Source organism: Saccostrea cucullata, unplaced genomic scaffold (assembly GCF_032062105.1).
Source record: "Saccostrea cucullata isolate Sc308-1 unplaced genomic scaffold, CSIRO_AGI_Scuc_v1 ctg3862, whole genome shotgun sequence".
NCBI classification, from domain to species: Eukaryota; Metazoa; Mollusca; class Bivalvia; order Ostreida; family Ostreidae; genus Saccostrea; species Saccostrea cuccullata.
The window spans coordinates 1-72,089 of record NW_026940981.1 but is presented as its reverse complement, the minus strand read 5'-3'; the positions used below and the strand labels follow the sequence as shown (position 1 = coordinate 72,089).

At 31.7% G+C, this 72,089-nt stretch overlaps 4 protein-coding genes and 1 long non-coding RNA gene across 9 annotated transcripts; 1 reads left to right on the top strand and 4 right to left on the bottom strand.

The window, feature by feature from the left end:
* Positions 1-4,885: 4,885 nt before the first annotated feature.
* On the top strand, positions 4,886-20,837 carry LOC134256761 (plexin domain-containing protein 1-like). The gene is made up of 11 exons (XM_062739429.1): positions 4,886-5,007; positions 6,786-6,874; positions 7,373-7,501; positions 7,763-7,832; positions 7,979-8,101; positions 8,214-8,267; positions 8,824-8,888; positions 11,527-11,536; positions 18,531-18,626; positions 19,125-19,267; positions 20,592-20,837. Exons 1-11 carry the CDS (start codon positions 4,917-4,919, stop codon positions 20,658-20,660), a joined length of 939 nt encoding a protein of 312 aa, XP_062595413.1. The 5' UTR covers positions 4,886-4,916; the 3' UTR covers positions 20,661-20,837.
* Positions 20,838-22,602: 1,765 nt separating this feature from the next.
* LOC134256764 (uncharacterized) lies at positions 22,603-37,903 on the bottom strand. 2 transcript variants are annotated; one of them, XM_062739436.1, is made up of 10 exons: positions 37,626-37,903; positions 34,297-34,533; positions 33,670-33,757; positions 33,134-33,276; positions 32,539-32,665; positions 32,035-32,186; positions 31,362-31,412; positions 25,211-25,273; positions 24,754-24,820; positions 22,603-23,361 (listed from the first exon to the last, which is right to left on the bottom strand). In XM_062739436.1, exons 1-10 carry the CDS (start codon positions 37,687-37,689, stop codon positions 22,911-22,913), a joined length of 1,443 nt encoding a protein of 480 aa, XP_062595420.1. In that variant the 5' UTR covers positions 37,690-37,903; the 3' UTR covers positions 22,603-22,910. The 2 variants fall into 2 exon arrangements, with proteins under 2 accessions (XP_062595420.1, XP_062595421.1); XM_062739437.1 differs by having other exon boundaries at positions 34,297-34,530; positions 37,626-37,902.
* A 5,832-nt stretch (positions 37,904-43,735) lies between these two features.
* LOC134256763 (hepatocyte growth factor-like) lies at positions 43,736-61,099 on the bottom strand. 4 transcript variants are annotated; one of them, XM_062739431.1, is made up of 10 exons: positions 60,879-61,099; positions 55,953-56,189; positions 55,773-55,860; positions 55,247-55,389; positions 54,634-54,760; positions 53,522-53,670; positions 52,842-52,892; positions 47,663-47,755; positions 45,723-45,789; positions 43,736-44,314 (listed from the first exon to the last, which is right to left on the bottom strand). In XM_062739431.1, exons 1-10 carry the CDS (start codon positions 60,940-60,942, stop codon positions 43,867-43,869), a joined length of 1,467 nt encoding a protein of 488 aa, XP_062595415.1. In that variant the 5' UTR covers positions 60,943-61,099; the 3' UTR covers positions 43,736-43,866. The 4 variants fall into 4 exon arrangements, with proteins under 4 accessions (XP_062595415.1, XP_062595416.1, XP_062595418.1 ...); XM_062739432.1 differs by having other exon boundaries at positions 55,953-56,186; XM_062739435.1 differs by having other exon boundaries at positions 44,197-44,357.
* Positions 61,100-64,180: 3,081 nt separating this feature from the next.
* Positions 64,181-68,113, bottom strand: LOC134256756 (uncharacterized). The gene is made up of 2 exons (XR_009989782.1): positions 68,075-68,113; positions 64,181-64,482 (listed from the first exon to the last, which is right to left on the bottom strand). It is a non-coding gene; the product is annotated as an uncharacterized LOC134256756 (long non-coding RNA).
* A 1,194-nt stretch (positions 68,114-69,307) lies between these two features.
* LOC134256759 (uncharacterized) lies at positions 69,308-71,914 on the bottom strand. The gene is made up of 3 exons (XM_062739428.1): positions 71,856-71,914; positions 71,413-71,479; positions 69,308-70,024 (listed from the first exon to the last, which is right to left on the bottom strand). Exons 1-3 carry the CDS (start codon positions 71,908-71,910, stop codon positions 69,613-69,615), a joined length of 534 nt encoding a protein of 177 aa, XP_062595412.1. The 5' UTR covers positions 71,911-71,914; the 3' UTR covers positions 69,308-69,612.
* Positions 71,915-72,089: the final 175 nt, after the last annotated feature.

Below are 72,089 nucleotides of genomic sequence, written 5' to 3'. Positions count from 1 at the left end.
CATAATACCTCTTGTAAACAAACATCATGGCCGCTAGATCTATGTATCCCCTTCCTTTCAATCACTTCCGTCACTACGGTTGTATTATTGCTCGGTAAATCAAAACTCATAAAAAGCAGCACACCTTTATATTCACAGTTGTTCAATTATTTTAAACTTAAATTATAAGGAATGACTCTAATTTTTTACCAAATTATCGAGTATAATTTGGTTTAGATCAGTTTAGGCTTTATAAAGCGTTTAAATGTTGTTGTACACTTTTAAAACAACTTTGAATAAAAGAAACATACATTGTACAGAGGCGTAAAGGGCTCTACATTTGTAGTGTTATAAATTTGTATATCATCTGATTTTTTATAATCTTATCAACAATACATATGTTGATAAGATTATAAAAAATGAGATTATAATTATACAAATAATTTAATTTTGTTTTTATTCTAATCTCTCATTGGTTACATTTCCAAAAAGGAACACAGAATGAAACATAATAACCTGGTTTGGTATGGAGACACACCCCCTTGACAACCAGCTGAATCATCTGTATCCATACAATCCCCCTATTTCCAGTCCTTGAAATTCATGGGCTATTCCATATTTAATACATGTACCTTTAACTTCAAACAGTAGCTCGATCTTACCTCGTGTACACAAACCTCATGGCTGCTAGATCTGTATATCAGTTATTATCTCCCCTTGTTCATATCATTTCCGTTACTAGGGATGTATTATTGAGCGGCAAATTTGAACTCATAGAAAGCAACACAATTTTACACCCACAGTTGTTTAATTATTTAAAATTGAATTATAAGGAATGACTCAGTCCACGCTTTTTTATAATCCGCGAAGCGTAAACTGACCCAAACCAGGTTATCATCGAATAATTTGGTCAAGAATTAGAGTCATTCCTTAAATATATGCTTTTTTCTTCACAAACTCAATTTTAGGAAAATCGCAATTTTACATTACGAGGGTTGTTAGAAAAGTTAGCGGACACATTTATTTACGTGAAATCTATTTTGTAGTATAAGTGTGACCTATGTCTAATTAAATTCCTATCATTTGTTTTTTAGTCTGGTAAAAGTCAGGTCCATTTACTAAAGCTTTCAAAATTTAGAACGATTTAACTATGCGGTCAAAGGATTCACTGAGCAATCACTTGACGTTAGTGACGTGACAACCAGATTTAAAACCCGTTATGATTTGTATTAGCTATAAATTTCTTACATTTTTTTTACTTTCTTTTTTTTTCTACTTAAAAATTTAACACCAATATCGAGAAATTATATTACTTTTCTTTTTAATGTCTTAAGTGTTGTTCTGATATTAGCGAGATTTCAAAGTGAACGTCTAATCATGATCAAGTTTGGAAACAATGCGAAATCCTGATGCAACTTCCATGCAATAAGTGGAGGTACTAAGGTATCGCATGTACATGTAAATTGATAATAAAAATGTTAATCCTTCCATTCTTATGAAGCCACTACCAATTGATTATTATTGTCTTTTTTACATGTAGACAATTTCTAGTAGCACTAGAAACATTTTTGTTTATTTTTTGATATTTTCCTGTCTACACACATAAATTTTAGTAGCGCGGTGCTCCATGACGTTCAATTACGTTCTCATTCTTGGCTTTCTTTTTACGCGTTGATTATACGAGGGCAGCTATTCAATAAATAATGTCCTGAACTGTATGACATAAACACAAATATCATATGACATTAAACTTGACTTTCTCTCATTATTGAATCTTTACTAAATTTAAAACAGTTCATGCGACCACTTTTCATCACATAGTTTCATCGTGAGAAGCTGGGAAACAAGGTCTATTCGAGACACTGCATTATAAATGAAAGGTAAAAAAAAGTAAACTAGAGTGAAAATAAAGGCTACGTTATATACTAAGTATACTAAGGGTCATACATTTACGCAAAAATGAGTTTTAAAAACAATCTGAAATTGGATAAAAAAATGTTACGGACATGTGTTTGAATTAAAAGAGATTAATTAGTAAAATCGTGAAGACTAATTCATTGAAAAGCGTCGCTTGCTTCTTTCTGAGCACCGAGGACATAATCTATTGAACATTCCTCGTAGTTGTATATTTTTAATTATCACCGGAAAACACCAAATCTTTGTATATTTGTTGGAAAATAGAAAAAAGTTTTTATCTGGATAGTTTCATGAAAATAGCGCGCTCACAATAGAACTTATCCGCGAACTTTTCTAACAACCCTCGTATTTGAATGTTTTATGAAAATTTTGAAAGCAAAATTAAAAAATATTGCAGGAATGAAAATTGAAAATGAAGTCTTTAAAAAAAGAAACACATTAAATTGAACGTTTTAAAAACATTCTCACACATATTTTTATAGTCACCAAGTGAATTAAGTTGCGCCGCAATATATAAATGTTTTAATAACATTTTGAAAATGTTTTCAAAAGTGTCGCAAAAGCTATAATCAAAATGCATCAGTTGTAGTAGAAAAAAGGGTTTTTTTTTTCGATGTTTTAACTGTCCAGGCCGAAAAAATGCCCGAAAATTGAATGTTTGACAGCGATATGAAGAATGATTTAAAAATATTTTTAAAATGTTCCTTCCAAATGTTTCAGATACTTGATACTTGTATGCAATGTTTCCGATTAAAGAAAAAAATATTTCATTTAATGTTTAAAGAACGTTTTTAAAACGCGGTATTAAATCTTTAATATTTGAAAGCTATACGCACCCTTTAAATAATTTTTGAAACGTTTCAATTTTTTTGGTTTAGACAAATGTTCCTTTAACAATATTAAAATGTTTCAGAAACATTTTGACAATGTTCCTTCCAAATGTTTCAGAAAGGTAATATGCGACAATCAGATTTATGGGAAGGTGTTACACCAAAACTTTCTGTTTTTAAATAAAAACGCCCAAAGTTTCCGACAAAGTTTATTTTGTATTCCCATGTAACACTTTACACACAGGACCCGACTGAGTAACTAATTAAACACACAAGTTCTACGCTAAATATTAAGAACTGCTCAACCTACAGACTGTCGATCACTGCTAAATTAACCTGTTAATTGTCATGATTGTGAACACAATGAATTCTGCATTTTCTCATGGCCAGCACTTCGGACATTCATTCCCCCTGAGACTCGGGTGATATAAAAGTCATCAATGCTGATACAAGAGCTAAATTTCCCAGCCAAATCTTAATGAGCGGTCAAGACCTTATCACATAAACAGATCACTGCAGTCTGTAGCTTAGAGCAATTACTACAAATCAACAAGATTAAGATAATATAAATCAAGCATTAATTAAACAAACAATTTCACACAAAATTTCACTTTAACAGAAGGGAATGTTTCATTTCATGTTTTTAGAACGTTTTTAAAATGTAATAGCAAAATCAATAATATTTAAAGGTAAACATAATTTTGGAATCATTTTTAAAACGTTTCAAAAACATTTTAGAAAAACGTTCCTTAAACAATATTGAGAATGTATCAAAAACAGTGTGACAATGTTCCTTCAGGAACGTATTCATGCAATGTTTCAGATTTATGGAAAAGGAATGTTTCGTTTCATGTTTTAAGAACGTTTTTTAAAACGTTCTATAAAAATTAAGTATATTTGAAAGCTTAACATACCTTTTGAATCAATTTTAAAACGTTTCAAAAATATTTTAGAAAAATGTTCCAAAAGGATTTTATTAAAAGCTTCTTTTAAAATTTTATAAATGTTTTTAAAATGTTATAATAAGAAAAGGAAATGTTTTAGAAATATTTTTAAAATGTTTAGTCTGAAATTGTAAAAAAAAAAAAAAAAAACGTTTTACAACACCAATAAAATCTTTTGAAAATGTTTTGTGCTACCTTGGGCTGCTTATTTTTTTTTTTTACTTTAATAGGGTACTTGTAAATTGCTTATAAAGCGAAAATAAAAGGAACAGTATAACAACTTGACACTGTCTATGTACTTTGTAAATGTTTGATGTTGTACAAATCTCTGGATCTGAAACTTGAACACGAAAATCCACAGTGTTGAAACCTCCTCCTACCTACGGAATTCAAATAAATATACACCGTGAACCATGATAGAATATATAAGATAAAAGAATTACTATCAGCACATCAGATGAAGGATATGGAGATAACGAACAGTATTCAATCTCAAAGTCCAACTTCTTTTTGCTTTGAATAATATAAAATATAATGTGATTTCAGCCAATCTATATGAACTTAGGGGAAAGGGTAGTGTCTGCCAAATTAAATATTTGACAATAAAAAAAGTAGATATTTGATAATCCAACTGATCGTATTCTTCTTTATTTTAGGGATATATTAAAGGATCTCCACCGTGCTCAGGTTTACAACAAAAGATGGATGAGGGGCACAATGATACTCTTGCCTCTCCTCCTCTTCATATTTAGTGATGAGTACAATTGCCACCTATGAATCTGACTTAATAAATCAGGAATTTGAAAATATTTCCTCGTCGATGCGTGTACATTTGTGCATATCATGTTGAAGGAAAAGCTAACGCTTTTTATTTTATCTTGTTTAAGATTTTGAATAAATTCTATTTCATATGAATGCAAGGTTTTGTTATCATTTAAATTTTAACTTTCACTTCCTCCGTAAACTGTATAATGCTGTCGCCCTAAAGCATAATTACTAGTAAATCATACAGTAATAAGTCATGTTCGTTCAGATCAAAAGTTCAAATGATAACTATACACAAAAGGTCAATACTAAGAGGGGCTTTTAAAATGCATTTTGTCAACTTTGTTAAATTATGTCCTTAAAATTCGATTGTAGTGATATTAATTTTTGAAGTCATCACAACTGTATTTATATCTGTGTGCGGTTGGTCGAATTTGCAGTTGTGTTGAATCCTGCTGGAAACTGATACTACAACAACAATATGGCGACTCATCTGTATATTATGAACGTCAAAATAACATTGATATTACATGTATTTGTATGTTCTCAGGTTAAATTCACCTTCCAAAAAGGTAAGACTGTTTCTATTTATGGAAAATTAAATATTATCGAAATCTGCTTTTTTTTTTATCAATGAGGCTTTTCATAGGGTTATTCTACTTTAAAGAAAAGATTGATATCAATGATTGATATTGTCAATAGATAAAAATATTTGACATGAATTGCGTAAATGTGAATTGCTTCAAAGATAGAAAATTATTTTTTTATATTGACCAAAGAAGGAAAAAGTAAAAATTTTCTTCAATATACAAATAAAATATTTTATTGACACAAACACAAATACAATAATTAGCAAAGGCCCACTGAACATCATTAAATAAGTATATAACGCAATTTCCCCCATTGTCCTTCTGAACTTAATCATTATCAACCGCTGCAAAATCACTCATTTACCCAAAATTTAAAAACTGATGTCACTGACATTATTGTGTATGAAACAATTGAGCCAAAATACGACAAATTTAATAATATATAATATAAAGGAGATTGTCTTTATATCCAGTCTGTTTCAAACACAGCTGGAAATTGAATAGCAATTGAACTCTAGCAGTGGTATTCCTTTCCGCTTTCCACAGGTAACAGCATAGGTCCGTGCAGTTGGCGATGAGACAGACACAAAAGAAAAAATACAATTTTATGTTCCAGCAAAAAGTGCTATATAAGAAAAAATTGACTTTAAATTCTAAATGACTTAAAAAAAAACTTTTAATCAGTAATGTATGTATAGTAATGCCCTAGTAGCTGCATTTAATCTCAAGTGCTAGAAATGCACTCCTCGGAACATTCAATTACCTGAACGTTGAGTTCGGCCCCCTACTAACATGTGATTACAGGCCCCCCAAAGATAGAAAACAAAGAAAGTAAACCAACTTATTATTCCTTTGGTAAAATTAATTGAAAAAGAATTAAATATACGGAGATAGCAATCAATATTCAAGCTCAAAAGTTCATTATATAACACACAGCTGATGCAGAGCAAACATGGACCTCCAAAACATGTTGGATCAGGTGCCATAGAGGCGTGAGTATCCCCTGCTGACAGGTCACACCCGCCGTGTGCTTCTTGTCATTATCGGGATATCAGTCAGCCTTTAACTTAAAAAAAGAAATAAATTGTATATGCTGACAAAGGCATTGACCACAGAACTAACGAAATAATTACTTTAAACCAGATATTCTCGTTTCAGCAATTTGTCAATAATTTGCCTCATTTTAGATATTGTTCAAACGTAGAGCATAACCTTGCATATCGACACATTTGAGAGGTATAAACCCCGTATGCAAATGACCAATGAAGGATCATTGAACTTTTGGCCTTTTTTCAACCCAAAGCTAACTATTCTTAATTTACAACTGTCTGGTACAGAACAAAGAGCATATGGATATTATCTATAAATCTTTATAACAAATCACATATGGTGGCTCGACGGCAAGTAAATAACATATTAATAGCTCTGTCACAGTAAAGCGGCACTTTGGCTTTGAAACATCTGTCTGTTTGCCGTCGGTAAAGCTTTCACATTCGAAACATTTATTTCAAAAAGACCTTTGTAGCTCATACTGTACATAAATAAAAGTATTAAACTAGCACATGATTTTACTCATTCATTTGTTGACTTTTTAAAAACAAAATTCCGAATTATATCTCCAGAAATATATCTCTTAAATTCTTTGATTTACTACAAGTAGTAAATGTTTTCAATCTTAAGCTGTTAATTAATGATGAACACAAAGAATGCAATGGTCTGAACGAAAACTTAAATGGGATACAGAATGCTATGTTTTTTAGATGTGCCCTATAATTTGCAAAATGGCGAGTCAAGTGAAGGTGAAATCGTTACGTCATTTAAAAGCCACCATATGTTAAAGAAAAGACAGGTAAGTAACTCTTTCAGTGGTACATTCCGTACCGTTGACAATAAAGCTTATACCACAACACAATCTAACAAAACGCCACGATACACCGAAAATGAGCCACGTAAAAGAAACAAACTTTGATATAATTCTGGGTATTTGATATAAAGATAAAATAAATAATTTCAACCTAACAGTTTTTATACTTTTAGTTTAATATTGTTTACAATTTTTACATTCAAAATAACGGGCGCTCGGCCTTAATTTTGTTTACATTGACAATGATAATTAAGCCATGGATTTATTTATTTTCAGCAATGACATTATCATGTACAATATGAAGTTCTTTCCTATCTTGCTTTACTAAAAAGTAGTTGATTTTTTAAATATTCGCAATATTGAATATTTCACATAAATCTTTTCTTGTGAAACAACAATCATAAAAGAAGCTAATGATTTTGACTTATTATGTTACTTTAATACTGATACACAAACATTGGAAATTATTATTAATTATTACAGGTAATCAAGAATCATGGATATTACACATCAAAAGTAATGACAAATACTCCTGATTTCAACGAATACTGGGAGGACCTGAACAATTCAAACGGACATAAAACTATTGTAAAGGGCTATAGAAAGGCTATTGTAAGCATCTAACAAAGTTCCTTAGGGTTGTTAGTCAGCTCAGGTTATGGAAAATAATTTGAAGCTCAACAAAGTGATGTTATGTTATTTTTTTATGATTTTGTTCAGTTAAATGCAGAACAATATACATGTACATGTACATGTTTACAGCGAAAAGCTATCATTGCAAACTCATTGTTAATATATCATGATGAAGAGGTTATATATACAAAATTTAAACATGTTGAATACAATATATGCGACATCTCATTTATTTTGCAGCAAGTTGACCTGAAAGATAAATTCAGATTTTATGGCAATAATATAGCCAGGATGATGATAACCAACTCAGGTAATAGACTGTATTGTCAAATCAATTTTTAAAAGGCTGGTGCATATAATCTTAAACAGAACTTTTTTAATAGAATTTACATTTTACTTAAACAATTACGAATTTTTCAAATCTCTAAACCAATTCTGTATACATTTTTGTTCCAGGATTTTTAAGCATGGCCCAATTTCCACATCAGTATCTCGCAGCCACACAGTATATTGCGCCACTGATGGCAAACTTTGATCCAACTATCAATGAGGATTCAAATATTCTCTTTAAAGATTCTGGTGTGTCCACCTGTCGTTGAAATATTAAGCCACATAGCATGTATCATTTAATTTTCGAATCAAAGTAATGTGCAAATGTCTTATTCATCATAATTTGTCTTTGTTTCTACAGGTAATAGATTTGTAGTTGAATGGCAAAATGTTTATCTCCAAGACAAGAATGACAGTAAGGTCATACTTTATTATAGTTTAAATTCGTTTTAATTCTCATATATTGCATTTTATCGCTTGAAAATTATACACATCCAAACTTAAAATAAAGTCTCATTTATCGAATATAATGTATATTGAAATATAAAAAAAACTGAAAATCAAATACTACTACTATTTTTTTTGTATCGTTCGTGATATATACATTTAAAGGAAACGAACAAAATTCCACATGAAAAGTCCAATAAACTATACAAATCAGGAGCAGAGCAAATCCGAAACCTTAAAAAATAGAGATGGGATCAGTTGTCATGGAGGAGTGAGCATCCCCTGCTTACCAATTAAACCCGCCGTTTACTCCTTGTCCTGATCAGAAAATGACGAGAAATCCGTTGTCATTTCAATGTGTGAAGAATAAATTAACTATTAATATGAATTGTTAGTTCACAACTTCAGAATCTAGTACAGTCGGTGATTGGATATGATTTTTATCCATTGAAACGTTAGTAAAATAAAAACATTTGATTCTCTTTATTAAAAAGCCCCATGAAACAAATTTATAATTTTTTCAGCAAAACCCTTCCATTTTCAAACAACAGTTCACACCAATGGCACGATATATTTTGCGTACAAACAGGTAAAATATAATATATTTATATAAGTTGCTGATATTGTTAAACTATAATAGTAATTACTTGGCCCTCACAAGCCAATTTTTGATGTCAATGACTATTAATCAAATATTTAAAAGTTTAAAATGTATTTTGTTCGTACATGAAAAAAATGTTCATTTTTTAAATTTTATTAAAATTGAAATTGACACAAGAAATCATCCTAAAAGTGGGTGTGTCTAGAATTTATAATATAAGACAAGGTATTAGTAATAATGATATTATAAACAACAAGTGAACAGCAACTCTTTTTTAAGTAATACTTATATGAGTATGTAGGGCCTTGGTTTAAATCTATTGGGTTTTTTTTTCTTTTATCGATTTATCATTTCAGTAAAGTTATGGATTTTAACTATTAGCAACAGAGCTAAATGGTACCAAAAGAGTAATTCATTTAAAAGGTCGAGACCACTACCTTATATGGTAGGCAATTTTTAACACGTGATGATGGCTTCGTCCACAAAGCATGACGGTCTACTACGTGTTTACGATTCAATGGCGACTCGTGGTTTACTACACAATATTTGACTCATCACCGGAAAAACTGTAGAGCTTCTTTACCACTTTATAAGACCGAAATTGAAAGATTATATTCTAAAGACATTGTTCCATGCTCACAGTTAATATTGGAGTTATTTTAGATGATTAATAGTTGCTTCGACTTCCGTACAAACGCTTTGACGGTTGCATGTACATCAAACACTTTCTGTAATATTCAGGTGTTACATAATAATTGCACACCTTTTCCTGCTGTCTAAAACCAAGGACCTATATATACTACCTACTAAAACTATGTACACATATATCACGTGCAAAATACTCAATGTTTTATTGACACGATAGCACCTACGTTTCTTTAAACAATGTTTTAGGCCGATGTATTGTAAGTTGATATAAGGTTTAATAAAGCAAATTTTGTAAATGTGAGCATAGAAATGAAAGATCATACATCATTTAAAATATTTCTTTCACAAATCTCAAAAAAAGTTTGAAAATAAGTTTCCAAGGAACAATTCAAGTTGTCCTTTATTTTCAACACGGATGGGTACTTGTAGAAGCCCACAATGCATTGCGGTTCATTCAGCAGTAGGTAAAGTAAACAGATTGCTAATTTCACGCAAATTTATGCTGAAGTCAGAAAATGTAGTGGTCTCGACCTGTTTAAAAATATTTGAACAGCCTCTTTGTAATAGACATTTTGAATTTTCGGACATGTACTGATATCTTTAAGGCAAATAGCAAGCACTGAACACTTATCTTTTTAAATTTAATTTAAAAAGGAATGTAGTTTTTCTCTTAACCGGCCATTTTCAATTCACTATTCACCATCTTATCTATATGTATGGAATTCCCTTGGAGCGACACTGATTTACTGCTTTAGTTAGTTCTGATGATGATTTGTTTTATTTCATGTTATTATATATTTGTTAACACACACTTTTTCCTATCCCCCCAAAAATGTGTGTAAGATGCAGGCTACGTATAAGTTTTTAAGAAAAAAAAATTTGCTTGAACTAGGATAAAACACATCACTTTAATAACATATAAACCTAGTCATAAACTAGAGGTACTGTGAGCAAGGGCTCACTAAATTATACCCCCCGCCTCCCATATGTGTATAAATGGCAGTGTCCATGTTTTGCTATGGAAAAACCCAAAATATGTGTCGGATCAAAAAGTAAAATAAGAGGTGCACAATGGCAATATGTAATAAAGATTCTGTGAAAGTTTCATCAAAGAAAAAGGTATGGTTTTAGCTTTATTGCGCCCTAAAAATGTAATGATATCAAAAAGTTTTAAAACTGGCTTAAATATTAGATAAATAAATGACTCTGATAAATCAGGAAAGAATATGGCATGAAGGTTTACCATTCTGCAAATATGACGTCATTAATGTGAAGCATTTCTCTATTTTCAGCAGAAAAAGCCTCAAAATGACACATTTCAAGGGTGATTTTCCTTTAGAAAACAGTGTCCACAGCCGTCGCCCACTTTAATTTTTTGATATTTTGTGCAAAATTCAATAACAAATCACATATCTCAAGATCTTTGTGGGCGATGCCTGTGGACAATGTTATCTGAAAGAAAATTCCATTGAAAATTGGTGTCTTCTGCAACTTTTTAAGAAAATACGGGAAAATGCACATGTTTATGACGTCATAATTAGTATTTAAAAACACATGTGAGAAAAATGACTTGTATGATTTTTCTGCATTGAATTTCAATTATTTAAAAAGCATGAGTTTTCAACTTTTACACCAGTTTCATTTTTTAGAAAATCACAGGACAAAATTTGTATGGAAACCATACCTTCTTCTTTCATCCCCGCCGAAATATGGCTGAAAAATTGCCGACTCGGCGTTAAACAATATAAAATCAATCTTCTTTCATCCAGTGGTATAAGAGGAGTTGCGGATAAGAGATGTGTACCCCAAAGCGTAACAGACGGACGGACGGAATGAATTAACGATTACTATATACCCTCCCGCTTTTCAAGCGGGGGGTATAAAAACATTAGAGTCGGATTCAACATTTCGAAGTGCTGGTATATGATCATACGCGGATTTAACATTTAGAAATTCTTGCATATAATCATATGCGTAGGTTGGTCTAGGTAAATGTCAAGTTTTTATAAAAAAAAATCATCATTTAAATTTAGTAGTTCAAATATAAAGAGAAATTTAAATCAATGAAAAAATTCCCATATAGTAAGTTTATATCATTTCGCTACATAATCAAATTTTGGATGGAATTTAGGAAATATAATGGAAATAGGACTAGCCTTCTCAAATTTTTATGCACTACAGGTACTGTGAGCGATGAGCTCACTAAATGATACCCCCCGCCTCCCATATGCTTATAACTGGTGAAAAAGTCCATGTTTTCCTGTGGCCGCCGGGAAACCCAAAATATGTGTCGGATCAAAAAGTAAAATAGGAGGTGCACAATGGCAATATGTAATAAAGATTCTGTGAAAGTTTCATCAAATTTCATTCAGTGGTATGAGAGGAGTTGCGGATAAGAGATGGGTACCCCAAAGCGTAACAGACAGACGGACGGACGGATGGACGTACATAACGGTTACTATATATACCCTCCCGATTTTCAAGCGGGGGTATAATAACAGATAAGCCACAACAAATAAGTTAAAACAAACAGTCTAAAAGAATAAAAGATTTTCCTTATCAGGATTAGTACTCCAGGGCTGCCGATCGGAAAACTTTGAAAAACAGATTGTTTTATTATTTCATCAACATTTTTATGATACCATTGTTTATTATTTCATAAACATTTTGATCATACCAGGTTAAGAAATAAAAAAAATCATTTAGAACAAAGTTTAAAACGTCTCTTATTTTCTCGCAAAATGTAGTATAGAAAACAATAATATACACATTTTATTGACTGAGATCGAGGGCAACATGCGTTTTGTCAGACCCAAGAAGCAGACAGTTTGATTCGAGGGTCTGACAAAACAACCGAGAACTATGTTAATGAATGTTTTGTTATACCTTTCATTTTATTTCATTTTTTAAACATGCATGTATGTTTACTCTATTCCGTGATGTCACATCAGGTCTGTCGCTGTTTAACACCAACGAATGAAAATAAGATTAAGCTCCGCCCATTCTGTGACGAAAGCGGTCCAACATCAATTTTTTATGCCCGCTTAGCAAAACATTAAGAATGTTTGACTTTTCTTCGTAAAGGTTTGTATAGTGTTGTGAGATGTGTATTGTTTCATTATGTTTATAATTAGTAACATTAAGTTTCTTGAACGTTCCAGAGTGGTCAACATGTTCGGTCATTTTATCTAGAACATTCTTAAATTTTGTGTATGTCCAGGTCGTTCCAGTAATATCATGTTTTAACAATTTCTAGAATATTCTAGATTAATAATACTGTATAAATACCCTGTCAATTCGATGCATATAAAATAATTGTGAAGACTTTTGTCGTATAAGCACTATTGAGATATAACTGGGATATATTTTCACTGGGACATTGTGTGCAGCAACGGACACTCTGATGTATGTATTTTTAGATTCTTGCTAAGTTTGTACTTTATGTTTGATATATTTATTATATATTACTGTAAATAAATTATTGTTAAGTTTAAATTGTGTTATTGATCTTTGCTGGCATTTCGGGTAATTCTGACCCATAACAGAATTGGGGGCTCGTCCGGGATCAAGAATTATTTGCACTTTTGCAGTTTATTATCAGAATTTTTATAATTGAACCTTAAATTTAATTATAAGCCAGCAGAAATCAACATGGTGTTTTCGGTCACAGACTTTCTTAGTTCACGAAGTGTTCAGGTTTTTGATACGTTAAAAAAGGATGACTTGATCGCATTAGGTTTGCATTTTGGGTTAGATGTTAAATCCTCTCAGAAAAAGCAAGACATTAGAATTAAGGTTGCAAACAAACTAGTAGAAGAAAACATCTTTGAAAAATACGATCTTCCAGAATATACAGTTAAATCAGAGTTAGGCTCTTATAAAATGGCAGAATATCAGTTTCAATTAGAGTTAGAGAAAATGCGATTTGAAAGAGAAAAATTAGAAAGAGAAAGAGAAGAACGAGAGAGTGAACGAAAATTTGAATTAGACAAATTAGAAAGACAAGAGCGAGAAAGAGAGCGTGAAATGAACTTTGAATTAGAGAAATTAAAATTACAGAACCAACCAGAACCGTCAGTTGTCAAAACTGAATTTGACGCAGCAAAAAATATCAGATTAGTTCCAAAATTTCAAGAAAAATCTGTAGACAAATATTTTCCACAATTCGAAAAGGTAGCAGAGAATCTTAAATGGCCACGAAATGTTTGGTCAACAATGTTACAAAGTGTACTGGTTGGAAAAGCGGCTGAGGTATACTCTGCACTAGGGGTAGTTGAGAGTTCAGACTATGAGAAGGTCAAAGCAGCAATATTAAAAGCATATGAATTAGTACCTGAAGCGTATAGACAAAAGTTCAGAAAGTATAGAAAGTTTGATAATCAAACATTTGTTGAATTTTCACGAGAGAAAGAAGATTTATTCGATCACTGGTTTAGATCTAAGAAACTTGATAAAACTTTTGCTAATTTGCGCCAAGTCATCCTGGTAGAAGAGTTTAAGGAATGTGTTCCTCAAGATTTGAAAACACATTTAGAAGATAAGAATGTGAAAACTCTTGAAGAGGCAGCAGTCATATCTGATACTTATGCTCTGTCTCATAAAAAGAATTTTGTTTCAAGATCTCAGACTAGCAGTAATTCTACCAATTCAGACACATATAAAAAGAGTGGTTCAGGGTCTCAGTCTTTCACAAGTTCCCAGTCTCCATCCCAAGGTGGTTTTAAGTCCGGTTCAGGACGTGTTGAAGGATCGTCTGGAATAGGGTCGCTTCCTACTTGTAGTTATTGTAAGAAAAAGGGTCATCTGATCAGTGAATGCTTTAAACTTAAGAGAAAAAATGATTTTGATAAAACTCAACCACATGCTTGTGCGGCAGTTAGAGGTGATAGAGAAGCCTTAGTTTCGATTTGTTCTGACACTCCTGAAGTCCAGGGTTCACAGTCCAGTTCTATTGATTCTATGGAGGATTATAAGCCCTTTATGTCTCAGGGATTTGTTTCACTCGGTGACTCTAGCGAAATAAAACCTGTCCAGATTTTGAGAGATACTGGTGCTGCACAGACGTTATTGTTAGAGGGCGTGCTTCCTTTGTCTGAGCAGACTTCTACTGGTGGGTCAGTTTTATTACAGGGTGTGGAGCTAGGCGTCATTGATGTTCCCCTGCATAGAATTAGTTTGAAGTCAGATTTAGTTACTGGACCTGTTATCGTAGGTGTTCGACCTACTCTTCCCGTTCCAGGCATTTCTTTGTTGTTAGGCAACGATCTGGCTGGTGGAAAAGTTGTACCAGATCCTATAGTTTGTGAGAAGATCACTCCAGATGTCATGTATAATGATGAAGATGATGACATTTATCCAGCCTGTGCTGTTACTAGAGCGATGGCCAGAAGACGAGAAATGGAGGCAGACCATACTCAAGCCTTTGATGAGACGAATTCCTCTGTTGATATTGATTTGAATGACACTTTCTTATCTGACCTTAATGGCACTCAAACAAACATGGAACCACACAATATCAAGACGCAAGAGAAGAAAGAACTGTTACCAAAATTTGGTGGTGAGGATGATGAGTTGCATCCACTAGTTAGCAAAGGCAAGGACATCCTCAGCCGAGAACGTTTACTCTCTGAACAACATAAAGACCCAGATATCATTCAACTTAGTAAGAGGGCACTTCCACCAGAAGAGGCTACTAAAGTTGGAGAATGCTTCTATATGAAAGATGGCATCCTTATGCGAAAATGGCGACCACCTGATGCTTCTCCAGATGAAGTGTGGCGTGTTGTTCACCAGATAGTGGTCCCAGCTGCTTATCGTCGAGATGTCATGAGTTTAGCTCACGATACACCTATGGCTGGTCATTTAGGTATCAATAAGACTTATAATAGGATTTTGAGTCATTTTTATTGGCCTAAGCTAAGAAAGGATGTTTCGAAGTTTTGCAAGTCATGCCATGTCTGTCAGATGGTAGGTAAACCAAATCAGAAGATACCATCTGCTCCTCTCCAACCCATTCCAGCTTTTGAAGAACCGTTTAGTCGAGTATTAGTGGATTGTGTAGGACCTTTGCCTAGGACCAGATCTGGAAACCAGTATTTACTTACCATTATGTGTACATCCACTCGATTTCCTGAAGCCATACCTCTAAGGAATATAAAGGCAAAGAGCATAGTTAAGGCCCTAACCAAGTTTTTCAGTTTTGTAGGAGCACCCAAGGCAATTCAGTCGGATCAAGGCTCAAATTTTATGTCGGGGTTGTTCCAGCAAGTCATGCATGAGTTGGGTATAAGGCAATATAGATCAACTGCTTATCATCCTGAGTCCCAGGGAGCGCTAGAACGTTTTCATCAAACCCTAAAAACAATGCTGAAGACCCATTGTTACCAATATGAAAAAGACTGGGACGAAGGGGTTCATCTTGTGCTATTTGCTGCACGAGAAGCAGTCCAGGAGTCTCTTGGGTTCAGTCCTTTTGAATTGGTGTTCGGACATACAGTTAGAGGTCCTTTGAAATTGTTGAAGGAAAAGTGGCTGACTGAGACTAGTGATCTTAATCTTTTAGATTATGTGTCTGATTTCAAAGAAAAACTTTACAAAGCTTGTAAATTAGCACAAGAAAATTTGAAGAATTCTCAGATGAAAATGTGGTATGACAAAGATGCCAGAAATAGGGTGTTTAAGCCAGGTGATAAGGTTCTTGTATTTTTACCTATTCCTGGTCATCCATTACAGGCCAGATTTTATGGCCTTATGAAATTGAAAGCAAGATCAGTGATGTAAACTATGTAGTTAAGACACCAGGTCGACGTAAAGAGAAACGGGTTTGTCACATTAACATGTTAAAAGAGTATTTTGAAAGGTGTGACCGAAATTCTGTAAAACCAGTTTCCACTTTAGCCAATGCTAAGACTGTTCAAAATTGTATTGAAAGTGATACGAGTGTAGAAATGAATGAGAAAGATTGTAATCAGAGTGTTCGTTTGAAAAACTCAGAAGTTTTGGCTAATTTGGAGACTAAACTTGGACATTTGAACATTCACCAAAAAGAACAAGTTAAAAACTTGATGATTGAGTATCATCAAATCTTCTCGGATGTTCCAAAGAAAACTAATGCAGCTTGTCATGATGTTATAGTTGGCGACGCTCTGCCTATCAAACAACATCCGTACCGTCTGAATCCAATAAAATTGCAGTACCTAAGAAGGGAAGTGCAGTACATGTTGGACAATGACATTGTTGAACCTAGTAAAAGTGATTGGAGCTCACCGTGTATTCTTGTACCAAAACAAGACGGTTCTTACCGATTATGTACAGACTTTAGAAAGGTGAATTCTGTTACCAAAACTGATTCATATCCAATACCTAGAATCGATGACTGTATTGACAACATTGGAAATGCGAAATTTGTCAGTAAATTTGACCTGTTGAAAGGCTACTGGCAAGTACCGTTAACAGAAAGAGCAAAAGAAATATCTGCTTTTGCTACACCAGATGGACTTTACCAGTATAAAGTAATGCCTTTTGGCATGAAAAACGCACCGGCTACATTCCAAAGGATGATTCACTCCCTTCTCCATGATCTTGAGGGATGCGAGGCCTACATTGATGATGTCGTCATATACAGCAACACATGGGATGAACATCTCCGAATCATGCGTGCTTTATTTGACATTTTAGCTAAAGCAAATTTAACTGTGAACCTTGAAAAGAGTGAATTTTGTCATGCTTATGTAGAGTATTTAGGTCATAAAGTAGGTCAAGGTTATGTTACACCCATAATGGCTAAAGTGGAAGCTATTGCAAAGTTCCCGATTCCTACAAACAAGAAAGAATTAATGAGGTTTTTGGGCATGGCTGGGTTTTACAGAAAATTTTGTCCAAATTTTTCCTCAGTAGTTAGTCCACTTACAAATCTTTTACAAAAGAGGGTTAACTTTGAATGGACAAAGGACTGTGAAAAATCCTTTCATAAAATCAAATCTATCCTGATGAGCAACCCAGTTCTGTCAACTCCAGATTTTTCTAAGCAACTTAAGCTTACTGTTGACGCTAGTGATGTTGGAATCGGGGCAGCTTTGTTTCAAGAACATAGTGATAATGTAGATAGAGTTGTTTCTTATTTTTCGAAGAAACTTACAAAATGTCAACGAAATTATTCTATTATTGAAAAAGAATGCCTTGCTTTGTTGTTAGCTTTACAGCATTTTGATGTTTATTTGAATGTTACTTTGCATCCAATTCTTGTATATACGGATCACAACCCCCTGACATTTTTGCATAAATTGTCAAACAAGAATCAAAGACTGACTAGATGGAGTTTGTTGTTACAAGAATACAACATAACAATTAAGCATATCAAAGGCAAAGACAATGTTATTGCAGACGCCTTGTCAAGAGTATCGTAAACATACTAGATTTTGTATTAATTTACATAAATTTTATTTTAATAATATAAGTTTTCATTGACATTCAAACTTTTTAAGGGGGGAGGTGTTGTGAGATGTGTATTGTTTCATTATGTTTATAATTAGTAACATTAAGTTTCTTGAACGTTCCAGAGTGGTCAACATGTTCGGTCATTTTATCTAGAACATTCTTAAATTTTGTGTATGTCCAGGTCGTTCCAGTAATATCATGTTTTAACAATTTCTAGAATATTCTAGATTAATAATACTGTATAAATACCCTGTCAATTCGATGCATACAATAATTGTGAAGACTTTTGTCGTATAAGCACTAATGAGATATAACTGGGATATATTTTCACTGGGACATTGTGTGCAGCAACGGACACTCTGATGTATGTATTTTTAGATTCTTGCTAAGTTTGTACTTTATGTTTGATATATTTATTATATATTACTGTAAATAAATTATTGTTAAGTTTAAATTGTGTTATTGATCTTTGCTGGCATTTCGGGTAATTCTGACCCATAACAATAGGAAAAAAAATTTAAGGTATGACAAAAGTAATTTTTGCAGGTGTAAAAAGAAGAACCTTATATGAATATGACCGCTTGGATATCAACTTTAAGTTAGTTCGTTCAGGGACAGTCGTCATTTTGGACCCATTGAAGAGTAAGTTTTCTTCAAAATGTCCGTTTTAAATATCTGTTCAATCAACATTTAACTCAAAATTATATAATTATTGAGCATACTGGGACCCTTATCATATACTGTATACAGGGAAAGTTTTGCCCCCGTTTAATTTTCGCCCTCGTCGGAAGTGGGCGAATTTAAAACGGGGCGAATTCAAAGTAAACTGTATAATATCTTAAACAAATATCTTTCTGGGCGAATTTAAAACGGGGCAAACTTGTTTCCGAATGCAAGAGGGTGAAAATAACATGGCGCGAAAATAACCCTATGTACAGTATAATGAAACACAGCTATGAAGAAAACTTCTTTTTGTCTGATAAAACCTTAATGTCACCGTTAAAATCCATGACACTGTTTGCAAAACCTCTTTGCTATTCTGCATCCAAATTCATAATTTTCATTTTAGTTTTACATCAAATTGTTTCATATTCAAACGAAATCGCTTCTAAGCTTTCATGTATTCAAACTTGCTTACAGCCTGTAATATTGCCAAGGATTGTGCAACTTGTTTAACTCAAGACGATTCGTTTGATTGTAAATGGTGTCCAATGGTTGGTAGATGTTCCGATGGCATTGATTGGCTGAGACAAGAATGGCTTGGTCAAGATTGTGACAGAAAGGTAAAGAGTCTTGACAACATACTCAGAATTTGTCACAATTATCTTTAAGAAATTTGATTTATTTGACTTAGAAATTTTGAAATTTTATACAATTTTTTTTTTAATTACAAAGTTAAATCTTTCTTTAAAAGTACTTTATTTAGTAACAATAAGTGAAAAAAAAATTAAATTGCAAAATATGGGAAATCGAATCTATCATAAGAATCTATGCACAGTTAAAGCTGTATCATCATAGCTAGCCAAGGGTTTCCGATCCGAAATCTACTCCACAACCCTTGGCATATTTGGCTGAAAATTTTAGAACTCGCGCAAACGAATTTGATATGCTGCGAAGTCCAAGTCTACGCAAGGATTTTACTAATCAACGATTTTTATGTTTTTTATGTTTTATGCAAATGAAGAGTAATATGTACAAGGGATGAAAGTTAGAACGTGATAGATGCTAAAAAAACAAGGGAGTAATTAAGTTAAAAAAATTCTTTTGATTATATGTTTTTCAAGAATTATTGATGGACCACATAAGTCAGTGTTCTGCATTTTAGGTTCATCAATTTAAGCCAATCAAATGTCACGGCTCATTGATTATAATTGATACAGCAACATGTAGAAAGTATTGTCAAACTATTGACAAAAAAAACACAAAGAACGATATTTTCTAACACTTTTAAGGTGTGCCAACAGCTGCATGAGGTGATGGGTTATATTCCACATCACATTGCATGGATGTCGCCATTTTGTTTCAAACCTCATAATGATCCACGTCTGTTACGGCTATTTTCGTTGGATAAATATGAAAGAGCTTCAAGGGACTTAACTCAATTGCAACGATAGGCGGCGCAATAAAAGTTCCCTTTTGATAGGACAAAATCTGCCAAAGGGTTATAGAGTAGATTTCGGATCGGAAACCCTTGGCTAGCGAAGATGAAGCTGTATCTGCATTTGCAAAATAAAATATAAACGAAAACTATAGATGTCTTCTGGTATTTTTTCCATTTTTCAAGCCAGATGGTGTCTTACTTTTCGCTACCATGCCTCAAAGCATTATTGATTATAGAAACACTAGAACTAAAGACTAACAACGGCACTACAAAGCGGAGTACCGGTATACCCTTGCAAGGCACATATCTATAAATCAAATAGCATTCGATATCAATAACGATACAAATTATGTCACATCCTATTTAACAGCTAACTCACCCACAAACGAGCCTACACGATTAAGTTACTATGTAAAACCTCTCCAACTTCCTTGCAAGGAAATAAAGGTGTTAAATGGCTGAACTTGTTTTGATTCAATGAATTGTTTTATCAAATTGTTTCTCAGGCATTTGATGACTCAACCAAGTGCAATTCTCCTGTGAAAGAACCGGAAAGCAACACCCTTTCACCATGAATACAAAGTATGATACAGACACCACAGTGTTCCCTGGATAATAGCTACGATGTTTTTTTTTTCAAAGCATTTAAGTATAAAGAATTATTGCCTAAAGTAAAAATATAATATTCTACTGGTTTTGATTTATTACTCGAACAAGACTGTTTGTATTAGAAATCTTTGTTGTGCTTATTGTGCAATACTGAATAAGAACATAGAAAGAGTTTCCATAAGAAATTTCATTTTCAAGTTGTCTTTTTGCTAAATCGAAGAGCAACTAAACAAATTGCAGTATATTTTTGTTTATATACTGTTAAACGAGAAATTTTGGCGCATACGTATTTTAGCGCAAACCCAAGTGGGAATGCGAATAAATTTTAGCGCTTGCACTTGTCATTAAAATCTAAGAATGTGATATTCTTTCTTTTATCCACGCCCGTATTTGACTTTTTGGTTACATGTAGCCAAGCACAGAAACACAATAGCACTCCCGTATATAAGAAAACATTCGTCAACTTTACCGATCAATTGGATAATTTGCATAACGGGCAAAGCTAACTAGACAGTAATTCCTTATAGTTAAATTTCATTGTGAAATAAAATTGTAGACTTTGACATAAAAAATGTAGACTAATAGATTTAAATTACACGAGGACTTCTATTCCAATTCAATAGTCCTCGCACAATCCTCGCACAATGTTTCCCACTATTGTTGATGCCCTGGCATACTCTCCAAACAAGACAGTGATTCCTTAATTAATTTAACATTGTGCCACGTCCATGTGATTGCATCACCACGGTAAAAAATTGGAAATGGAAATATTTAAATATATTTCTCTTTGTATAAAAGAAATGGAGAATTTACGCATTTCATTCATATTAAAACAATGCATGCATCGAACGAAAGTTACTTGGATAACCAGTAATCATAATAAGGTTTTTTCTGCAAGCCCAATATCCTTCCTTGTTTGCATTGTTTACCTCGAGGCGATTGTTTGACACCCCGAGAAACCAAACTTTGAAGGTGCTAATGATAAGTATCGGGTAACAACTACCAATAGTTTCATTAAATTATAATTTGGCAGAACTTTATCGATCGACCCTACCATGTATAGTGCTAGCTAGTGTGAATGTAAAATCCAACGACCCTTCGACAAAACGTAATGGTGCGTACCGGCTGACATGTACTTATGCGAAAGCTTTGAACACGCACAAAAATGATATTTAGAAGTTGGTTAGCGCACGATAAATTTTAGCGTTCAGGGGCTCTTGCGCCAAATATTCTTGTTTTTAAAGTATATACTCTTTGTTTGGTTATTTGTATAGATATTTTACAATATCCCTCAATATCATTGCAATTATAATGAAATAATTTTCCTAAATAATTCAGTTTTTTCCTAAACGCTTAAAAAGATTTTCGTTATTAAAACTGCAAAGGAATTACTTATCCGGGACTTGTTTTGTTAAACATTCAATGCAATTTTTGATCACTGTGCGGTATTTTTCAGTTAGAAAATTGTTTGTCCTTTTTTGCTAATCATTTTTTACGGAATACTCTAAAATAACATATTTTTGATTGGAAAAATTTTTGTGGTGAGAGGAAACTAAATAGATTGGATCGTACCAAACCAAGAAAATCAAACCACGAAAATTCATGATATCACAGTATCTAGTTTTATGGTTTGATTATGTACCCTTCAGCCGTATAATGTATAACGTATAATGTAATCATGCTTTTGCCACATACACATAATACACTCATTATACATTAACTTGAAAATCACATCTCTTAAATGTTTCGATTAAAATGCTTTACATTGTTTAATTGAGTATTATACACTCTGGTGACATTTATTTATTATATTGAAAATGTTGAAAAAATGACATATCTCTTAAAATAAGAAATAACTTATTCATGCAAGTAAATTTGAAATAACATAAAATTGTTTACTTTCTATCATATGAGTACAGATGTATTATTTTGTATTATGATTAATGATAATGTATCATACCACAAACTAAAATTATGTTTAAAAAGAACTGGCAATGCATATACAATATTGATTCGGTAAGTTTTCCGATATGATCTTATAGGTTGGTACTCTTTTCCTAGACAACATCTCTACATAAGTACGAAACAAACATTCTATCTTTTCATCATCTCATGCGATCTGGATATGAACCTTATTATCTAAAAAGATGAATGATGCTCTTATTCTTTGTAATTTTTGATTTAGAAATTCTGAGATTTACAAAAACTTTCGCTTTTCAAAATCCTTGCACTCGTGGTGGTAAATCTTCGTTTACCTCTTCATTTTTTTCCACATCTATTTTTACGTTCATTGCAGCAGTATTATCGGATTGTAAAATGTCCACAGCCTCCGATTTAAGAGAATCGTTAATCGTATCATCTAATAAATCAATGTCAGGAGAAACGTTAATGAAATCATTAGGTCCATTTACGCTGTGCACTATATCTGAATGTGTTCCGTCTGCATTGTTAGGCTCTAAATATTGTCCATCTTCGTCTGTTAGAAATAAAGTATTTTCTCCTTCTCCGCGTAAAGGTTCGCAACGCTTGTCTGGTTCCTCTATTGTTTCATAGTTGGAATCGGAATAGGGACTCTCTGCATTGGTCAACCTCGTTTCGCTTGGAGAGTCCCTTGGAATACTAGGAAGGCGCATCAATTCTTTTCGTCTTTTTCTCATTGTTATTTTTCTATATGAGTTTGGAAAAGAAATCTTCATGTAAATAGAGTTTCTGAATTAAGGAAAATAAGTATACATTAGAGTCAATATTTCATAAATATATCAATTCTATGTACTACGTTTTCTGTCTCATTGGTTCTTAGGGAAAGGATTTTTACGAGATGGCAGTAATTTTTCAGTAATTTTTAATTAAAATCCGTTAAAAGTGAGTTTTGCGCTTTATGTCAATAGATTTGAATACTCTTCATAAAAAGCATTATGCCAAATTTCTTTAAATTTTTCAAGTGGATTTGGGATAATAAAATGAGAAAAAAGGTTTGCAACAACAACGACGACAGGCAACTGAAAAATTTTCTCAGATCAGTTCTTTAGAGAGTGAAGCTTGTGATTAAAAAAAAACCTTTAATTGATATTATAATTGTAGTCCAGAAAATTAAGGTAATTGGCAAGGCAGAGTTTCCTGAGAAAAAATGTTTAATATAAAGATTTTTTATTTATAAAAACAGTCATTGAGAGTGATCGTCCGTTTGGAATTATCTAGGAGTGGAGGAAATAAATAAAGCGAATGTTACAGAGGTAAACAAAAGCACATTTGTTTGCTTTTACGAATTGAATAAAGAAATACAACAAGAAAGATAGTGTTGGCTTAGTTGTACTTTGTGTAAACTAAAGGGGCAGACAGTCACCAGGTCGTCATTTACCATGTTATGCTGGAAATGCAAAGATGTGACGTATAATGAACATGTTGAAAGTGGTGACAGCTAGGTTATCGGATGTTCTATATAAGTCATGTGAAGGAGGCACAGTATAGTAATTACAAATTAAAGTTATAAAAAAAATCCATGCAAAAGGCATTTTAGACAATTTGTTTTCAATAACGTAAATTACAAGAAAGAAACTCTCAATCATTATAAATAATAATTAGATGTTAAGGAAAGTAACATAAAATTAAAGAACAATGACGAAATTTCTCTTTCTTTATTTGCATTTTTAGCCAAAATATATACATGTCATCGGAAAAAAGAATAAAATAATGTAATTCATTAAAAACGTCTATGAAATAAATGGGTTGTAGAGACATTGCATGGCTAAAATAATGTAGATCCTTTTTATAAAGATTATACACAAGAAATGCATTAGGAATAATTGTGAAAACATTAATTCGACAAAAAGGAAAACTGGCTTGGTAGGTTAACTTTGGCAGAACTATACATGTTTTGTACCTTTAAATTTGTTCAAAACTTCTAAAAAAAATCTATATTTAACCCAGCAACATTGCCAATGTCCTTATGGAAGAGTAAAGGTTTTATAATATATTCTATAAGATTAAAATGTACTCATTTTAACTTGTATTTAAATTTTAGATTGAATCTCATTTGAAATGATATTTAAGAACACAGACCTTATTTTGTATACACTGATTGCAAAACTGGCGGCAAATATTAGTACAACCGCGAATCCCACTGCAACTACAACATACATGAATTGTAAGTACATGATTACGTGTAATTAATGTGATGTCTATTGAATTTTTTACATTGCTTTGTGAAAAATACACTAATCTTTCTTTATTTGTTTAAAGCTTTATGTTTCCATTTCTCTTTCTGAAATATGTTCACAGCAAAAAATGCTTTAAACGACAAAATCAATCAAATCTTTGACATGATATTACCATAGATATAATTAGAACATTTCAATGCGAGTAATCAAACCTAATAAATATAAATAAAACCTAAAAAAGAATAAAAAGTATTTTGTTTTCAATTGATAAATTTGAAAGAAAATAATTTTCTTTTTAGACTCGTAGCCTCAAAGCTTTATGTTAAAATGATAATATAGATTAATCAGTGTCAGCTTACGAAAGATTGCTGTTTGGGAAAAGTCGGTGTTTGTTTCTATACTTTCTGCAGACAGTGTAGTATCTAAATAAAAATATTTTTGGGGTTTTAGAGAAAAGAGACTGTCGTCTTATGTTGCTGCTTTTGTGTAAAATCACACTTATAAACTTTGTAAAAAAGTTTCTAAAATATATGTATTATATGTGCAAGTTGAACAGGAACAAATATAAATGGACAACACTTTTCCCTCTAAAATTTATGTTTCAAACATTTTATACAGTGAAGAAATTATTACTGCAAAACCACAGATTTTTGTGCGTGTATATTTTTTCGCTGTTTTCAATGTATAAAGAGATCCGCAAATTTCTGTAAAATTTCTAATGTAAAACTTTATTTTTCTTATCCACGAAATGAAAGGGCCACGAACTCACATTTTTCCTCAATCGTCGAAAATGTGATCCCACAAAGATATGTGATTTTGCAGTAGTTGCCTCATCTTTTATTGGCAATTCTTACTACATGTACTTCCAACGACTTCCAATGAATTATATCAATTAGAATAAAAGTTGAACGACAGAGGCACAATAATTTAAACTATGATAATAAAAAGTCTCGTTGATCTTGCTTCGATTACAATGTTGATGCTACAATGCCACGCCTAAACAAAGATGAACGTAAAAAGGCTCTAACAATGATATTAACTGGATCTACGCAACTGGAAGTTGCAAAAGCATTTGATGTACATCAATCGGCTTTGCAGCACTTAAACGCACGTCTCCACCAATAACACGGATGACAGACCAGGAACTGTCCATCCATGGGATACCACATCCGGACAGGATCGTCAGATCCTGTTTCAGCACCTGTACAATCGACGCAGAACTGATGTTCAAATTGCTCTAACGTGCACAAATTGTTCGCAAGGGAATGAGAGGAGCTGGTATTCGCACACGACGTGTGTACATTAGAAATCCACTAGCGCTGATAGGTCGCAAATGACATATGAATCAGTTAAAAAGTATCCCATTAGAATTTGGAGGCGACGTTAATGACATCAACTTAACTTGTCAATTTCGAACAAAGGACATTTTTTTTATCACAACACACTCTAAAATAAATTTTGAAAATTAAGATTTTATCTGAAAACTTCAATAATCATGTTTAATGTGAATATTTCTTTCTTTTTTGTTGAGTATACTTATATAACAAATTTATTTAATGCTGTTTATAAAAGGGGAAAAATGTTCATTGTTTTATTGCTAACAAATATTCATTATCTTCCCTTACTTATGTAGAAAAATTCTATTATTGTGGTCGCCCACATGGTGCAGTGGTTAGGGCGTCTGCTCTAGAGTCGCGAAGTATGGAGTCATTCCATACGTCGCGGGTTCGAATCCCACTGTGGGACGTGGAGACCGGTCCTTTGGAAAAGACGGTGTAAACCGAGGTCCCGTTTCGCAGTAGGTGCTGGCATGAAAGAGACCCCTCTCTGCTCAATGGCTTTGAGTGCCGAGTAAAGGACTAAAATTTGCAGCTCACGACCGGCAAATGGTGGCGTCTCTATATGAGTGAAAAATTTTCGAGCGGGACGTTAAACTACAAATAATCAATCAATCTTTTATTGAGTAAATAAATTTTAAGTCTCCCAGATTAATGCATACGCAAGAGCATGGTTTACATGCGAACACTTTCAAAAACAATTCAATTATTTTGTTACTTGTCATGATCGGGTAATAACATATACATCCAACGTAAATTCAGTGTGTAAATAATGAACTAACAAATAGAATGAAAAACTTCAGTCAGTATTTTACTCAATGATAAATTTGTACATGTATTTACTGACAAGGTCATATAAAATTTGTTTTCTTCTTTTCTCGTATAGATTTTAGAAAAATTCTGCTTCATGAGTACGAATATTAATATAAATATAGGTCTGCTAATAACGGGACGTTCTAGGTACCCAATGGCATGAGAATTCAAAAAGTTGTTGTAAGACCGAGTTTTCAAAAGCACATAAATAGTATAGATCAGAAACACGAGCATCTTTTGTTGTCAACTTTAGAGTACTTGGTTGTACAATCAAAATCTTTAATCCCCACCCCCGCCCCCTCTTAAATTACAAATAACTTATGACAAAGTAGTAAATTTACGAGTTCATTTTCATTGAAAAAGCAGCGTTAATGATACAAAAAAATCCTGGACTTTAATATATCTTAGGGAATGCTTGACGTGCATAAAGTTTAAAGTCACAAGTTTTGAAGTTGTTGATTTTGGTAAAAACTTGATTTCAAATTGCTCAAAAGCTCCTTCGAATTACTAAATATTCACGTCTGATTTAAACCACAATTTTCATACATTGTTGGACAATACTCTTGAAATTCTCTGTCACTACCGTTAATATCTTAATGAGGAGTAAAGAAAGAGGCTTGATTACACATTTACTGGAACCTGTTATGCATATTTGTTTTCAAGGATACTTATAAAGTTTCGGTATCCAATCTATATATTAAGACTCAAATTGATTTTGGTTGTTTGGGATAATAAAAATATTCAAATCTGACATATGATTTTGAAGACTTTCTTTATTAGAAATTGAACTCTGGGTATAAGTTGGGTTACCACTTGTAGAATAAAATCCATGTTCTTTCAATAAGACTCCATTTTATATGAAGAGCCTAACAAACAAAGACAATGTTGTTACCTGCAGGGACCGTTGATACAAAACCACAATAGAAGAATAGAAGAATTGACATTGTCCTGTCAAAATCTCGGGGGAAAATAAACGTTATTCAAGATTTAATATATGACTATTTCAATGACTATGACCTTAATACTTGGCTTTAATTGTACTTAAAGACTAAAGCCTCTTGCATATGTGCAATATATCAGATATCTGCTTCTATGGAATCAAAGCACAAAGCTAAAGTCTTTCATTATAAATTCTCAATTATATCATAAATGTATATCATGTAGATTACAAACATATCAAACATGTAGCCTTTTGTTTATATAATAAATTTCTTCCTTTAAAAATTATTCATGACCTTTTTGTTTCAAATCGATTTTTAAAATATATTTTGCTATCTCAATATTTTTGAAGGGAATTATTTATTTTTCGAGTGTTCTACAGCAGACACCTTGTACATCTTTAACATAAATGTCAAAATCGAACATTTCCCACAATTAATGAGGATTGGTAGTGGACTTTTGTGAGAAGAGATGCCTTTAACAGTTGGCGACTTACTTTTACACTAGAACAATGTACGAAAGCTCTTATACGATGTAAATATTAAGCTCAACATTTAATCCAACCACAATATGGGCTTATTTCAAAGCGTAAATCAGTTTGTCAATAAAGAAACGAAAATCACTCTACTCTCAATTCCTGGTCTTAAGATATTACATTAACGACATTATGGGGACTAAGTAGGACCACTAGTAAGGTTTTCTTTTCTTTTATTGAACCTGTAACACTATACATGATGCAGGTTATTATGTCAAGTAAACCGTCCATTGTGTGCTTCTCGTAAAGATACAATGGAAGCTATTATCCATGGAATATTGTCTTATATAACATTTTTGAAGAAGTTTTTCCCATAACAGTACCCGCAACGTTATTCTTTACAAATTTATCGTGTCCTATCGTGCGTGTATCATATCTTATCCGATCGTATCGTGTTTCCGTTTATCATGTTTTGCGTTTATCGTGTAGATCGTTTATCATTTTCTATCGTGTATCGTGTTTTGAGTTTACCGTGTATATTCGGAAACCCTCGCTTTTAATCTTTACTTTAGGAAGAATCTACCTAGGAAATCCGAGTTTTTTTTCGTTTTGTTAACTTAAATAAGATTATTTTACGCGAGAAAGAGATAAGAAAGTTTTATTCCTTAGTTTTTCATCATTAAAAGAAATATTAAAGGGTGGAAGGAAAAGAATAAATAAATAATATAATGAATAAATCAATAATAAAAAAAAAAGAAAATAATTATATCATGGTCAAGCAGAGAGTGATTATCAAAATTAAAAATCTACTTTTGAAAATGAAATAATCGATCTCCCTTTTTTTTAATTCATGGAATTGAGTTTTTGATCAAAATTAAATATTAATAAGAGCAGGGTATTGATATAATTTTGCATCTTTTTAAAGTGCAATATTCATCTTTCCCGATTAATCGTCTGATGAAATTAGAAATGTGTTTTCCCCCTGATCTGCATGTATGCACAATTATTTGAAATCTTGATATTAAAAAAAATAATAATAAAGCCTTTAAGACATTGATCCAGATATTTTTAACACCGTTGAGTCCGTATAGGCTCAATTTTTAAATTTATTTCTATCACTTTATAATTATTCAAATCCTTAATATGTCTAAATGAAATAAACTGAACATATAATGCATTTGAATGTCAAATTGAAGAGCTTTCCTTGCCAGAAAACTGACACGTATGTGTAAATCTCAACGTCGCACACTGCCTTCCTGTTAAGTCAACCCCCCTCTCCCTATTCACCTAAATGACACCCCGGCCCGTGTGTTTTTACTGTGAAATATTTACATCCACTGAATATTTTCTCCTTTATTACTTAAGAAAACCCATTGCGTTAATCACTGCATGAACTGCATTAGGCATTTGTACGGATTTCTTCATCAGTGGCTGTTCCATCAATGAAACGTATAAAGACGTTCGCATCATTAATACAATAATTAATCTTTTTTATCCTACTTCAAATGATTATTTAAACAGATATAAATATAAACAATAAAATGTCTTTCTTTGTTTTTTTATTACTGGAATTAACGGTGGCAGCTATTGCAGAAAAAATTTACATAACCCGCTTACGCAGGTCATATATTTTTTCTGTAACAGCTGCTTCCGTTAATTCCAGTTATAACAAACAAAGAAAGCATTTTATTGTTTAACATACCTGAACTGTTCTCTCACACTGTGTCAAATAGTATTTATTTTCAGGATTCTTTTTATACCTTATGTAAACTACAATCATTAAAGATTTTATTCTAAATAAATTAAATAATTGTACAATTTATGGATTTTAAAAAATCCCTAAACTCAAACCGCTGATTTATTTCATTTGTACGGTGCTTCCATAATGTTTATGTAAATAAGTCATTTTATAAACTTTTTAAAGAAATGCTACACTTATGGAACATGAACTTTCGGATCATCGGGTTTTTATTTCGGGTCACCGGGGTTTTCATCGTGTTAAAGACAGAATTAATTCTAGGAAGCAATTTCATTGATCGTAAAAAAGGGTGAAATAATTCTAATATTCTAATCATTTGAAATTTGCTGTATTTCACTGAATCAATTTATAGTATTAATCGATTTCATTTCGTATTTAAATTAATTTAAGAAGTTGATTTTATTTCTGGTAAGCGGTTAGATTGCTTTTATTTAATTTTAAATTGGTTATAGACTTTCAGAATCCCGATCTTTTAATATGCCTAATATGACATTGAGTCTAAAATAATTTTCATGGTTTTAATTCATTTTCCGTCTAAAGACTATTTTAAATTATTTTTAGTAACAGTACACGCAAAGTCTGCGTTCTGCATTATAAATACGTCGGGTTCGAAATTTACAGAGACAGTTGGTAAGCAACCGTAAACAGTTCCGCTAAAATTAAAAAAGCGAGACAATGTCTGTCATTTTGTTATTTGAATTCAGAGTAATTATATAATTCAATTACGAAGAAAAATTCTTTAGATAAAACAAAGGTTATGAACACAAGTGTCAGCATACTGAAAACATTCTGCCATGAAACATGACGGGATATTTCTGAAGTATACTCAACATACATGTATACATAGTATTCAATAAATATGTTTTAAGTTCGATTCGGGTTCAATGCTTAAAAATGTTATATACCATATAAAACATGGCTTAATTTTAGGGCAGAATTACCAGAATATTTGCCCCAAGGTGACAGGAAAGCCCTGGAGTGTTATGTCGCCCGATGCCGAAGGCAGAGGCCGACATAACACTCCGGGGCTTTTCTGTCATCTTGGGGCAAATATTCTTTATCTTGGGGCAAATATTCTGGTATGCTGCCCTCGAAGCAATGTAATATAGGTTTAATTCATTTGTGTTTCTATTTCTGACATGACAACCATATTATATATATTCATGAAGGAAAGATCAATGTTTTACCTGTTATATAATCCAGCGGAGCAGAGAATTCAGAATTAAAATATTTGAAACCTGAAAAAAGTAAGAGAGAACTGATTAGCATTTAATGGTGAATTAAACAATCCGAAAACATAAAAAATAGACTATTGAAACAAGACAATATTCACAGAGCAAACATGAATGTCTGAGAACATGATGTAGCAAATATAACAGTCGACAAAAAATATTGCAGTCTGTTTTTATCACGATAGAATGTACTGTAGTCAATTCAGTTTAAAAAAAGGGCTTAGCAAATTGTATGTAAGAGGTTTGCCATTTTTTTCTAGGGCCAGAATGCAGGGTATCAACCCTAGTCTAATCAAAAGGTTGACTTAAAATGAAATTGTAAAAACCTTCATAGCATGAACCTGTGTGTCTGAGTTCAATCTCGCTTTAGAAAATTATCTTACGAAAAATAGGATCTTGGTATTTATATAACCTGAAACAATACCTCATAGGCAACTGAAAATGTTTTTTTTAATTCATAAATAAGGTTAAAGGGCAAAAGAAATTGTGACATCGAATTTCTCATATATTCAAAACAAAATGTTTAATACATAAATATGAAGCCCATGTGCAAGACACCTCGTTGTCTTTCGTTTCAAGTTTATGGGATTTCTTGGGGGAAATTGACATTGTCTCGAAGAATACTTACAAAAACTAACATTTCTTTTCAAGAGTGCCGGAGGAGTAAGAGATATAAACCTGTTGTACATGATTAATTTATCTTTGACGAGACAAGTAGAGTTCGTTTTGTCTCTGTCTTGCATGTTTGATACAACACAATGCCCAATCCGCTGATACATTCTAAATTGAAATGAAAGGCGAAGACGTCATTAAATATTGCCATATTCAGGCGGATTCATTGCAAATTTGATATATATTTTTTAATGATAATTATGTATTAATATTTATTGTTCATACATTCAATCTAATTCATTTAAAACAAAAAATTCTCAAAGCAAAAAGAAAACACCACTAGTATTTAAAAACAACTTAATTTATAATTACAGTAACATTAGTTCGAATTTTTAATGCGGTTTCATTTAATATTTAGTTAGAAAAACTCCAATTAAATAATGAAATAAGACAATAAGACTTGCTTTATTCATTTTGACATTTTAAGTTTGTCATATCAAGATACATTGTGAATAAATACCGACAAAGTGTTGATACATGTAGACCTGTTGTTTCAATGGTTGTTTTGTTGGAACAAGGGGTGGCAAAGCTCATGAGACTAAAATAACTATTTATCAATCTGGGATGTCGACAATGTGAGAGAATGCCTGCAAAACAAAAAATTACAATTATATCTTTGAAAAATTGTTCTACAATATTTACTTTTTATCAGCACAGTCCTGATTTCTTGTGATAGAATGTCCCTTTTAAAAAAAAATGGATTTATCTTTCTGTATATACATAGTTCGCATTATAATTACTGTGATACTCATTTTTGTTGTATCTTATACAAAGTTTAAATAAAAGTTCTAAGATATAAGGATATTGTTAAATTTTCTTGACTTTTATTTATCCCCCATTATACTATCTCTTCATCTATTTACTTTCTTTTCAATTACAAGATGATCTTTGTAAAACTTTGAAGAAGAAAAATCGAATTTTCATTTTACTAAAATAAATTTGTTTCCTCTTTTAACTTGCTTTGGAAATCAACTACTAATTTATAGTTTTCTATTAGAAATGAAGGTTTCTTTTAAGTTGCTCTCAGTAAAAAGAGTTTCAAGTTTTTAACTTACATTGAGAGATGGATTTCCCAGTTAAGTCTTCTAGAGTGCTCTTTATTTGCAGAGCAATAGATCGCCATGTTATCTGGGAACAATTAACACCAGTGAAGTATTCTATATTCTTCTTCAAACATGAGACTAGGTTTAATATATTGCTGGAAAATATGCAAATAGCATTGATGAAATATTACAATTTTGTTCATGAAGAAAACAGAAAATAATTTTAAAAAATGGCATATTTTAAATATTTCTGGAGAACTTCATTATTCTTTCAATACATAAAGAACATCATACACTGTTTGTTTTCTCTCAATAAGCAATGCATATATGATGACCTACAGTATTTCCCAAATACTTAATCAAAATTGAATTATTTATATAAGATAAAGAAATTTAATGGCATATGTTCATAACTAAAATTCTATAAGTTTGATATCTTTATTTTTATTATGCTTAATTAAGACTTGCCTCAATGTAAAATATATATCCTTTTGTACATGTTATTGACAGAACGTTTATATTTTATTGTTAATATACAAAGCGCTAACCTACAATATTCACTATCACTTGGGATATCAGAAACACACTGGCTCTTTATTTCTGTTGTATAAAATGACTGATTGAGACAAGGGGTTTCTGAAAAAAAAATTGAAAGATAAAAATTCATAGGTTATCAAACTCAAATATTATATAAGAAAAATATTTTCGTAATCTTCATTGGCTGAAAGGACGTCATGTGATATTCCTCCTTTTGTGATAACGACGCGAAAGCATGTCGGCGGAAAATGATAACGCACGACACAGCGTTCGGTTGCACTGAAGTTACGTGAAACGCGACGTCATAGTATGCGAAGCGTATTTTTAATCATTTTGACGTAATGACAGCCAAGTCTGTTTAGTTAGGACTGTGTTAGTGCATTCACTTTGAGTGATTATATAATATAACTATAATGAACTTCAGTGAACGGTCAATATGTGGTTATAAGGCAATTTATATTGACCAAAGACACAGAAAATTATGGCGACCTCAAAGGCTCGGTTGCTATCACTTTTTGTGTCTTCGGTCAATATCAATTGCCATGAGTCCTTATAACCACATATCGACCTACACTAGAGTCCATAATTGTATAATAACATTCAAATATTTTTTTTCATCTTAATAGAAATAAACTGACCACACACTTTCACGCCACAAAGTTCCCAGCGGACATCCGTGTCATTGGTAAAGCACCATGGCTCCTCTCTATCAAAGTTTCGACAGTAGTTCTCTTTTGCAAGGCTAAACACATCATAAGCGTGTTCGTGTGGACTCTGTGTATCCCATCTTTGACATGCTTTACCCGTTTTTGTTATGCTTTTGGTTCCTTGGTATAAAACTCCTGGCAAACGACAGTCGTCTGAGATAGATTCTGCTTTACATATCATTGATTAAAGAAGAAAAATATATTAGGAAAATATGGCTCTTTTAATGTACATCATTGTGTTTTTTAATATCCTTAATAGCTTCATATTGAAATTATATCTATTTAGAATGATACATTTATCTTTATTTTTCCTCAAACTTAACAAATTTTCTTCATTTATCATAAGAATTACACTTGCTTCATGTATTTTTTCATGTGGATTTTAAATTTCTTTTAAAGTGTCGCATGTCCGTGAAGGAATTCAAACAGACCTCAAACTGTTATGAGAAGGATATGGAGATAACGATTATTAACGAGTATTAAATCACAAAGTCCATAAAACAATACAAAACAAGAGAAGAGCAAACACGGATCTCCGAAACATCAGAGGTGGGATCAGGTGCCATGGAGGAGTGAACATCCCCTGCTTACCGGTCACACCCGCCGTGAGGAAGACTAGACCAAGTATATATTTTACACACCATTTTTTCCCGATGTACTGCTTGCCACTTGTTTTTTAACCACAAAGTGCTTTAAGTTTCAACAAAGAGGTTATTGTGATCAGATTGTATTCAAGCTGGTGATAAGGATAGAATAATGTTTTTAATAAATTCAGAGGACTTCCCTTTGTTTGTGATTCATAAACAAGCATAGGCATTGAAAATTGCGACTTAGGTTTAGCACTACCCATCGAAATTTAAATGGTTGCAGCGCAGCACAGTTAAGGTTAAAAAAAGAAGGCGGAGACTTATTTGTGCAGGAAAACTTCGACATCATACACAATATACGTCATACAACATTTCTTTAAAATACAACAAATTGAGTTTATCTGCTAATTTAACCAGTAAGAAATCATCAAACTACATAAACACTTACTACATTGTTTTGTTTTGTCGTTAGTTAAATCCCACATAACAAGCTATAAACAAGTCACAAGTCACTTATCGCAATACACTTGTCAATATGACATCATTTCTTACAACGTGACGTAGTGTGTATGCAGTGAGAGACAGATCAAGTAATATTTTCTCAACAAAATATGTATTCTCTAATTAAATAAAATATTATTTACAGATATTCTATGGGTCAATAACTTGAATTTAATGACTATTTTATTAATATATTTTCTGTACATTACGTATTTAATTGACACTGCCGTATATTTGTATGCAAGTACATCGGAGGGTAGTGTGGAGGGTCTTAATAAATCGATCAATAGTGCAAGGGCATACACTCTATAGATCAAAGTAAGCTTTTACATTTCAACTATGGAACTATTAAGGTATCTGAAAAGTGCTGCGATCCTGACGAAATCTTAAAAAAACAATTTAATTACAGTGTTTATCAATATTTCATGCCGCTGACCAGCAAACAATATAGCATTCCGTCATACAGGTATAACTTTATCAAGGAAATTGCATAATTTAGACAGGATCGCAGCACTTTTTTGAAACTACAATGCGTGTTGAAAATATTTATAAACTAAACTTGGAAATTTAACATGGTTATACCCTTGCACTAGTGATATATTTATGTAACATCAATACTTCAAGTCAATGTGCTGAAATCGCGTGACTTCAGCATCACTTGACTAGTCTAAATATGAAATATAATCGTCCTCGATATGTTGTTATTAATCATAATTACAATTATCCGATATATATAATGTACTAAAAATAATCGCCATCCCGATTACAAATACATTTTTAAATGCAAAATTTATTCGATATTTCCATTGCGCATCTTAACTGTACGGCGAGGCACGAACGAAAGCACGAAAGCCAAAAGCCCCTTTGTTATTTGCTTCCGACGCCAAAGAATATTAATAATACTTTAACTATCAGTTATGTCGCTTTAATTAATAAGAAAAAGTATTGATATCTCAAGGAGACTTTACCTGATTCCATTCAAAAGTAAAGCAGATAATTGTGTTTTTTAGATTCAATGGAAATTAGTTTGATGCGTTTCCTCTAACATTGAAATTTAGGACCAAGAGAAAAAAAACTCTATAAATTAGTGATTGTTTTACATATGATGGTACTACATGCAATAATAATAATAACAATCATCATTATTATTTAATTTTGAATTTAAAAGAAACACAAATAAGACTTTAAACAGGCCGAATCTAATTTGAGTGCGCAGTTTTTTAATTTCATGCAGTCTTTTGTGCGACAGTACAGTTTTGCTAAATATCTTGATTTTAATACAAAATTAACATTATCTGTAACCCCTACTAGTCTAAAATGTGACTTTACGACAATGAAGGAAAGAACGCTGAAATGGCTCTACCGACGTCACCATTTTTGGATTTTGTACCCAACGCATGACGCAGAAGAATGACGCATAACTCGCTTGTATGTTCAAGACGTCCATGGATATTACATAGAAAACTGATGACAGAAGACATAAAGAAGCATACTATCAATTTAAACATTGCTAATTTTTTTACCCCAAAAAACATATGTGCCGATAATTCATATACAGTGATATGTAGTTATAATACCATAATATGGCAATTTTAGAGGTATTGGGCTTAAAATAATAAACATAGTTATTTATTCCTAAGCCAAAGTAGGTTTTGAATTTTTTTTTTTTTTAATTTCACAATTTGGTGACTTTTTACAATAACTCTCATGTATTTGACTGCAAAAGAAATTTCTAGGGCAGAAATAATATAAATAATAAAAATGTGATAAATCGGCGTTTTTCCAACAAATTCCAATAGGGTCCAATTTTTCGTAAAATATGATAAATTTTTATGTGGTCTTTTAGGAAATCGCGGTGGTAAACATTCTATCTTTTAATATTAAAACAATAATAACAACAGTAAAAATTAATTATCAAAAAATTATCAAAATCCCTAGCCTAGGTCAGAAATAATTAGAATCGGCCTCGTTAAATAAACATGTAGTATACAAATCTATGTCAGTTAACTTGTTGATTATTGTAAATCGAGGACTGTCATTCCGTATATAAGATATTTCTTTTTCTTTATATTTATGTTGTGACATTTAAAAAAAATTAAGTTTCAGAAGAAAACATTTCACAATCAACAGTGTTATTAATTTACTGCCTCTTATACTGAGAAGTTAAATTACCTGTAACAGAATACAAAAAGATTCCAATAAACAACCTTAAAGTAATCATTTCAGTTTTTTCCATTACAGTTACATGTTCAGTTATTCTCTGTCAAGAGGGAGATATATTGCAAAACTGAAACAATTTACAAAACAAACGTTTCATGTCGAGTTTATCTCTATTAAAAGGGAAAGATTGATAAACTGAAACAAGAAACAAGACCAAGACGGGGTTTAACTTCCTCTCTGTGTATGCACTATTAGAAACAATGAAAGAAAGGATGTAAGGATCTTTTAGCATTTCCTCAGTGTAATAATTTTCCCTTAAGAATATATATAATGATATATTTTGTACGCTCATCTTTAAAACAATAGTCAATTTGTTATAAATTTTAAGACTGTAACTTTTGTTAAATCAGTACGTATTAGTATGTCTTAAGGTAGTTCTATACTCGGCACTAAATGGGCTCAATCTTTAAAAAAACTGCTTTTATAAGATAGACATACATCCCAGCAATGGATAGACGCAAGAAGAAATATATGTCAACATGTTAACTATTCCGCTATTGCCTATTGGAGTATATACCTCGAAATGTAAAATATTGAAAATTTACCTATCCTAGATTTTGTTATATATAAATGAATTAAAGTATAAATGTTCAACTTTAATGCCCAAAATAAAGTAGAAAAATGTTAGTAAACAATATATAATCATTGTTTTGCTTGAATTATTATAAATAGATGCACTTTGTCAGGCTAACGTATCAAAATTTAATATGGGAAAATATGTTTCAAAGGTCAATCTCAGTCATTTAAAAAAAAATTATGGACTCAAACTTCGTAAATTTGCATTATTTTTACTAAATAATATTTAAGAAAAAGAATAAGCTTAAAAAAATATATGTTAACGCCTTACTTTTCGTGGTATGAGCTCAACACTAAAGGGACCCCCCTAATTTCCTTCTTCCAGAAGTAATATTTTGCCACATTTTCCTGTAATACTGTTAATGTTTGAGTGTATATTTGTATTAAAAGTTGTACATATTCAAAACAATAATTATACACACCAAATACTTATTGTCGTGGTCCGTGTTATCGGCACGGCATATAACACAAGCATCATTCACAGAAATATCATTTTCTTACCTAATTATTTCTGTCAACCGAAAGTTGTTCCCAACCTTCTCTTTTTAATTAACTAAACTGTAAAATCAGTGTTTGTACGTTTGTTGACGCGAGCGACTCGGAGCAAAATCGTTACCGGATATTAAAAACGCTAAGTAAAAGTCAAACCAATATAGTTCAAAAATCACATCTCGGAAAAAGGAAGCGTGGTTTTCCTATTCGTAAATAACGTAGTGCGACTGTAGACCTACTTTAAACCTCGCTTGTTTTTTCGAAAAATATCCAAAGCTTAATCTTTTTTTAAAGTTCTTCATGTAAGTAGTATATTTGGACATTTTAAATTACTAAATTCACAGTAAATGCATACTCAAAGTTGCAAGTCAATGTAGTTTGATTACAATGGGATTATTAAACAATACAGCTCCGCGCACGTATTAAGCTCACATGGATTTTTGCACAATTTAACGTCACATTGTTAAAATGAGAATTTGTTTAACAACGCAACATAATATATCTTGAAATGATTTAAACCTATTTTTTTTTTTAATTCACTTACTCAATACTGTAGATTCTTAATTATACGCGAGGAATGAATTTCCGCGTAATTTCGCGAGCAGCATCACTCGTAAAAAATGTAACTCGCTTTTATTTTTATGGTGCTGAAATTCAATGTAAAATTCTGTTGATCAACCGTCCATTCGCTAATTATAATACTCGCAATTTGACGTTTAAGGGCCATTTCGCGATAAAAGTACTCGCGAAAAATAAGGACTCTACAGTAATAATTTGCAGAAATTATCGATTACTACATTTTGATAAGCTATTGGCTATAATGGATTGTGATAGTTCTTAAATTGTTTTCTATGGTTCCTCGTTAAAGGCAACCATCTCTGTATCCGTTCTTTTGCAAGTATTTTTTTTGCATTGCAAGCAGGTAGAAAAACTATAATAATGAAAATTCTGTATTTTCTATGCTTTAACATGAATCGAAAGTAAGATGGCCGATATGCGCCGTCAAAATACAAGTAAGAGTAGCTCTATTGTGTACGCAGAATCTTGCAAAACGTGAGAAGTAGTAATATAAATTTGTTTATCTACAAATCGTGAAAAAATACATTCAAGTCTACTTAAAATTTCTTAGATTTATTGGAAAGATTATCTGTATACTTAGAAGGGACAAAATCAAATACATTTTGGGGGATCAGGTGCCATGGAGAAGTGAGCACCCCCTCCAACTGGTCACATCCACCGTGTGCTTCTGGTCATGAGCAGGAAATATCGAGAAAATCCTTCGTCTATGGGGTTTTAATAACGAACTAACAATTAGTATGGAAATGTCATTCAGCATTTGACTCAATGATGAATTGTATTTGCTGACAAGGTCATTGTGTCAGCCATAAATCTTATGAACTGATGACTTTAAACGTGGACGCCAATAAAGTTTAGCTAGAAAATTAAAGTCATGAGAGAGCTTGGTTGTTTGATTACCACAACACACTGGGGGAGATAACTCTTGCCATTTCAATTGAACGTTTGACGTGACGTCAAATTTTACGTCAAAAATAAAGCGTCAAAACGACGAGTAAAACGATCCCGATGCATATCAATCATGAAAGAAAATTGGGATATGGGGCTTGGCTGTGATGTGCGTAGCATACTCAATTAATTAGTATTTTTTTAATTAACCCGATTAAACTCCGTAAAAAGCAAGACTTAAAATACCATCCCTTAATGTTTATTTCATTTCATTTCATATACAATAAATTGTATTTTTGATCAAAGCGCAGCATTTTTTTTATTCTTAAAATTTTATTTTTCCGAAATTCTCTTTATGTACAAGGCGTCTCAATATGAGTGAAAAATTCTCGAGAGGGTCCGATGTAAAATAATATACACTCAATCAATCATTATGTACAATTGGCTATATAACATTCCGATTAATGGTCTTCATTACAATTTGTGCATACACGATATAAATATTGCTTTTCTTCTTTAATTAAATAAAACAACAATATTAAATAAACAAAAAACTTTTTACAATGTAAAATCGATGTTGTTCTCAGACCCTTACTGATCAAAGAGGAACAACTCTGAAAATGTAGGAGATGTTTATTTTCCTCCCTTTATTCACGGTTTTCCACAGAATCAATCTAATATACACAGCAAGACCTGATAAATCCGAGAATTGAATACTACAGACCTCAAATGCACAATGTAAGTATAGAATTGAAAAGAATTGTTTACTTGTTACTGAAATTATCTGCATTTATCATATGAATATCCTAGGCCTATATCAGCAAATCGTAACTTTGACTTTCTGTCAATAAAGTCGGTTCGCATTTCCTCGAATCAAAACAAAACTTAGCCTAAGATTTTAAAAAAAATATCAATGTGCGATTTGATATAAATTGAAATAGATGAAGAGTTTAATTATTGATATTTTGAAGTTAATGTGGACAAATACGGAATTTTCATTTTAACTTTAGAAGCGACGACATTGAAAGAAATGCGTACAATATCATGACGGGTGTACATCTATAGATGCAAATGTCGATGTATCCCCACGTCCACACATACTGTCTCGTTTGAAATAATGACATGAAAGAAACTACAATTATTCCATTTATATCACAGGACAGGAGAGTTGAACAAATACCATTTTTTATTGAATAAATTTAAAGACATAAAATTAAAAATCAACATATTCAAGTTCAACAAAACTTGAATTCTATCTAGGTTTCATGAGATACTAGTATGGAATGCATAACGCAAACGTATATGGACTAGACACTAAAATCTTTCAGTAATTTTTTCCTGATACATATAAAAAGAGTAGTCAATATTTATTCTGCATTCATGAATTTAAAAACTAATGCATACCTCAGAGATTCTTGACGAAATACCAGTATATTTGCACTGTAAACGTTTCGTCAAACGTTAAATGGTCTGCGACGCAAAAAAGGAAGGGGTGGGGGTGATAGGGGTACTAGTATTCAAAAATTGCCTAAAAATCTACATTTAAATACGCTTTACATATGAGAACTTTTAAATTTGTAAGTTAATATATTTTTGAAGCAAAAGCAATATTCCAATTTAATTTTTTTTAATGTGTATTTGTAGAGTCATATAACAAAGTGATCAACCCCCGTCCGAAAGACGCGCGGGAACGTGTTTTATTGAGAAAGGGGGAGGGGGTAATTTTCCGCTATTAAATCAAAACTGGTCGTACAAAAATTATACAAAAAATTATGAAGATTATTTTTACTACCAGCTGCCTAAAGAGAGTTTTTTTACAAAAATTAAACGACAGGTTTTTTCACAAAAAAATTTGAATTTGAAAAATACGCAATTTTCAAGGCATAGAAAATTCATAGTTTTTCAGTTTAAGGTCTTTAAAAATTGTTTTGATGATATGTATATCAAAAAGATGACTATGTTTTTGTGTTAAATGGTTAAAAAAATAAGCCTATGAAATTTGACATTTATATCTAACCTGGGTTTTTTTTAAATCAAGGTTTAAGTAGTGCATTAATTAAAAATTTTCTCTCCTTGTAAACAAGTAAAGGGGGGTAACTTTCGGAAGTTCCTGTCCAAAAACCACTCGAACGATTTTGTCCAAAATATGCATACATGCAGTAGATATAGTCATGTACTATATATACAAAAATAACGAAAATTAAACGACAGGAATTTTTTGGGGTAGCTGTGTTGTACATCCTTAAGTCTTTCTCAAGTGAAATATCCAGATATGAAACAGATGTGTCAGACTCTGTGAACAGTAAAATAAGGAAAAAATATTTGTTCGTAACTCGAAAACCACAAAAATCAAGACACACAAACATATTGGTTTTCACAGTATCTATTTGCTAGTTTAATTATGTACCCAATTACACGTTGTTTATATGTAATCACACGTAAGGAAATGTCCGATTTTGCAGTGTACAAAAAAGAGTATAAGATTGAGATAACAAATGATAAAGGTTAATTACTTTTTACCCATATATTATACTAGAAGCTTCAGCTTACAGCTGTATAGTGTTACCATGTCCTTTCCACGTGCACATCGTTAACTCTACGCATTAACTATAAAATCACATGTTAATACTGTTTTGATTCAAATTATTTACATTGTTTAATTGAACTGGAACATTAATTTATTATTATGTTTGAAATTGTTAAAATAATAAACTGTTAAATTAATAAATAACCTACACATGGTAAAATAAGATAACAAAATACCTTTATTTTGTTCTCCTGAGTTTCCTGTTTTATGATCAATGATTTTGTACCACACTACAAACTAAAATAATGTAAAAATTGTGAACGAAATGTATCATTCTTGTATCGTTTTATAAGAGTTTTGAATACCCATGAATAACATTTTCTGAGATATGATAAAAACGTAAGTGTCCAGTGTATATGGGTTCAAAGGGGATCCAAAGGATTATATGTTATACAACCCCCCGTTTATTGACAAATAATTAAATATCTAACTTTTACTCTAAATTTTGCAGCAACTTATAAATCACTTACATGTGTAACCGAAAAGACTACTGCAGTAACTTTAATCAAAAATAGAGACATAATTTGGAAGAAATTTGTCTTGGTTTTGGTAATGACACTATGTTTACATCCCCTTGTCCATCCAGTGAAATAAGGCACCGCAAATCTTTTGAAAGTCTTAATAATACAAGTGGAAGAATGTACATTTTTCTTGTTTGGATGGTCACTTTATTTCAAAGACATCTGTCTTTATGTGTAAGGAGAAAATTGTATCCAATATTGATGTTTAAAAAATATTGTAAGAATTAGCTTGTTTTTCCATCATTAATAAATGCAGTAAACTGTTTTGTCTAATGTTCAATCCGGTATCATCGCTAAGGGACAAATAAATGAAGAAATAAAACTGACAAATGCATGTATTAAATGTTTTGATAAATTTCCGAAATTATCAATGTGGATATATAACAGATTAACTAAAAAAATGATGTATTTGCTTTTTTTTTTTTTTTTTTTTTTTTTGCTTTTGAGATGAAAAAAAATATAGATACGTAGACTGTTTTTGATTCAAATTCTTCACATCCAATATTTCTGTATGCAGGCTAAAAAATTATTGAGTTTTAGAATTCATAAACATTTATGGTGGGAAATCTTCGTTTATCTCTTTTTTTTTGTCCACATCTATTTTCTCAGTTACGTTTTTTGCAGCAGCATTCTCTGATTGTAAAATGTCCACAGCTTCTGACTTAAGATCATCATCAATCGTATCATCTAATAAATCAATGTAGGGAGAAACGTTGACGTAATCATTAGGTCCGTTTACGCTGTTCACTACATCTAAATATGTTCCGTCTGCATTATTAGAATCTATATAAGGTCCATCTTCGTCTGTTAGAGTTAAAGTAGTTTCTCCTGGTTCGGGCAAATGTTCGTAACGCTCATCTTGTTCCTCCATAATTTCATAGTCGGGATCGGAATACGGACTTTCTAGATTGGTTAATCTCATTTCGTACGGAGAGTCCTTTGATTTTGGAATACTTGGGAGGCGCATCAATTCTTTTCGTCTTTTTCTCATTGTTATTTTTCTATAGGATTTTGGGAAAAGAAATCGTCATGTAAATAGAGTTTCTGAAATAAGAGTCAATATTTCATAAAAATATCAATTCTGTGTACTATGTTTTCTGTCTCATTGGTTCTTAGGGAAAAGATTTTTACAAGATGGCAGTAAATTTTCAGTAATTCTTAATTATAATCCGTTAAAAAAAAGTTTAGCGCTTTATGTCAATAGATTTGAAAACTCTTTATACATGTAAAAAGCATTATGCAAAATTTCTTCAAGTGGATTTGGGATGATAAAATGAGAAATAAGGTTTACAACAATAACGACGAGAGACAACTGATAAATTTTCTCAGATAAGTTCTTAGAGAGTGACGCTTTTGAAAAAAAAACCAGCCCTTAACTGATTTTTTAAAGTCCAGAAAATTAGGTATTTGGCTAGTTAGAGTTTCCGGAGAAAAAAAGGTTAAATATAAAGTTTTTTTTTATTAATGAATACAGCCATTGAGAGTAATCTCCCGTTTGGAATCATGTAGGTGGCGGAAATATATAACGCAAATGTTACAGAGGTTAACAAAAGCACATATGTTAGCTTTTTACGGATGCTTTACCAATGACACGGATTGAATAAAAAAAATATTCAAAACAAGAAAAGTAGTGATGGCTTTGTTGTACTTTGTGTAAACTAAAGGGGCAGACAGGCACCAGATCGTCATTTTCCATGTTATGCTGGGAAGGGCAAAGATGTGACGTATGGTTAGCATGCTGAAAGTGGTGAAAGCTAGGTTACCGGATAAGAACAGTAGTTTTATATAAATCATGTAAAGAAGGCACAGTATAGTAATTACTAATTAAAGTTTTTAAAAAATCCAAAAAACATTTTAGACAATCTGTTTTCAATAACATAAATTTCAAGACAGAAACTCTTGATCATTATGAATAATAATTAAATGCTAAGGAAAGCATCTCAAAATTAAAGAACAGTATGTTTCTCTTTCCTGTTTCTATATTTGCATTTTTAGCAAAAATATATACATGTAATCGGAAAAAAGAATAAAACAATGTATTTTATTAAAACGTCTATGAAATAGATGGGTGTTAGAAAAATTGCATATTTAAAAATAATGAAGGTCCTTTTTATGAAGATTATACATAGGAAATGCATTGGGAATAATTGTGAAAACATATGCATTGATTCGACAAAAAGGAAAGCTGGCTTGGTGGGTTAAATATGGCAGAATTGAACATGTTTTGTACCTTTAACTTTGTTCAAAACTTCTTTAAAAATTCTATACTAAATCCAAAAACCTTGCCAATGTCCTTAAGGAATAGTAAAGGATTTATAATACATTCTATAAGATACAAATGTACTCATCTGAACTTGTATTTAAATATTTGATCAAATCTAATTTGAAATGATATTTAAGTACACAGACCTTATTTTGTACACAATGATTGCAAAACTGGCGGCAAATATTAGTACAACCGCGAATCCCACTGCAACTACAACATACAACTTACAATTGTAAGTACATGATTACGTTTAAAAAAAATGATGTATGTTGAATTTTTTACATTGCTTTGAGAAAAATACACTAATCTTTATTTGTTTTAAGCTTTTTTCTATCTCTCTATTTGAAATATGTCCACGGCAAAAATTGCTGTCAACAACAAAATCAATAAAATCTTTGACATAATATTACCATGACTACAATCAGAACATTTAAATCAAACCTAATAAATATTTAAAAATAATAAAGTGTTGTGTATTCAATTGTTAAATTTGAAAGAAAATACAGCTTACTCCACTTATATTGAACTCGCTTATTTTGAAATTCTGCTTATTTTGAATTAGAAATAAATCCCGAGATTTTGCCTCTCATATTCTTTGCATTAAAATAACGGTTATATTAAAATCGGTTATATTGAAATTTTGCTTATATTGAAGCCACTGATCGGTCCCCACAGGTGATAATAAGTTGTTTTAATAACGGTTATATTGAGGTACTCCCTGGCGGCTGTCGTTACGGTGGTGTCTTCTAGCTATTCACACTTTTTAAAAATCTAAATTCCACCTATTCCCACTTGCAAATAACAATAGATGTTTAGATAGTTAATTTGTTTTTACAGTAATAGACTTAATACGTCCCCTCTTAGATTTATCAGTATTCTGTACATTTTAAGACGGAAAATAACGAATACATTTATGAAAAATATGAACTATTGCACTTATACACTGTAAGAAAATTTATGGATTTGAGAAAATAACAAAGAAAAAGGTCTTACAAGAATAAGCATTTCATATCTTGATTCTAGAACATAAATAGATTTATAGGGGAAAAAGATTGAATAGCTGAAATTTAAAATGAACAATGTGAAAAATAATTTAATTTACCTATTTTTTTTTAAAATATTTTTTTAAAAAGCCTGATTCGAAATTCTAAAAAGTAAATATACCAGTTCTCTATTCCAACAGGTATTCATTAATAATTGTCGATAATTGTTTACAAAGTAGTTACATGTTTTCATAGTTAATTATTTGTTTAGACAAAAATTCTACCTATTCCCACATGAAATCTTACCTTTTCCTACCTAATTTTCAAAAAGTGGGAATAGGTAGAATGAACCGTTACGGTTGGTGACAGTAATTATGCCTGATTGAGCAGTTGATATACAAAGGTGTGAATTATTTAGTTTTCAACATTTGTGTTTTAATACTGCATGTTCTTACGAAATAAAATTCTTGCTGTTCAATTTTTTGTGTCCACGTATAAAATACGGACATACTGAGGCTAAACAGCTAAACGTAATATAGTTACCCCCACAGATCTAAGTAAAAAACATAATTTGAAATTAAATACATACTGTTTATTAATTCATATGCCTAAATTCGAAATAACTATAGGGATTAACCCGAGTACACTTACATATGTACGATGAAATACAAGCAGCATTCAGCAGTACTTACATGTAACTATTCAAGTCCGTGAATTTTCTCCAAAACGTAAATAATTGCGATCGGGGAATAATAATGCGGGGTGAATCGAAGATTGTCTTTTCAATGAAACAAATATAAAAAAAAATATTTAAAACTTCAAGGACTCATATTCTTTGTAATCTGTTAACTGTTATAATAGATAAACGATTACAAAACTAATTTGTTCGGGTTTGTTCTTCTTTATTTTAGATCGGGATTGAACTTGTTAAAATGGCGGCTTAACGATTTCGCTTATATTGAATTACGGATATATTGAAATAATTTGCATGGTCCCCTGAATTTCAATATATCCGGAGTAGGCTGTAATTTCCTTTTCAGAATCGTAGCCTCAAATCTTTATGTTAAAAATGAAAATATATACAATCAGTGTCAACTTACGAAATATTGCTGTTTGGGAAAAGTTTGTTATTTGGGTGTTTGTTTCCATACTTTCTGCAGACAGTGTAGTATCTTGATAAATATTATTAGGGTCTAAGAGAAAAGAGACTGTCGTCAAATGTTGAACATTGCTGCTTTTGTGTATAATTTACAAATACTGAAAAATATATGTAAAATTTGCGAACTGAAGCAAAAACAAATATAGATGGACAAAACGTTTTCCTTTAAAATTTACATTTCAAATCTTCTTTTAAAGTAAAGAAATTAATACTGCAAAACCACTGATTTATTGTTGGGGTATAATTTACGCTGTTTTTGATGTAAAAAGAGATCCATGAATTTATGTCAACCAAGAATATAAAATTTCTTATATACAACTTTATGTGAAGCGTTTTTTTTTCGCGAAATGAAAACGCCACGAACTCAAATTTTCCATTAATCGTCGAAAAATTGACCCTCCAAATATATATTATTTTACAGTATTTGTATCATCTTTTATTCGCGATTCTTACAATACCTGGACTAATTCCCACGACCGCTGAATTATAATGATTAGAATAAAAGTTGAGGTACAATGTTTTAAGAATGATAAGAAAAAAATCTCATTGTTCTTGCTGATATAAAATGTAAAGAGTTGAATGATATGGAGGTCTTTAAATCAAATAATTAAATCATATAATAATCAAATAAAATGACCTGTATGACTCCTGTAGGAATAAATCTAAATAAGATAATTGACATAATCCACTGTGTATATATTACAACTATATGTAATGTTCTTTCTAAATTAAAGCAAACATTCATTTTGTTAATGCTAAGCATCTTTTCAATCATTATCTTTCCTTACGTATGCAGTAAAATTATATCCTTGTGTGTATATATATTTATTTAAATCTCTTATAATTATGAATTCATACGCAAGAATTCGCAAGTGTTTGGTATACATACAAACACTTTCTAAAACAATTCAAGCAGTTTGCTCCTTGTCATGATCGGGAAATAGCAGATATGTCCTTTGTAAATCAAGTGTGTAAATAATCAGTGTGAACTAATAATTAGAATGAAAAATTTCAGTCAGCATTGATAAATTGTATTTACTGACAAGGTAATAAACTTTCTTCTTTTCTCGTAAACTACTTTGGACGAATCCTGTTTCATGAGTACAAACATGAATATAGTAGGTCTGCTAATAACAGAGCGCAATTGGTACTCATGGGAATTCAATTATGTTGTTGGGAGGCCTGGTTTTCAAAAACCACATATATATTGTTAATCAGAAACTCAAGCATCTTCTTGGAGTCATTACAGAGTACTTGGTTGTACAATCAGAATCTTTTACGCGGGTATGTTAAAAAAGCATATAAGTCATTTCTCGAAAAATTTAGACTTTTTAAAGAAAATTTAGTTTGATAAATTACCAAAACCGCTGATAAACGTTATTAACTACTGAATACAGATAAAAAAAAGTGTCTAAAACAAAGACATGCAAAACTGCCACAGCATCACGTGACTTCTATTTATAGCGAAATTTTCCTTAATAAAAAGGCTAACAAAACAACATTACCCCGGAGTTTACTAATTTCTTTGAGTAAATAATAGAGTTGAAAAACATCTATTTTGCCTAAAAAGTGCTGCTAGAATCTCACTGTCCTGTCAGTAAAATAATTATTTCACACATTCGCAAAAAAACCTTACCCTGTGTTTTGAATTTATACATATCAACCAAGATTTTTCGTAAAAGCATGCTCAACTCGGGATTCTAGCAGCACTTTCTATCTGTACAAATTCATGTTTTGAAATATCCAGCTTATTGTTGTTCTGCTGCATTATTTGTATTACAAATGACAGAGGAAAGTCCGACCGGGATACGTATATAGCTGACTGTTTTTGAAAGAGAATATCATCGATGAAAATAAATTAGCAATCCTGTTTTATTAACTGAAATCAATATGAATTTTACATATTATTAATGATATTTGATTTTAAACTCAATTTCACGTATTTTTGTACAAGCCGTCATAGCCAAATTCTCTTACACGACATGATCAATTCCCAAGTTACTCTATGTACACATATGACGTCATCGATGGTAGATTTCAATCAAAATGACAGAATACAGCATAACAAAATAAGAACATTTTATTTTTGTTAATGATTACACGTCTCTATTCATTTTCTAGAGTTAAATTACATCTCTAAATACCAATATTACGAAAACGTGTATTTTAAAATTGACGTCATCTCGCTTATTATGACGTCATAATGTAGTACTGATGTAGTCAAGGTAGAATATTTTGTATACTTCCTTATAACCCCTGCATAACCAAACACTTTTCAAATGACCAATGACAATGTAAGTAAATTTACGAGTTCCATTTGTATTTAAAAAGCAACTGGTAATGATATTTTAAAATAAAAACCTGACTTCAATTTATCGCATTGAATGCTTGTGTATAAAGCTGAAAAGTCATAAGTTTTTCAACTGTTGATTGTGGTGAAGTTGTTTAAAAGTTCCTTGAAATATTTGAATATTCACATCTGATTTACACCACTTCTCAAGTATATTGTTGTACAATACTCTTGAAGTTTCTCTTTAACTACTGTTAATATCTTAGTTAGGAGTAATGAAAGAGGCTTGGTTAAACATTAACTGGAACCCGCTATGTAACTTTGTAAGGATTTTTAATATGAAGCTTCGGAATCCAATATTGATTTGGTATTGCAAATTTATTTTTAGGGCTGGGTATTGGCCAGAGATTTCGTATTGCGATATATTGCGATATTTTTAACGAGGCCGAGTCTATTTATTTCTGCCCTAGGGATTTTGATAATTTTTTGATATTTAATTTTTACTGTTATATTAATTGTTTTAGGATTAAAATATCGAATGTTTACCACCCCGTTTTCTTAGTGGGCCATCTTAAATGTTGTCAAACTTTACTATTGGATCCTATGGGAATTTGTTGGAAAATCATCAAATTATAACATTTTTTCAATATTTTTTGCACTTCTGCCCTAGGGATTTCTTTTTCATTCAATTAAATGAAAGTAAATGTAAAAAGTCACCAAATTGTGAAATTTCAAAAAAGGTTCACCATTTCGATTGGTCTAGGTTGAAGCCAAATACCTCTAAAATTGCCATATTACGGTAAAAATACATATCTATGGTGACGTTGTTAGAGCCATTTCAACGTTCTTTTTCCAATAATTGTCGTAAAATCACATTTTCAGATCAGTAGGAGTTACAAATAACGTTAATATTGTATTAAAATTAAAATAATTAATGACTGCATGAAATTAAAAAGCTGCGCAAAGTGATGCGCACTCGAATTAGACTCGGCCTCGTTAATTGCATTGCGATATGTATTGCAATATTTTAAATGAAAATAAAATGGCATTTTCTTCTTATATTAACTTTAATTAATATGCAGAATGAACATAACTATGATAAGTAACCCAAAGAAAAAAAATCTTGTTGATTTTTGTGAAGTTGTGCTCTGAAATACAACCATAAAACAGCTTCTGTCTTACTGTTTGGCTTCATAACAAACCTTTCTAACATTTATTTTAATGTTTTATGTTACAATTCCTTAGTTTAAGAATTTTGCCGATATATCGATATTACAAAAACGTATTGCAATACGATATTTTTTGTCATTGTATTGCAATATATTGAAATATCGGTATTTTTGCCCAGCCCTATTTATTTTAGTTGTTTGAGATATTATAAATATTCAAAACTGACATGATTTCGGAGACTTTCTTCATTAGAAAATGAACTCTGACTACAAGTTTGATTTTTACTTGTAGAATTAAATCCAAGTCCTCCAAAAAACTACACTTTATATAATGAGCCTTACAAACAAAGACAATGTTGTTACTTGCTTTGTCAGCAAGGATCAGTACGCACCGTATTCATGTAATATATCTAATTCTTTTTCAAATTCAAAATTATTGAATACAGAAGGAGAAATGGTTTTCAATTTGCCCCAAAATCTGTTGATATGCGATTGTAACAACGTCTTCGTTTTTTTTTTTATATCTGGCCAATTACCTGGCGTAATCTTCAACAGTATCCATAATATTTATGATATTCAAACGTCAGTTGAAGAATCAGGAGTCCCTTTATTCAGAACATTTTTGAATTAGTTATCTGAGGTCCTTATTAATAGTATTTTTCGTCACATATAATAACGTTTGCAGAGGGCTATCGTAACATGGTGAAGGAAAACATGAACACAATGGAGGATAATGTTTCAAATATTCGATATCAAGGACCTGTGAAGTGTTTTTGTAATTGCCGATATTTGTCGGTTTTGCCCCTTTTGTAGAAATATAGGTGGCGCCCCAACAGTTTAGGTTCAACAACACTTCCGGTAGCAAGTAGACAGGTCAAATCTGTGTAACTGTCAATGGTATATCGATGCTTTTCATGATTCCCAAGTGTTTTATCTGTTGTTTGTGGCAAGACCTTTCATTTGATACCAAAAACCTTGACCTTATGACCTTGACCTTGGAAATTTTTTGTACTTATGAGAAAACTTTAACCTTGATCATAACTTTTGAATGGTAAGGGCTAGGACTTTCATATTTCACATATGTAATTCTTTTAAAAAGACTTTTCATTGGATACCAAGAACGTTAACCCTTTTGACCTTGACCTTGGGGTTCAGTGATAATTTCTAAAAAGATGACTTATGAAAGGGTTTATATTAGACACAAAATGTCATTAAAATGACATCTCACCCAAAACGACACCGAAAGCGGGGGGCCATAATTCTTTGAATTTACTTGTTTCTACAACAGCTGCTTCCGTTAATTCCAGTAATAACAAACAAAGAAAGCATTTTATTGTTTGAGTATACACAGTGTTCAATAAATATGTTCTATGATCAATTTCGGGTCAATGCTTAAAAATGTTATACACCATATATAACATGGCTTAATTTTCGGGCAGCATTACCAGAATATTGCCCCTTGGTGACAGGAATTCGGCCTCGGGCGACATAACACTCCATGGCTTTTCTGTCATCTTGGGGCAAATATTCTGGTATGCTGCACTCGAAGCCATGTAATATATGTTTAATTCATTTGTACTATTATTTCTAACAAGACAACCATACTATATATATATTAATAAAAATATAAATAGAATTAAATAGAAAGACCAATGTTTTACCTGTTATATTTTCCAGCGGAGCAGAGAATTCAGAATAAAGATATTTGAAACCTGAAAAAAAAAGAGAGATCCGTTTAGCATTTAAGAATGAATTAAACAAATCGAAAACATACAAAAAAGTCTATTGAAACAAGACAATGTTAACAGAGCAAACATGGATGTCTGAGAACATGATATAGCAAAAATAACAGTCGACAAAAAATATTGCAGTCTGTTTTATCACGATAGAATGTACTGCGGTCGATTCAGTTAAAAGATGTCTTAGCAAATTGTATGAAAGAGGTTTGTCAATTTTTACCTAGGGCCAGAATGCAGGGTATCAACCCTAGTCTGATCAAAATGTTGACTTTAGATGAAATTGTAAAAACCTTTACAGCACGAACCTGTGAATCAGAGTTTAATCTCGTTTAAGAAAATTATCTTACGAAAAATAGGATCTTGGTATTGATATAGCTTGAAACAAAACTCCGTATGCAGCTGAAAATGGGCTTTTTGGCTTTATAAATGAGGTCAAATGGCGAAAGAAATTGTGACATCGAATTGTTCATATGTTTAAAATAAGTTATTTGATAATAAAATACTTAAATATGAAGCCCATGTGCAAGACACTTCGTTGTCTTTCGTTTCAAGTTAATGGGATTTCTTGGGGGGAAATTGGCATTGTCTCGAAGAATACTTACAAAAACTAACAATTTCTGTATAGTTTGCCGGAATGAGAGATAAAATACTGTTGGAAATGATTAATTTATCTCCGACGAGACAAGTAGAGTTCGTCTTGTCTCTGTCTTGCATGTTTGAAACAACACAATGTCCAAACCGCTGAAAAAATCTAAATTGAAATGAAAGGAGAAGACGTAATTAAATATTGCCATATTCAGGCGCATTCATTGCAAATTTGATATATATTTTTGAATGATAATTATTGATTTATAATTATTGTTCATACATTCAATCTAATTCATTTAAAAAAGAAAAGAACAAGGTTCACTTTTGCCTTATCTGGCCCTGCGAATTTCTGAAAAACTGAAACTGCATAGTTTTAGTTAACAATGCATTAAAATATCACTTAGATCTTTGGTGACTTCGATCCTATAAAAAAGACGTCATTCTCTGGCTAGTCAATGCATTATGACGTCACCAAATACGTCAATTTCGTCATATTCCAAAAAAGTCTGCAAAAACGGCCAATTTTTAAAGCTACATTTTGATATTTGATACCGGTACACAGCGCAACCTCTGATCTGAAATATGCAACTAGTAAATGATAGAACTGTTTCTAAGGATTCGTGTACATGTTTTATTTTTTGGATTAGAGGGTGCGCTCATAATTTTTTCCTCACCGAAAGTACTCAATTATTACTGTTTACGTAAAAATTCAACAACATTGCAATTTCATAAAGCCAGTTCTCCAAGACCTGAACTTTGAGAGGAGATATTTTCTTTATAGGATATGAAAGCACCAAGTCTCTATTTTATTTTAATGCTTCAAATAGAAAATCAAGTGATGATCAATTAATTGGTATATCTACAGGGCCATTTTATGCATAAAGTGAACCGACTTCTTCAAAAAAAAAAAAAAAAGAAAAAAGAAAACACCACTAGTATTTAAAAACAACTTAATTTTTAATTACAGTAATATTAGTTTTAATTTCTAATGCGGTGTCATTTAATATATTTCAATAATATTTAGTTAGAAAAACTCCAAATAAATAATAAAATAAGACAATATGACTTGCTTTGTTCATTTTGACATTTTAATTTTGTCATATCAAGATACATTGTGAATAAATACCGGCAAAATGTTGGTAAATCTATACTTTTTGCATTAGTGATGTCTGTTTTTAAACAAGGCCTGGCAAAGTTAATGAGATTAGAAGAACTATCTATCAAGCTGAGATCTCGACAATGTGAGAAAATGCCTGCAAAACAGAAAAGTACAATTAAATCTTAGAAAGGTCGATCTACAATATTTATTTTTTATCAGCTTGGTCTTGATTTCGTGTACTAGAATGTCCCTTTTAAGAAAAAATGGATTTGTCTTTTTGAATATATATAGTTCACATTATTATCACCGTGATAGTCATTTTGTTTGTATCTTATACCTTATACACAAAATTTAAATAAAATTCCTAAGATATCGGGATATTGTTAAATTTTCTTTGATGTTCATTTATTCCCCTTTCTACTATCTCTTCATCCATTGACGTTTTTTTTTCAATTATATGATCATTTTTGTTAAACTTTGAAGAAGCGAAAATCGAGAGAAATTTTCATTTTACTAATATAACTTTGTTTCCTCTTTCAACTTGCTTTGGAAATCAACTTCTAATTTATAGTCTTCTATTAGAAATGAAGGTTTCTTTCAAGTTGCTCTCAGCAAAAAGTGTTTCACGTTCTTAGCTTACATTGAGAGATGGATTTCCCTGTAAAGTCTTCTAAAGTACCCCTTATTTGCAAGGCAATAGATCGCCATGTAATCTGCAAACAATTGGAACCAGTGAGGTATTCTATATTCTTCTTCAAACATGAGACCATGTTTAATATATTGCTGGAAAATATGCATATAGCATTGATGAAATATTGCAATGCTGTTCATGAAGTGGACAGGAAATAATAATAAAAATGGCATGTTTTAAATTATTCTGGAGAATTTCATTATTCTTTCAATACATACAGATTACCATGCACTATTTGTTTTCTCTCTATAAGCAATGCATATATGATACCCTATTTTGCAACATACTTAATCAAAATTGAATTATTTACTTTAAAAAAAAATCAATGTCATATGTTTTTAACTAAACCTCTAAAACTTAGATATTTTTTTTTATTATGTTTCATTAAAACTTGCCTCAATGTAAAATATGTATCCTTTGGTACATCCGAATGACGGAACGTTTATATTTTATTGTTAATATACAAAGCGCTTACCTGCAATATTCACTATCACGTGGGATATCAGAAACACACTGACTCTTTATTTCCGTTGTATAAAATGACCGATTGAGACACGGGGTTTCTGAAAAAAATATTTAAAAGATAAATATTCTTAGGTTATCAAACTCAAATAACATTCAAATATTTTTTTCATCTTAATAGAAATAAACTGACCACACACATTCACGCCACAGAGTTCCCAACGGACATCCAGGTCATTGGTATAGCACCATGGCTCCTCTCTATCGAAGTTTCGACAGTAGTTCTCTTTTGCGATGCTAAACACATCATAACCGTGTTCGTGTGGGCTCTGGGCATCCCATCTTTGACATGGTCTACCAGTTTCTGTTATGCTTTTGGTTCCTTGATATAAAACTCCTGGCAAACGACAGTCGTCTGAGATAGATTCTGCTTTACATGTAATTGATGAAAGAGGAAAAATATTGTAGGAAAAGGGGCTTTTTTAAAAGTACATCATTGTGTTTTTTAATATCCTTCATATTGAAATTATATCTATTTAGAAAAATACATTTATCTTTATTTTTTCCTCAACTATAACAAATTCTCTTCCTATATCATAAGAATTACACTTGCTTTATATATTTTTCATGCAGATTTTAAACATGGTTTAAGATGTCGCATGTCCGTGAAGGAATTGACACAGACCTCAAACTGTTATGAGGAAGAATGGACCTTGTATATATTGTACACACCATTTTTTCCCCGATGTACTGCTTCCCACTTGTTTTTTTTTTAACCACAACGTGCTTTACATTTCAACACAGAGGTTATTGTGATCAGGTTGTGTTCAAGTAAGTGATAAGAATAGAATAATGTTTTTAATAAATTCAGAGGACTTCCCTTTGTTTGTGATTCATGAACAAGCATAGGCATTGAAAATTGCGGCTTAGGTTAAGCACTACCCATCGAAATTTAAATGGTTGCAGGCACAAATAAAAGCAAGAAAGCCAAGAACCCCTTTGTTATTTGCTTCCGATGCAAATGAATTATAATACTTCAACTATCAGTTATGTCGCTTTAATTATTAAAAAAAATATTGATATCTCAAGGAGACTTTGCCTGATTCTATTCAAGAGTAAAGCAGATAATTGTGTGTTTTTAAAATTCAGTGCAAATAAGTTTTATTCGTTTTCCTCTAACCATGTAATTTAGGACCAAGAGAAAAAAAACCCCGATAAATTAGCAATAATAATCATCATCATTATTCAATTCTGAATTTAAAAAAAACAAATAAGACTTTAACGAGGCAGAGAAAAATTTAATTTTAGTGCGCGTGACTTTGCGCGGCTTTTTAATTTCATGCAGTCTTTTGCGCGACAGTACACCTTTGCTAAATATCTTGATTTGAATACAAAATTAATATTATCTGTAGCCCCTACTGGTCTGAAAATGTGATTTTCCGACAATAAAGGAAAGAACGCTGAAATGGCTCTACCGGCGTCACCATTTTCGGATTTTGTACGCAACGCATGACGCTGAAGAACGCCGTGTAACTTGTATGTTCAAGACGTCCATGGATATTAGACAAAATAAGGATGACAGAACATATAAAGAAGCATACTAGCAATTCAAACATTGCTATTTTTTTCCTCCAAAAAATCGTATGTGCCGTTAATTCATATGCAGTGATATGTAGTTATTCCATAATATGGCCATTTTAGAGGTATTGGGCTTGAAAAAATAAACAAAGTTATTAATTCCTTAACCAAAGTAGGTTCTGAATTTTTTTTTTTTATTTCACATTTTGGTTACATTTTACAACAACTTTCATGTATTTGACTGAAAAGAAATCTCTAGGGCAGAAATACAATAAATATTTAAAAATGTGATAATTCGGCGTTTTTTCAACAAATTCCGATAGGGTCCAATTTTTAGTAAAATTTGACAAATTTTGATATGGTCTCCTAAGAAATCGCGGTGGTATACATTCTATATTTTCGGGCCATATAAATTTACCAGTGTAATAGAATATCTATTGTCAATGAAAATACTTGAAACAATATAATTTCCAAGGGGATCAAGTTTGACTTTTGAAATTCTGGCTTCTACTTTGTCATTAAAAAGTGTTAAAATACCTCTTGAGTCACTGGACCCTGAACACATCAAAAAATCAAGTCCCCATTGAGAATAAACAATATCTCTCTCATTTTCAGTACAGTGTGTGTCTTGTAAGCAGTAAAATGTTGCATTATGTTCTCTTAAATATTTAAAAACATCTTTCCTTTTACTATGATCATGTAGCCCTCTACAATTCATGGAAATAATTTTAAGCTTACTAGCCATACTCAGTATACAGATTCCAACGAGTATTCAACATACACATAATTACACATACACAAAGTTCAGTCATTATAGACTGAAAAACTAAAAAAAAACAAGCTTCCTGCATACGCTTAGAAGAAAACATTCCTGAAAAATAGCGGAGAGAGAGAATTTAAAAAAAAAAAGAAACACATGTTATGTATAAGGGCTGCTTATGAGAAATAATTACAAGTCTGTACACTTCATCCAGGTCGTCTCAGCGGGCTTACGATACTGTAGCTCCACGTCATTTTTCACCTCGATTATACGCGTTTTGAAACAGGATTGTCTAAGTTTATATGCTTCTTGGGACAGGATACCACGCTTTTTCTTAAGATGGCTGGGTAAGTCCGTTCTCACAGCTATCCCTTTTGGTAAGTTACTGTTCCTCGCCTTCGATAGTATGGCATTGCGGTCTTCCATCCTGGCGAACTTCACGATAATGGCTTCTGGTGCTGACTCCTTATAAGAATAGGTGGTCGTGTTGTTCGGGTTTCTCGGGATACGGTGAGTATTCTGGATAATCATTTGTCGGATGCTCTCCTCATCAATGCCTAATTTCTCAGTAAAAAACTTTCTGACAACTTCTGCAACGTTTTCTTTTTCACTTTTTTCCACACCATATATGAGAACATTATACTTCCTAGACCTTGTTTCTTGGTAAATAATGTAATTCTTCAGCTCCTCGACTTCTGACTCTAGTTTCTCAACAGCTTTCAGTTTTGAGATAGAAGACTCCATGTCTGTAACCCTGTCATCCTGATTTTGAACAGCTTTCTCAAGGTCGACCAACTTCTGGTTAAAAACACAGAATTTGTCGTCGATGGATTTATTCATATTAGTCAGCCGCTCGTCAATGTTCTTCTCCATTGTTTTGAATAGCTGTGTCATCAGTTCCTTTAGGTCATTATTAGAAATATCCCCCTTCTCTGCTCTTCCTGTGTCTTTCGACTCACTCTCTCGAATTTCCTCTGCTGAAGTTTTCTCCGGTTCTTTTATGAATCGGTCAAGGGAGCCTCCTTGAGCTTTCTGACTATTCCTACCTTTTCCTGGCATTTTTTGTTTAAACACGGCCTACTTCAACTGTCTGTAATAGCACTCAAGCCCTTTAAATAGAGAAAAAAAACTCTCTCGCGCCACTCGACACGTCTACATTGTACCCCGCACGCACCGGAAGTCCGACATTCTATATTTTAATATTAAAACAATAAGTACAACAGTAAAAATTAATTTTTAGAAAATTATCAAAATCCCTAGGTCAGACATAATTAGACTCATATAGTATACAAAACTATATCAGTTAACTTGTTGATTATTGTAAATCGAGGACTTTCATTCCGTATATAAGATATTTCTTTTTCTATATATATTTCCGACATTTTTTAGTTTTCATTTCCGACATTTTTTTGTTTTCATTTCCGACATTTTTCAAATACATAAGTACCTATAGTAACAAATTTGATAATTTTACTTATGAAAAATTTAAAGGAATAAATCATAAATAAATCATTGAAATCCAATTTTGTGCGTTCTATAAATGACTTTCAACGAAGCGACTGTGAATAATAAATTTTTCCTGACATTTAATTTAGTGCACATTAAATATGGTGAAAAAGTTTTATGCTCATTAAAGCCATATATGGTGTAACTGATAAAAAAAAATATTTTTGAAAAATACAAAATTAAGCAAAGAAATATAGTTAATACATTTAAATTAAATCTTTTCATACAATTCTGAACACGAAGAACACCTCGTTTCAACTAATAATACGATTTTATCTTCTCTGTAATGTGTTATTTAAATCTTTTGTTTTTTCTTCCGAGTCGGAGAAAATTCCGAGAATCCAAATTAAATTGTGATATCTTTATAGCGCAATTGACTTAGATTTTGTAATTTAGGGAAAAGTTCTATCTTTATATAAAGTAATGATACAAATAATAAGTTCTTATAATTTTAGTTTAATAATTTTCATTGTACATACGCCATATATGGCTTTAAACTCTTTAACCTAGACTTAGTGCTACATGGATGCATATATGTATAGATGTTTTTTTATTAACATTTTGGCATAAATACTTTTAAAATTCCATTTTCTTTTACTTAGAAAACATTGAATTGCCGCACAGGTAAATTCCGGAAATGAAAAAGAAATTATGTCGGAAATGCAAACAAAAAATGTCGGAAATGAAATAAAAAAATGTCGGAAATGCTATGCGTATTTCCGGAAATGAAATGCAGCGAATTGATCATCTTACTAAGGTCTACACTAATTACTCAATTTATACCAAGCAGAACAATTATCTAGCGATGAAATATTAAAAGCAATTACTTTTTGCTAATTATGATTTCCTGATAATAATTTTTAATGATATTTACATAAATAAGGGGTCTGTGTGTTTACTGTTAAACTATGTCCTTTCAACAATACAAGCTGATTGTAAGTACTGGAAACTATTATACTACTAATTAAGTGAACAAATAAATTACTCTAATAGATACACTCTTCACACCTTTAAGGTAATCCAAGAGGAGTGTTTTTTTTTAATTTTGTACAAACATTATTCAATTTCTAATAAAACTTGCCAGGTTTTTCTCTCTTTTTAATGCTTGTATACTTAAAAACGAATATTCGAATCATAATTTTATATTCGAATATCAACTCATCGAATGAATATTCGAATATTCGAATATTTGTTGACATCCCTAATAAGAAGAAAACATTTCACAATCAACAGTGTTATTAAGTAACTGTCTCTTATACTGAGAAGTTAAATTACCTGTAACAGAATACAGAAAGATTCCAATAAACAACCTTAAAGTAATCATTTCAGTTTTTTCCATTACAGTTACATGTTGAGTTATTCTCTCTCAAGAGGGAGGTATATTGAGAAACTGAAACAATTTACAAAACAAAGGTTACATGTCGAGTTAGCCTCTATTAAAAGGGAAACATATTGATAATCTGAAACAATAAACAAGATCAAGACGGGGTTTAACTTCCTTTCTGTGTATGCACTATAAGAAATAATGAAAAAAGGATGTAAGGATCTTTCAGCTTTTCCTCTGTGTAATAATTTTCCCTTAAGAGTATATGTACTGATATATTTTTTTGTGCTCATCTTTAAAACAATAGTCAATTTGTTAAAATTTTAAAGACTGCAACTTCTGTTAAATCAGTATGTACTAGAATGTCTTAAACCTCGCTTGTTTTTCGAAAATATCCTAAGCTTAAAAAAGATTTTTTAAAGTTTGTGTCTTTCATGTTAATAGTATATAAAAAAGATGGAATTCATAGTATATACACATATAAAGTTGCAAGTCAATGTTGTTTGATTACTATGGGTATTAATAAACAATACAGCTCCGCTCACGTTTTAAGCTCACATGCATTTTTGCACAATTTAACGTCACATTGTTACAATGCGAATTTTTTTCACAATGCAGCATGATATACGAGGGGCGTTCAATAAATAATGACATTGGGGCTCAGAAAGAAGCAAACGACGCTTTTCAATGATTTAGTCTTCATGATTTTACTTATTAATCTATTTTAATTCAAACACATGTCCGTGACTTTTTTTTATCCAATTTCTGATTGATTTTAGAACTGATTTTTGGTATGACCCTTAGTATACTGGAAAATGGCAGATCCAATGATTTCCTGGACTTGTTTTTTCCTTCTGAAAGGTGTTTTATTCAAGTTTGGAAATAGAAACAAGTCAAAAGGTCAAAGATCTGGCAAATATTGTTAATGTGAAAAAACATTAACTTTCTGTTTATCCCGTAAACCCCTTTACTCTTTAGGGCATGCGGGTTTAAACGCTGTCATGAAGAAATTCAATGTAGTGGATTCCTGATTCTGGGTCCTTTCTCTGATAAACCTTTCGATTTCTTTGCAAAAAAACTGCTTTCTAAACACCTCCAGATATTAAACTGTCTCCCCGAATACGAATTTGAACAATAATACCACTAATATTTAAGAAAATTTCATATAAATCTGTTTTTGTGCTCTTGCATACCTTTGCTCTTGACAGACCTTTGCCGTTTTTATCAAGTACATCTTATGGTAAATTTTGTTTTAATGGTTTTAAGCAATAGATTCATGTTCCAATATCTGTTTGAATATAAAACAAACGTGGATTACTACAATTACTGATATTTTAAAACAATTGTTAAGACTTTTGTACACGCTGTCGTTTTCACTCATTTTTCAAAATACAGGGTGACCTTAGAGTACCAAGTTTAATTACTGTCAAACGTTTCTTAAAACAGTGTAAACTACTCCCGATATGATGTCTATCAAATTTGCTATGTGTCTTAAAGTCAATCATACAACATCAAATATTATTTGTTGAAATTTGGCAAACAGTACATAAGTTGTTATAATTTTTGTTGGCAAGGATGGTACCCATTTTTGATGCCCATTATATAATTTTTTATCTTTGAAATCCACCTGCTAATTTGTCTATAAAACAGGCATCGGTTGCTGTAAATGTCACTATTTCAGTGAATATTTCTTTGGGATTTTTAACAAGTTTTACAGAAGCTTTAATGTGGCTTTTATTTTCACTCTAGTTTACTGATTCTTTACCATTCATTTATAATGCAGTGTCTCGAATAGCCCTTGTTTCCCAGCTTCTCACGATAAAACTATGTGATGAAAAGTGGTCACATAAACTGTTATAAATTCATTAAAGATTCAATAATGAGAGAAAGTCAAGCTTTATGTCATATGACCACTATGTTGTATATCATCGAGCTAATGACATTATTTATTGAACGCCCCTCGTATCTTGAAATGATTTTAACCTATTTTTTATTTCATTTACTTAAGACATAATTTACACAAACTATTAATTAGTAAGATTATGATATGCTAGTGGTTAATGGATTGTGATAGTTCTCAAATGTTTTTCCATGGTTTCTCTTTAAAGGCAACCATCTTTGTACACGTTCTTTTGCAAGCAATTCTTTGTATTGCCTAAAGAGAAAACAGTACAGCTCATGTAAATTCTGTATTTTCTATGCCCTCAACATAACTGGAAAGTACCTTGGCCGATATGCACCGTCAAAATACAAGTAAGAGTAGCTCTATTATGCACGCAGAATCAATGGCAAAATGCAAGAAGTAGTAATATAAATTTGTACATGTAAAAATCTTGAGACAATGCACTCAAGCCTACTTAACATCCCTTAGATTTATTGGAAAGATTATCTGTAAACTTATAGAAGAGACAAAATCAAATACATTTTGCGCACCCCCTGCAAACTGGTCACACCGGCCGTGTGCTTCTCATGATAAGGAAACAATTCATGGTTTTAATAACGGACAAACGGAAAAATGTACAATCAGTATGGAAAACGTCAGTTAGCATTTGACTCAATGATGAATTGTATATGCTGATCGACAATGTCATTAATTGTATCAACTATAAAACTTACGAACTGAATGATTTAAACGAGAATGCCGATAAAGTTGACAATAAAAAAAATTAAAGTCATCACATGTATCTTTGAGCTTGGTTGTTAGAATACCATTAAAATCTTTCTCGAGTAAAATATCCAAATATGAAACAGATATGTGAGACTCTGTGAAGCTAAAATAATAAACAAAATATATTGGTTTATAACTCGAAAACCACGAAAATCAAAACATACAAATATTCAGGTTTCACGGTATCTACTTTCCTAGTCTAATTATGTACCCAATTGCACGTGGTGCATATCTAATCACACGTAAGAATACGTCGATTTTGCAGTGTACGAAAATATAGAGTGTATAAGATTGAAAAAAGAATTGATATAGGTTAAACACGTTTTAACTATATGATATACTGGTAACTTCAGTGGTGTTAAGTCAATCCTTAAAGCTGTATAGTGTAACCATGTATTTTGCACATGCACATCGAAACTATACAAATTAACTATGAAATCACATCTTAAAACTGTTTTGATTTAAATTATTTACATTGTTTGAATTCTAAACACCCCAGGGTCATTAAATTATTATAATGTTTGAAACTGTTGAAATAATTGACATACTAGTATATGTTAAATTAAGAAATAACTTACACATTGAAAGATGTGATAACAAATACCTTTATTTTTTTCCAGAGTTTTTTTGTTTTTTAAGAATGATAATGTACCACAGTACAAACTAAAATCATGTAAAAATTGTAAACGAAATGTGTTATACTTATATTAGATTATAGGAGTGTTGAATAACAATAACCCCTGAATTACTTTTTCTGAGATATTCTAAAAACTTAAGTGTTCAATGTATATGGGTTCAAAAGAGGATCCGAAGGATGATGTGCCTTTCGACCCTCGGTTTATTCACAAAAAATTAAATATCTAACTTTTACTTAATTTTTCCATGAACTTAAAAATCAATGACATGTACATGTGTAACCTCAAAGAATGCTAACAGTAATTCTAACCAGAAATAGAAACATAATTTGGAAGAATTTTATCTTAGGTTTAGTTATGGTACTAGTATGTTTACAATCCTTCGTCCATTCAGTGAAATTTGGCACCGCCCATCTTTTGAAAGCCTTAAAATATACCAGTGGAAGAAAGTACATTTTTCTTGTTTGGATGGTCACTGTATTTCAACGACATCTACCTTTACGTGAAAGGAGAAAATTGTACCCGCTGCGCTTAATATTGTTGTGTAGAAAAAGTTGTAAGAATTTATTGACCTTTCCCATTATTAACAAATCCACTAAACTGTTGTGTTTAAGGTCTTATCCGGTATGACGTTAAGGGACTAATAAACGAACAAATAAAACTGACAAATGAATGCATATAATATATTGATAACTTTTCCGAAATTATCTTTTGGTTTGGTAGCACATTCATGGTAGAAAAATCCTCGTTTATGTCTTTATTTCGTCCACATTTATTTTCTCAGTTAAGTTTATTGTACCAGCATTCTCTGATTGTAAAATGCCCAGAGCCTCTGATTTCAAAGAATCTTCTATTGCATCATCAACTAAATTAATGTAAGGAGGAACGTAAATGTAATCATTGGGTTCTTTTTCGCTATGAACTACATCTAAATATGTTCCATCTGCATTGTTAGGATCTATATATGGTCCATCTTCGTCTGTTAAAGTATTTTCTCCTGGTTCGGGCAAATGTTCGTAACCCTCATTTTCTTCCTCTATTATTTCATAGTCGGGATCGGAATACGGACTCTCTGGGTAGGTTAATTTTTTTCGAATAGAGTGTCCTTTGATTTTGGAATACTTGGGAGGCGCATCAATTCTTGTCGTCTTTTTCGTTTTAGAATCGGGTCAATTATTAGTACATTCTGCCATAGGTATATTGTTACGGCTTGCGTTTTCGTAAAATTAGAATTTTGTGCAGACATTATAATTTTTTTTGATTTCATTTTTGTCCGAGACCTTTGTATAAACAAACAGTACAGATTTGGTGCTTATTTATATGATTTTACTTGATTGTAGCACAAAAAGGAGGGGGTGAAATACTGTTTACAATTACATGTAAGTGATAGCCGATAGGGCAAGGTCTGTTCTTTAGTTGTGTGTTTTAAAAGTCATGCAGAATTGAACTGAACTGAATTTATTGATCTCTTCACAATATTTCAATTGTATAGCGAGATATAAATGTAAACTACAATGATGACAAATAAAAATACATATATGGTATGCGTGAGTATGAGGATAGACAAATAGTACAATTATAGGTTTAGGTCTTTACTAGTTTGGGGAGCATGTTTTAGTAATTTTTTTAATAAATATACACAGTTTTCTTAAATGATGGATTAATTTTTAACGGAACCAAGGAAGAAATTCTAGAATTTTTTGACATCAGCAACAGCTGTCATAAACATCTTAAATTTACATTTGAAATAGCTCACTCATCCGTAAATTTCCTGGACACAACGGTTTACAAAGGCAATCGATTTAATCATTGCCAGAAACTTGATATCAAATCTTTCATAAAACCAACTAATAATTTTCAATACCTTCATAGAAACAGTGCACACAACGCCTCTGTATTTAAAGGTTTTATCAAAGGAAAATGTATAAGACACTCCAGAAATACTAACGACCTTTCAGTTCTTAAAACAATTCTAGAGGATTTCAAGGGACATCTTTCAAAGAGAGGCTATTCAGAGAAAGAAATCAACCCAATAAATGAAGAAACAACACAGAAGGAAAGACAACTCTTTTTAAGAAATAGAGAAAACACAAAGCCTAGCCATCCACAGGTCATGGTTACAAAATTTAACCCTCGCATCAAAGGACTAAAAAAGCGGATTTTAAAGTACTGGAATATTTTGGAAGCAGACCCAATATGCAAAGATCTATTCAAATCGGAACCTATCATTGCGTATAGCAAGCATAAAAACATAGGAGATCTATTGATAAAATCAAGCTTACAATAAACATGGAATATCTTTACTGGGGCCCCTGATGAGGCATAGCTGTCGCCGAAACACTCTACTGCTACCATTATAACTATTATTTTAATCATAACAATATCATCCTAATTCATTCAATGTGGTTTAGAGTGTCGGGTCCCAATAACTCATTATCAAGTCTGGTTGATTGATGTCGTTTATCGAAAACCGAAGTCTCATTTCAGTTTTTATTTCCCATTCCATAAAATCAAATAAAAAAATTAATGAGATTTCAAAACTAATTAAATAAAAAATGTTTTTTGTAATGAAATTTTAATAGACAAACTAAACACATGTACCTTTGCACTAGGGATTCTTAACCTGTAATTTTTAATCAGCTCGCCCCATTTGCCGGTTGCACATACATACAGTGTGTACCTGTACATATGTACATGTGGAGGAGTTTAATTCTTGGACGATCTACAAATGTCTACATAACATTAAAATAAATGAATAATTAATCAGATATGGTCGTCCCCTTTAACATTAACATGAAATATGAGTATGTTGTGTCAAAAATGGGGGGAGTGGGGCGGTCGTATTAACGAGGGGCATGCGTATATTTGATATATTGATATGCACTTTGTTCTTCATTTTCCTCAAATTGTCATTTTTATTGACTTTTGGGAATTTTAACTCATCTCAACTTCTAATCAAAAAACTAAGTATGATAATCATAGATTCACCTTTGGCATTATTGGGACATAATGGAAATGGAAAATCGAGAACCAGATTCTTTTTTTAAAGGGGTAGGGGATGAAAAAGCCATACATGTGAAAAAAAGTAGACAATACTTTGATAGACAAAGTGCAGAATTTAGTTTCAAAGCTTGAATTTTATCCATGCATTGTTTCAGGTATTTTAAAATCTGAATTTAATAAAAGGATATCAGGGTGTGATTAATTTTGTAGTTGACACGATCATGTTTTTGGAATCTACAGCACCGCATAATTAAATATAATATAAGTCCCTTATTTTCAAATTATTGGATCACTAGGAATACCAACATGAAATGATGTCGGTGATTTCACTAATGTTTTATCACTTGTAGGAATTTTTCATTTCACATTATTTTTGCGACATTGCAATTGCATTTATCACAATGAAGATATGTTATGCATTATAAAGATTGCATTGCAATTTAATTTAACAATAAATATTTCTTATTAATTGTTTTGTTTCCAGGGCTTACCATTCATGCTTGTTTATTTTTGGGGATGCCAAAAAGGCAAGAATTGATGCCGGGCTCCCTTATTTGTTTAATGCAGCCGTGGCCTATATCGCCAATACTATAAGAAATATAAATAATTAAATACAAGTATTTTGTTATCTTTAGTATAAAGGTCCAAGGTTAGGGCATCTTTTGATAAATATGTATAAAGTGACAAGTATGACTAAAAATGAATGTGCTTAAAAACGTTTGGTTAACTTGATGTACTATAGTATATGGGTTCAAAAGAGAATCCAAAGGATGATGTGCCATACGGTCCCCGGTTTTTGACCAGAAATCAAATATAGATTTAACTTTTATTTTTCCAAGACCTTATAAATCACTGACATTTGTAACCTCAAAGAATCCTACAGTAACTCTAACCAAAAAACAGAAACATTATTTGGAAGAACTTAATTTTTGTAATGGTACTATGTTTAAAATCCTTTGTCCATCCAGTGAAATTTGGCACCGCCCATCTTTTGAAAGCCTTAAAATTATCGAGCGGAAAAAGGTACCAGGTACATTTTTCTTGTTTGGATGGTCACTGTACTTCAATGATGTCTACCTTTACGTGTAAAGAGAAAATTGTATCCACTGCGCTCAATATTGTTGTATAGAAAATATTGTAAGACTTAACTGGCCTTTCCCATTATTAACAAATCAACTAACTTGTTTTGTTTAAATTCCTATCCGGTATCACCGTTTATGAACTAACAAATCAACAAATGAAACTGACAAATGAATGCATATAAAATATTGATAAGTTTTCCGAAATTATCTTTGGTTTGGTAGAACATTCACGGTGGAAAATCCTCGTTTATCTCTTTATTTTTTTTACTTTTATTTTTCAGATAAGTTTATTGCAGCAGAATTTTCTGATTATAAAATGTCCACCGCTCCTAATCTAAAAGAATCGTCAATTGTATCATCTAGTAAATCAATGAAAGGAGAAACATTAATGTAATTATTAGGTTCTTTTTTGTTATGCACTACATCTAAATATGTTCCGTCTGCATTGTTAGGATCTATATATGGTCCACCTTCGTCTGTTCGAGTTAAGGAGTTTTCGCCTGGTCCGGGAAATTGTTCGTAACCCTCGTATTGTTCCTCTATTATTTCATAGTCGGGATCGGAATACGGACTCTCTGGATTGGTTAATGTCATTTCGTATGGGAAGTGCTTTGATTTTGGAATACTTAGGATGCGCATCAATTCTTTCCGTCTTCTTCTCAATGAAATTGCCCTATAATTATGAACTTGGATAAAAATCTTCATGGAGATACCCAATTGTGGGCCCACCCTATCCCTGGGACCTTTGATTTGAATATTATACTTTGCAGCTAAGTGTTAAGTTCAAGTTACGTCACAATTTAGTTGACAGCAGCGCTCAAGGTAAATTGTACACGCCTCCTAACAGCAGGCTTTACGACTAGAACTTGACGGCCCGACAAATAAAGATGAAACCCGAAATCCTCATCAGTTTCACCGTTAGGGGACTATAATAAATGAACCTATAAAACTGACATTGCATATAATGTATTCATTTGATAATTTTTCCAAAATTATCTTTTGGTTGTCTTAATTTCGACAAAACTTATTACACGAAACTTGTTTCATCTTTTAATCGTCTTTTGCAATGTTTTTTAAAGCTTATATTAAAAAAGATGGAGGTCTTGTTATTTGTGACTTTTGCCTCTGATATTTACAAAAAAATATATATACTTAGTTTGTCTTAAATTTTTTCACATCCAATCTTTTTTATCCGAAAAAAAAATAAAAATCAGTATTTAACATTTATTCACACTCATGGTGGAAAAATCTTCATTCAGCTTATTTCTCATTTCTCTTCAATTTTTTCCACTTCCATTTATTCAGGTAAGTTTATTACATTACAATAATCAGCATTCTCTGACTGTAAAGTGTCCAAGGCCTCTGATTGAAGAACATCGTCAATGGTATCATCTACTAAATCAATGTAAGGAGACACGTTAATGTAAGCGTTAGGTTCTTTTTCGCTGTGCACTACATCTAGGTATGTTCTGTCAGCATTGTCAGGATCTATATATAGTCCATCTTCGTGTGTTAGAGTTAGAGTTGTTTCTCCTGGTTCGGGCAAATGTTCGTACCCCTCATCTTCTTCCTCTATTATTTCATAGTCGGGATCGGAATACGGATTTTCTGGATTGGTTAATTTCATTTCGTACGGAGGAGAGTCCTTTGATTTTGGAATACTTGGGAGGCGCATCAATTCTTTTCGTCTTTTTCTCAGTGTTATTGCTCTAAATGATTTTGGGGGAAAATCTTTATGTTAATATAGTTTCTGAATTTAAAAAAATTAAATTATAGTCAATATTTCATAAATACATAAATTTTATGTACATTAACTATATTTTCTGTCTCACTGGTTCTTATGGAGAAAATTTTTACAAGATGACAGTAAATTTTCAGTAATTCTTAATTATAAGTCGTAAAAAAGTGAGTTTGCGCGACATGTCGATAAAATTGAAAACTCTTCATAAAAACAATTACATGTATGCTAAATTTGTTCAAATTTTTCAAGTGAATTTGTGATGATAAAATGATAAAAAATGTTTGTGACAACAACAACGACGACAGACAACTAACAAATTTTCTCAGATAAGTTCTTCCGAGAATGCAGCTTGGGATAAAAATGCTGTTAATTGATATCTAAAAGTCTAGAAAATTAAGGTAATTGACAAGGCAGGGAGTCTGGAGAAAAAATGTATAATATATAGGGTTTTTTTTTTTTTTGTTTATAAAAACAGTGATGTCCCGTTTAATTCACTAGGCGGCGGAAATAAAGAAAGCAAATGTTACGGAGGTAAGCAAAAGAACATGTGTTTGTTTTTATGGATTAAATAAAAAAAATACAACAAGAAAGAAAAGTTGTGATGGCTTTGTTGTACATTGTGTTAACTAAAGGGGCAGACAGTCACCAGGTCGTCAATAATCATGTTATGTTGGGAAGGGTAAGATTTGCCATATTATGGTGAAAGCTAGGTTAACGGATGAAAACACTTCTATATAAGTCATGTGAAGGAGGCACTGCACGGTAATTACGAATTTAAGTTATTAAAAAATCCATGCAAAAGACACTGTAGACAATTTGTTTGCAATAACGTAAATTACAAGACAGAAACTCTTGATCATTATGAAAAATAATTAGATGTTAAAGAAAGTAAATCAAAATTAAAGAACAGTGCTGGAATTTCTCTTTCTAGTTTCTATATTTGCATTTTTAGTCAAAATATATACATGCAATCGGAAGAAAAGAATAAAACAATGTATTTTATTGAAAATGTCTATGAACTACTGAGTACACGGATTTTAGAGAAATTACATGGTTAAAAATAATGTAGGTCCTTTTTATTAAGATTTTACATAGGAAATGCAGTAGGAATTATCAAAACTTTGATTCGAAGAAAGGCTAGATTGGTAGGTTAAATATGGCAGAATAAAACATGTTTTGTACTTTTAAATTTGTTCAATAGTTCTTAAAAAATTCTATACTAAAACCAGAAACCTTGCATATGTCCAAAAGGAAGAGTAAAAGTTTTATAATACATTCTATAAGATACAAATGTAGCTATCTTGTTTTGAAATCTTTGATTGAATCTAATTTAAAAAGAAATTTAAGAACACAGACCTTATTTTGTACATACTGATTACAAAACTGACGGCAATTATCAGTGCAACCGCGAATCCCACGGAAACTACAACATACAGTGTACATGAATTGTAACAGCATGGTTACGTAAAAATAATGTGATGTACATTGAATGTTTTACATTGCTCTGGGAAAAATTCGTAACTCTTTCTTTATTTCTTTAAAGATTTATTTTATAACTCTTTATTTGAAATATTTTCACAGCAAAAAATTTTACAAATGACATAATTAATAAAATTTTTGACATGATATTACCGTGGTTACAATTAATGCGAGAAATCAAACCTAATAAATATTTAAGAATGAAAAAGTATTGTGTTTTCATTTGTTAAATTAAAATTTGAAGAAAAATAATTTCCTTTTTAGACTCGTAGCCTCAAAGCTTTATGTTAAAAATGACAGTATAGATTTATTTAACTTACGAAAGATCGCTGTTTGGGAAAAGTTGGTGTTTGTTTCTTCACTTCCTGTGGACATTGTAGTATCTAAGTAAAAAATATTATTAGGGTTTCAGAGAATAAAGACTGTCTTCATATTTTGCTGCTCTTGTGTAAGATCACACGTTATAAAATTTGTAAAATAAAAAGATTGTAAAATATATGGTTTATGTGCAAATTGAACAGGAACAAATATAGATGGACAACACTTTTCCCTCT

Bases quoted from the DNA above. Each gene is read 5' to 3' on its own strand.
- LOC134256761 (XM_062739429.1), top strand. From the start codon at position 4,917: ATGGCGACTCATCTGTATATTATGAACGTCAAAATAACATTGATATTA. The intron at 6,875-7,372 runs GTAAGTAACTCT...TAATTATTACAG, and splicing joins ATATGTTAAAGAAAAGACAG to GTAATCAAGAATCATGGATA. The intron at 8,102-8,213 runs GTGTGTCCACCT...TTGTTTCTACAG, and splicing joins TATTCTCTTTAAAGATTCTG to GTAATAGATTTGTAGTTGAA.
- LOC134256764 (XM_062739436.1), bottom strand. From the start codon at position 37,689: ATGGAAAAAACTGAAATGATTACTTTAAGGTTGTTTATTGGAATCTTT. The intron at 34,534-37,625 runs GTAATTTAACTT...TGATATGTAAAG, and splicing joins CTTTTTGTATTCTGTTACAG to CAGAATCTATCTCAGACGAC. The intron at 23,362-24,753 runs GTCTGTGTTCTT...AAACTCATATAG, and splicing joins ATCAGTGTATACAAAATAAG to AAAAATAACAATGAGAAAAA.
- LOC134256763 (XM_062739431.1), bottom strand. From the start codon at position 60,942: ATGGAAAAAACTGAAATGATTACTTTAAGGTTGTTTATTGGAATCTTT. The intron at 55,390-55,772 runs GTAAGCGCTTTG...CATATTTTCCAG, and splicing joins CGTGATAGTGAATATTGCAG to CAATATATTAAACATGGTCT. The intron at 54,761-55,246 runs GTAAGCTAAGAA...TCTGTTTTGCAG, and splicing joins AGGGAAATCCATCTCTCAAT to GCATTTTCTCACATTGTCGA.
- LOC134256759 (XM_062739428.1), bottom strand. From the start codon at position 71,910: ATGTCCACAGGAAGTGAAGAAACAAACACCAACTTTTCCCAAACAGCG. The intron at 71,480-71,855 runs GTAAGTTAAATA...TGTATGTTGTAG, and splicing joins TTCCCAAACAGCGATCTTTC to TTTCCGTGGGATTCGCGGTT. The intron at 70,025-71,412 runs GTCTGTGTTCTT...AAAATCATTTAG, and splicing joins ATCAGTATGTACAAAATAAG to AGCAATAACACTGAGAAAAA.